Below are 72,089 nucleotides of genomic sequence, written 5' to 3'. Positions count from 1 at the left end.
TTCTCTCTCCTGTCCGTATATTGCTGTGGTGCTCAAAGAATTGAATATTGTATGTATATTACTATAAATATTGATCACATTCTCTGTGTATGATCATATATTTTGATACATTGAATGTTAATATTGGGAAACTATGTTATACATTTTTTTACCTCCTGTTTCAGGAAGTGATGTCACTGAGTACTGCCCCTATTTATCTGACCTTTCACCCCCACTTGGGATATGGATGCCCGATGAAGACCTAAGGGTGGAAACGTTGTAAATAAATATCACCTGGGAGCAGCAGTGTGCTGCGGTTTCCTTTCTGTTTTCCAGGAGTTTTCCTACAACTCCAGCACCTGTGGAAAGCACCTGGATGTGCATATTTTCTTCAGATTTTGTACATAAACTTTAAGTGAGCCATATAACTTTGATAGCACTCCAAGATGCTGACGTAAACTAACCTCCTACGGGATCGGTGTGTCCCCCCGCGGGACGGTTGAGCTAACGTATGCTAATGTGATTGGCATGAGGTTGTAAGTAACAAAAACAAATCCCAGGACATAGACATATCTGATATTGGTAGAAAACTTAAATTCTTGTTAATCTAACTGCACTGTCCAATTTACAGTAGCTATTATAATGAAATACTACTATGCTATTGTTTGTGGAGAGTGCACAATTATGAACTTGAAAATGTATCAATAAACCAATTAGGCACATTTGGGCAGTCTTGATATAACATTTTGAACAGATATGCAATGGTCCGATGGATCAGTCTAAAACTTTGCACACACACTCCTGCCATCTAGTGGCCAAAATCTACATTTTGCCTGGGCTGGAATAATACAATATGGCCTTTCTCTTGCATTTCAAAGATGATGGTACAAAACATTAATAATAATATGCATGTTTCTTTCTTTGTATTATCCTTTGCCAGATCTAATGTGTTATTCTCCAACATTAATTTCACATTTCCACAAACTTCAAAGTGTTTAATTTCAAATGGTATCAAGAATATGCATATCCTTGCTTCAGGTGCTGAGCTAAAGGCAGTTAGATTTGGGTATGTCATTTTAGGAGATTTTTTTTTAAAAAGGGTCCGATCCTTATTAAGTGAGCCATACAAGTTTGATAGCACTCTGAGATGCTGGTAGTAGGTGCCGGTTTGAGTGTGTCAAGAACTGCAACGCTGCTGGGTTTCACGCTCAACCCTTTCCTATGTGTATCAGGAATGGTCCACCAACCAAAGGACATCCAGCCAACTTGACACAAGTGTGGGAAGCATTGGAGTCAACATGTGCCAGCATCCCTGTGGAATGTAGAGTCCATGCCCCGAACAAATTGAGGCTGTTTTGAGAGCAAAAGTGGGTGCAACTTAATATTAGGGAGGTGTTCCTAATGTTTTGTACACTCAGTCTCCAACTGAGTTGTGATGTTACAGATTCCATGCTGCGTGACCAAAGCTCTCCAGGCTGTTCTCTGTCAGTGTTGAGATCCATAGTCCACACGCACCACCTCTGAAATATCATCAGTAATGTCCGAGAGGTAGCGAGAAGAGAGAGGGTCGAGGCCATCCCTACACATCTTTCACATTCAGTTTTCCAGGATGTTTTTGGATTTCGAATGCTGGATTCCAGACACACATCTGTAAGTCAGATCATGGAGAGAGGAGGTGATGGCGGGAGAATAGAGGGGTGGAGGTAGGGAGGAGGGGATGAAGGGAGGGTTGGCGAGAGGTACAGTTTTGCCACGGTGAACCCAGAAGGTTCAGAGGTCAAGGAACAAACGCCCAGTCTCTTAACATCTCATCATAGAGTGAAATCAAAGCACCAGATTAATGACAGTCATCCACCCCCCCGCCCCCCCCCCTTGACAAAAAAATAAGTAAAATCCTTTGAGATGAGGTGTGATCCTGTAGAACACACTAACAGCAGTTCCAATTCGATTCAGGAAGTCAACAGACATTTAAATTCCACATGGACAAATGCAATTGGAATGCATAGTTTGCTCCCGGGAACTTACTGAACTGAAATGGAATTGACCACGACTGTGAATGACAGTGGTATGTTATTGACCTCCTCTTTTGATTTCTTAACCTAGGGCCCTCCCGGATCCTTTGACTTCCTGCTGCTGTTGATGGCTGACATCCGTAACGATATCGTTGAGCTACAGAGCAAGGTGTTCGGCAGACTCATGCATTCTCCTGGAGAGGAGTTCCCTGTGGGGGTCCCAGATACATGGAGGGACAACCAGTCGCCTGGGAGGGAGGTCCACATGGTTGGCCCAGAGAGCTGGAGGGACAACCAATCGCCTGACAGCTGGAGGGAGAACCAAGATATCCTGGTGGACATTGGCTCTGGAGAAGACAAACCAAAGGATTACAAAACACGAAATGTTGCCAAGGGCAACTCTGGAGAAGACTACAAACCACGCAGGAAGGAAGAGGACAGGAACAGGAAGAGGAAGAGGAAACCCATGCGAGCCTCAACAACAGACTCAGACTTGGATTGGACGTTTTGAATTTGAGGCAGATTTTCAGTATTTCTTTGTAAATATTAATATCAAAGTATTTTTTATTGAACTGCTTAAAGTCACTCAAGTCAGAATGTATTTGTTTTTTTTTTCATAAAATCTCTATTTTTATATTATAAATAGGATTGTAAATGTATATTTTAGTTTAAAAAAATGGTATTACAGTTATGGACTTGAATGTCTTCTTAGCTCAACAGCATTTCACTCCTGATACATTTTATTTAAATGTTAATGTCTCAAATTGTAAAGGCTTTCTTCCAGGGGTGAAGGAGAGGACCAAAGTGCAGCGCGGCTAGTGTTAAACATGTTTAATATAACAACAATTGAACACTACAAACAACAAACAAAATAACAAACCGTGAAAACCGAGACAGTCCTATCTGGTGCAGAACAAACACAGAGACAGGAAACAAACACCCACAAAACACCAGTGAAACCCTGGCTGCCTTTGTATGACTCTCAATCAGAGACAAACGATACACACCTGTCTCTAATTGAGAATCATACCAGGCCGAACACAAAACCCCACATAGAAATAGAACACCTAGACTAACCCACCCAACTCACGCCCTGACCAACTAAAACAAATACATAACAAAGGAAAACAGGTCAGGAACGTGACACAAATGTTAACTTTCTTGCTTAAATGTGGTTTCCACCCTGTTATAGACTCATGCACACATGAGAATAGTCCAATTCAGAGTCCAATTCGCCCTACCCCTAAATCCTAGATAGAATATGTAACTCAATTTCTTTGCTCCTAATCACCACAGCTTTGTTTGTTCGTTGCCTCAGCCACACTAGCCAAGGATTGTTTCTGGTTGCTATGGCTGCTAAGTAAGTGTGTAACACTCCTCCAAAGCCAAGTGGTTGCTATGGCTGCCGAGCCTCCAGGAGAATGGTCCTTGACAGAAAGAAGAAGAAAGGTCATGGAGAGTACCACTGGAGATAGATTGAGCAACTTTTCAAGAAATGGAATATTCCAGTGTTTTTAAGTGGCACCATATTATATTTGAGCAGATCCAAGTCTAGGCTTATGTGGTCAAAAGTGGGTATTTTACAATTCAAACATAAATCAGACATGTAAAGAAACTGGAAAATAAATGCAGTACTAACAGAAACATGTATTCCATCTGTTTTTACTTATGTCATGCTGGAGCAGTAAGAGATAAGACTGGCTAGGCTTGAGCTAGAGCGAGGGTGGAGAGAGAAAAACCGAGAGGGTGGAGAGACGGAGAAAGTGGGAAGAGAGAGAGGGGGGGGGACGGAGAAAGGGGGAAGAGAGAGAGGGGTGGGAGACGGAGAAATGGGGAAGGGGGGATGGGGAGAGAGGGGGCAGAGATGGGGTGTGATGAAGATAACCTTCGAATCCCTGCTCCACTCTTCCTCGTCTCTCTCTCCCTCTCTCTTCTGGAGGTAGACAGAACAGAGGTTTACTAGGAGGACAGAACAAGAGGTTTACTAGGAGGACAGAACAAGAGGTTTACTAGGAGGATAGAACAAGAGATTTACTAGGAGGATAGAACAAGAGGTTTACTAGGAGGATAGAACAAGAGGTTTACTAGGAGGATAGAACAGAGGTTTACTAGGAGGACAGAACAAGAGGTTTACTAGGAGGATAGAACAAGAGGTTTACTAGGAGGATAGAACAGGTTTACTAGGAGGATAGAACAAGAGGTTTACTAGGAGGATAGAACAGAGGTTTACTAGGAGGATAGAACAAGAGGTTTACTAGGAGGATAGAACAAGAGGTTTACTAGGAGGATAGAACAAGAGATTTACTAGGAGGATAGAACAAGAGGTTTACTAGGAGGATAGAACAAGAGGTTTACTAGGAGGATAGAACAGAGGTTTACTAGGAGGACAGAACAAGAGGTTTACTAGGAGGATAGAACAGAGGTTTACTAGGAGGATAGAACAGGTTTACTAGGAGGATAGAACAAGAGGTTTACTAGGAGGATAGAACAAGAGGTTTACTAGGAGGATAGAACAAGAGGTTTACTAGGAGGATAGAACAGGTTTACTAGGAGGATAGAACAAGAGGTTTACTAGGAGGATAGAACAGAGGTTTACTAGGAGGATAGAACAAGAGGTTTACTAGGAGGATAGAACAAGAGGTTTACTAGGAGGATAGAACAAGAGGTTTACTAGGAGGATAGAACAGAGGTTTACTAGGAGGACAGAACAAGAGGTTTACTAGGAGGATAGAACAGGTTTACTAGGAGGATAGAACAGAGGTTTACTAGGAGGATAGAACAAGAGGTTTACTAGGAGGATAGAACAGAGGTTTACTAGGAGGATAGAACAGAGGTTTACTAGGAGGATAGAACAGAGGTTTACTAGGAGGACAGAACAAGAGGTTTACTAGGAGGATAGAACAGGTTTACTAGGAGGATAGAACAGAGGTTTACTAGGAGGATAGAACAAGAGGTTTACTAGGAGGATAGAACAGAGGTTTACTAGGAGGATAGAACAGAGGTTTACTAGGAGGATAGAACAAGTTTACTAGGAGGATAGAACAGGTTTACTAGGAGGATAGAACAGAGGTTTACTAGGAGGATAGAACAAGTTTACTAGGAGGATAGAACAGGTTTACTAGGAGGATAGAACAGAGGTTTACTAGGAGGATAGAACAGAGGTTTACTAGGAGGATAGAACAGAGGTTTACTAGGAGGATAGAACAGAGGTTTACTAGGAGGATAGAACAGAGGTTTACTAGGAGGATAGAACAGAGGTTTACTAGGAGGATAGAACAGAGGTTTACTAGGAGGATAGAACAGGTTTACTAGGAGGATAGAACAGAGGTTTACTAGGAGGATAGAACAAGAGGTTTACTAAGAGGATAGAACAGAGGTTTACTAGGAGGATAGAACAAGAGGTTTACTAGGAGGATAGAACAGAGGTTTACTAGGAGGATAGAACAGAGGTTTACTAGGAGGATAGAACAGAGGTTTACTAGGAGGACAGAACAGAGGTTTACTAGGAGGATAGAACAGAGGTTTACTAGGAGGATAGAACAGAGGTTTACTAGGAGGATAGAACAGAGGTTTACTAGGAGGATAGAACAGAGGTTTACTAGGAGGATAGAACAGAGGTTTACTAGGAGGATAGAACAAGAGGTTTACAAGGAGGATAGAACAGAGGTTTACTAGGAGGATAGAACAGAGGTTTACTAGGAGGATAGAACAGAGATTTACTAGGAGGATAGAACAGAGGTTTACTAGGAGGATAGAATAGGTTTACTAGGAGGATAGAACAGACGTTTACTAGGAGGATAGAACAGAGGTTTACTAGGAGGATAGAACAAGAGGTTTACTAGGAGGCAAGAACAGAGGTTTACTAGGAGGATAGAACAAGAGGTTTACTAGGAGGATAGAAGAGAGGTTTACTAGGAGGATAGAACAGAGGTTTACTAGGAGGATAGAACAGAGGTTTACTAGGTGGATAGAACAGAGGTTTACTAGGAGGATAGAACAGAAGTTTACTAGGAGGATAGAACAGGTTTACTAGGAGGATAGAACAGAGGTTTACTAGGAGGATAGAACAAGAGGTTTACTAGGAGGATAGAACAAGAGGTTTACTAGGAGGATAGAACAGAGGTTTACTAGGAGGATAGAACAGAGGTTTACTAGGAGAATAGAACAAGAGGTTTACTAGGAGGATAGAACAGAGGTTTACTAAGACGATAGAACAAGAGGTTTACTAGGAGGATAGAACAGAGGTTTACTAGCAGGATAGAACAGGTTTACTAGGAGGATAGAACAGAGGTTTACTAGGAGGATAGAAGAGGTTTACTAGGAGGATAGAACAGAGGTTTACTAGGAGGATAGAACAAGAGGTTTACTAGGAGGATAGAACAAGAGGTTTACTAGGAGGATAGAACAGAGGTTTACTAGGAGGATAGAACAGAGGTTTACTAGGAGGATAGAACAGAGGTTTACTAGGAGGATAGAACAAGAGGTTTACTAGGAAGATAGAACAAGAGGTTTACTAGGAGGACAGAACAAGAGGTTTACTAGGAGGATAGAACAGAGGTTTACTAGGAGGATAGAACAAGAGGTTTACTAGGAGGATAGAACAGAGGTTTACTAGGAGGATAGAACAGAGGTTTACTAGGAGGATAGAACAGAGGTTTACTAGGAGGATAGAACAGAGGTTTACTAGGAGGATAGAACAGAGGTTTACTAGGAGGATAGAACAAGAGGTTTACAAGGAGGATAGAACAGAGGTTTACTAGGAGGATAGAACAGAGGTTTACTAGGAGAATAGAACAGAGATTTACTAGGAGGATAGAACAGAGGTTTACTAGGAGGATAGAACAGGTTTACTAGGAGGATATAACAGAGGTTTACTAGGAGGATAGAACAAGAGGTTTACTAGGAGGATAGAACAGGTTTACTAGGAGGATAGAACAAGAGGTTTACTAGGAGGATAGAACAGAGGTTTACTAGGAGGATAGAACAAGAGGTTTACTAGGAGGATAGAACAGAGGTTTACTAGGAGGATAGAACAGAGGTTTACTAGGAGGATAGAACAAGAGGTTTACTAGGAGGACAGAACAAGAGGTTTACTAGGAGGACAGAACAGAGGTTTACTAGGAGGATAGAATAGAGGTTTACTAGGAGGATAGAACAGAGGTTTACTAGGAGGATAGAACAGAGGTTTACTAGGAGGATAGAACAAGAGGTTTACTAGGAGGATAGAACAAGAGGTTTACTAGGAGGATAGAACAGAGGTTTACTAGGAGGATAGAACAGAGGTTTACTGGGAGGATAGAACAGAGGTTTACTAGGAGGACAGAACAGAGGTTTACTAGGAGGATAGAACAAGAGGTTTACTAGGAGGACAGAACAGAGGTTTACTAGGAGGATAGAACAAGAGGTTTACTAGGAGGACAGAACAGAGGTTTACTAGGAGGATAGAACAAGAGGTTTACTAGGAGGATAGAACAGAGGTTTACTAGGAGGATAGAACAAGAGGTTTACTAGGAGGACAGAACAGAGGTTTACTAGGAGGATAGAACAGAGGTTTACTAGGAGGATAGAATAGAGGTTTACTAGGAGGATAGAACAGAGGTTTACTAGGAGGATAGAACAGAGGTTTACTAGGAGGATAGAACAGAGGTTTACTAGGAGGATAGAACAAGAGGTTTACAAGGAGGATAGAACAGAGGTTTACTAGGAGGATAGAACAGAGGTTTACTAGGAGGATAGAACAGAGGTTTACTAGGAGGATAGAACAAGAGGTTTACTAGGAGGATAGAACAGAGGTTTACTAGGAGGATAGAACAGGTTTACTAGGAGGATAGAACAGAGGTTTACTAGGAGGATAGAACAGAGGTTTACTAGGAGGATAGAACAAGAGGTTTACTAGGAGGATAGAACAAGAGGTTTACTAGGAGGATAGAACAGAGGTTTACTAGGAGGATAGAACAGAGGTTTACTAGGAGGATAGAACAGAGGTTTACTAGGAGGATAGAACAGAGGTTTACTAGGAGGATAGAACAAGAGGTTTATTAGGAGGATAGAACAGAGGTTTACTAGGAGGATAGAACAGAGGTTTACTGGGAGGATAGAACAGAGGTTTACTAGGAGGATAGAACAAGAGGTTTACTAGGAGGATAGAACAGAGGTTTACTAGGAGGATAGAACAGAGGTTTACTAGGAGGATAGAACAGAGGTTTACTAGGAGGATAGAACAGAGGTTTACTAGGAGGATAGAACAGAGGTTTACTAGGAGGATAGAACAGAGGATTACTAGGAGGATAGAACAGAGGTTTACTAGAAGGATAGAACAAGAGGTTTACTAGGAGGATAGAACAGAGGTTTACTAGGAGGATAGAACAAGAGGGTTACTAGGAGGATAGAACAGAGGTTTACTGGGAGGATAGAACAAGAGGTTTACTATGAGGATAGAACAAGAGGTTTACTAGGAGGATAGAACAGAGGTTTACTAGGAGGACAGAACAAGAGGTTTACTAGGAGGATAGAACAGGTTTACTAGGAGGATAGAACAGAGGTTTACTAGGAGGATAGAACAAGAGGTTTACTAGGAGGATAGAACAGAGGTTTACTAGGAGGATAGAACAGAGGTTTACTAGGAGGATAGAACAGAGGTTTACTAGGAGGACAGAACAAGAGGTTTACTAGGAGGATAGAACAGGTTTACTAGGAGGATAGAACAGAGGTTTACTAGGAGGATAGAACAAGAGGTTTACTAGGAGGATAGAACAGAGGTTTACTAGGAGGATAGAACAGAGGTTTACTAGGAGGATAGAACAAGTTTACTAGGAGGATAGAACAGGTTTACTAGGAGGATAGAACAGAGGTTTACTAGGAGGATAGAACAAGTTTACTAGGAGGATAGAACAGGTTTACTAGGAGGATAGAACAGAGGTTTACTAGGAGGATAGAACAGAGGTTTACTAGGAGGATAGAACAGAGGTTTACTAGGAGGATAGAACAGAGGTTTACTAGGAGGATAGAACAGAGGTTTACTAGGAGGATAGAACAGAGGTTTACTAGGAGGATAGAACAGAGGTTTACTAGGAGGATAGAACAGGTTTACTAGGAGGATAGAACAGAGGTTTACTAGGAGGATAGAACAAGAGGTTTACTAAGAGGATAGAACAGAGGTTTACTAGGAGGATAGAACAAGAGGTTTACTAGGAGGATAGAACAGAGGTTTACTAGGAGGATAGAACAGAGGTTTACTAGGAGGATAGAACAGAGGGTTTACTAGGAGGATAGAACAGAGGTTTACTAGGAGGATAGAACAGAGGTTTACTAGGAGGATAGAACAAGAGGTTTACTAGGAGGATAGAACAAGAGGTTTACAAGGAGGATAGAACAGAGGTTTACTAGGAGGATAGAACAGAGGTTTACTAGGAGGATAGAACAGAGGTTTACTAGGAGGACAGAACAGAGGTTTACTAGGAGGATAGAACAGAGGTTTACTAGGAGGATAGAACAGAGGTTTACTAGGAGGATAGAACAGAGGTTTACTAGGAGGATAGAACAGAGGTTTACTAGGAGGATAGAACAGAGGTTTACTAGGAGGATAGAACAAGAGGTTTACAAGGAGGATAGAACAGAGGTTTACTAGGAGGATAGAACAGAGGTTTACTAGGAGGATAGAACAGAGATTTACTAGGAGGATAGAACAGAGGTTTACTAGGAGGATAGAATAGGTTTACTAGGAGGATAGAACAGACGTTTACTAGGAGGATAGAACAGAGGTTTACTAGGAGGATAGAACAAGAGGTTTACTAGGAGGCAAGAACTGAGGTTTACTAGGAGGATAGAACAAGAGGTTTACTAGGAGGATAGAAGAGAGGTTTACTAGGAGGATAGAACAGAGGTTTACTAGGAGGATAGAACAGAGGTTTACTAGGTGGATAGAACAGAGGTTTACTAGGAGGATAGAACAGAAGTTTACTAGGAGGATAGAACAGGTTTACTAGGAGGATAGAACAGAGGTTTACTAGGAGGATAGAACAAGAGGTTTACTAGGAGGATAGAACAAGAGGTTTACTAGGAGGATAGAACAGAGGTTTACTAGGAGGATAGAACAGAGGTTTACTAGGAGAATAGAACAAGAGGTTTACTAGGAGGATAGAACAGAGGTTTACTAAGACGATAGAACAAGAGGTTTACTAGGAGGATAGAACAGAGGTTTACTAGCAGGATAGAACAGGTTTACTAGGAGGTGTTACGCACGCCTCTGAGAAGAGGGAACGCAACTCCCTGCTATAACTCAACTCTCTGAAGTGCAAGAGGTATGGACTGTAGGTGCGAGCAAGGATGACATAAAAGCAGATTTTACCGTTTACTTGGATTTATTTTCTTACACGGTAATATGGGGAAAAGGGGCTGGACGGAACCAAAGCAAAGAAAGTAAATATCAAAGTTCCCCCTCTCCTATCTAACCTGCCTACCCACTTAACTTACCTAACTTAACACCGCCTGGTGCCCTAACCAAAATACAGGGGGTGGTCCGCCCAGGTCTTACCTAGTGTGTCTAGACAGTAAATATACTACGGGTATATGTATGCCCGTGGGCCTCTTGCCTAAGCACTCCCAAAGTGCCTTCTCCTTCCCCCCTGGGAACAAATGAAACAGAGTAATTATTAATGATTTCACAAACACTCACAACAACAGTACATACCACACTTTCTGATACACAACCCACACTATATCACAATCTAATTTTTCTCTCTCTCAATCTCCAAATCTCTCCTCTCTCAATCTTCACTCCAAATCTCTACTCCAAATCTCTTCTCTCTCTCCCAAAACTCCTGGGGCAGAACACTGGCTTTTATCTTCAGGTGGCAATGGTGATTAGTGTCAGCTGCTTCTTGACGAGGGGGCGGGGTCAGCTCCAATCACCAATTAGCCTGGGGTTGACCAATCAGCTGGTTGGGGAGTACTTCAGGAAGCCATCTCCTGAAACACACACTCAAATACAAAACAGAACACAGAAACTGGGGAACGTAACAGAGGATAGAACAGAGGTTTACTAGGAGGATAGAAGAGGTTTACTAGGAGGATAGAACAGAGGTTTACTAGGAGGATAGAACAAGAGGTTTACTAGGAGGATAGAACAAGAGGTTTACTAGGAGGATAGAACAGAGGTTTACTAGGAGGATAGAACAGAGGTTTACTAGGAGAATAGAACAAGAGGTTTACTAGGAGGATAGAACAGAGGTTTACTAGGACGATAAAACAAGAGGTTTACTAGGAGGATAGAACAGAGGTTTACTAGGAGGATAGAACAAGAGGTTTACTAGGAAGATAGAACAAGAGGTTTACTAGGAGGACAGAACAAGAGGTTTACTAGGAGGATAGAACAGAGGTTTACTAGGAGGATAGAACAAGAGGTTTACTAGGAGGATAGAACAGAGGTTTACTAGGAGGATAGAACAGAGGTTTACTAGGAGGATAGAACAGAGGTTTACTAGGAGGATAGAACAGAGGTTTACTAGGAGGATAGAACAGAGGTTTACTAGGAGGATAGAACAAGAGGTTTACAAGGAGGATAGAACAGAGGTTTACTAGGAGGATAGAACAGAGGTTTACTAGGAGAATAGAACAGAGATTTACTAGGAGGATAGAACAGAGGTTTACTAGGAGGATAGAACAGGTTTACTAGGAGGATATAACAGAGGTTTACTAGGAGGATAGAACAAGAGGTTTACTAGGAGGATAGAACAGGTTTACTAGGAGGATAGAACAAGAGGTTTACTAGGAGGATAGAACAGAGGTTTACTAGGAGGATAGAACAAGAAATTTACTAGGAGGATAGAACAGAGGTTTACTAGGAGGATAGAACAGAGGTTTACTAGGAGGATAGAACAAGAGGTTTACTAGGAGGACAGAACAGAGGTTTACTAGGAGGATAGAATAGAGGTTTACTAGGAGGATAGAACAGAGGTTTACTAGGAGGATAGAACAGAGGTTTACTAGGAGGATAGAACAAGAGGTTTACTAGGAGGATAGAACAAGAGGTTTACTAGGAGGATAGAACAGAGGTTTACTAGGAGGATAGAACAGAGGTTTACTGGGAGGATAGAACAGAGGTTTACTAGGAGGACAGAACAGAGGTTTACTAGGAGGATAGAACAAGAGGTTTACTAGGAGGACAGAACAGAGGTTTACTAGGAGGATAGAACAAGAGGTTTACTAGGAGGACAGAACAGAGGTTTACTAGGAGGATAGAACAGAGGTTTACTAGGAGGACAGAACAGAGGTTTACTAGGAGGATAGAATAGAGGTTTACTAGGAGGATAGAACAGAGGTTTACTAGGAGGATAGAACAGAGGTTTACTAGGAGGATAGAACAAGAGGTTTACTAGGAGGATAGAACAAGAGGTTTGCTAGGAGGATAGAACAGAGGTTTACTAGGAGGATAGAACAGAGGTTTACTGGGAGGATAGAACAGAGGTTTACTAGGAGGACAGAACAGAGGTTTACTAGGAGGATAGAACAAGAGGTTTACTAGGAGGACAGAACAGAGGTTTACTAGGAGGATAGAACAAGAGGTTTACTAGGAGGACAGAACAGAGGTTTACTAGGAGGATAGAATAGAGGTTTACTAGGAGGATAGAACAGAGGTTTACTAGGAGGATAGAACAGAGGTTTACTAGGAGGATAGAACAGAGGTTTACTAGGAGGATAGAACAAGAGGTTTACAAGGAGGATAGAACAGAGGTTTACTAGGAGGATAGAACAGAGGTTTACTAGGAGGATAGAACAGAGGTTTACTAGGAGGATAGAACAAGAGGTTTACTAGGAGGATAGAACAGAGGTTTACTAGGAGGATAGAACAGGTTTACTAGGAGGATAGAACAGAGGTTTACTAGGAGGATAGAACAGAGGTTTACTAGGAGGATAGAACAAGAGGTTTACTAGGAGGATAGAACAAGAGGTTTACTAGGAGGACAGAACAGAGGTTTACTAGGAGGATAGAACAGAGGTTTACTAGGAGGATAGAACAGAGGTTTACTAGGAGGATAGAACAGAGGTTTACTAGGAGGATAGAACAAGAGGTTTATTAGGAGGATAGAACAGAGGTTTACTAGGAGGATAGAACAGAGGTTTACTGGGAGGATAGAACAGAGGTTTACTAGGAGGATAGAACAAGAGGTTTACTAGGAGGATAGAACAGGTTTACTAGGAGGATAGAACAGAGGTTTACTAGGAGGATAGAACAGAGGATTACTAGGAGGATAGAACAGAGGTTTACTAGAAGGATAGAACAAGAGGTTTACTAGGAGGATAGAACAGAGGTTTACTAGGAGGATAGAACAAGAGGGTTACTAGGAGGATAGAACAGAGGTTTACTGGGAGGATAGAACAAGAGGTTTACTATGAGGATAGAACAAGAGGTTTACTAGGAGGATAGAACAGAGGTTTACTAGGAGGATAGAACAAGAGGTTTACTAGGAGGATAGAACAGAGGTTTACTAGGAGGATAGAACAGAGGTTTACTAGGAGGATAGAACAGAGGTTTACTAGGAGGATAGAACAAGAGGTTTACTAGGAGGATAGAACAGAGGTTTACTATTAGGATAGAACAAGAGGTTTACTAGGAGGATAGAACAAGAGGTTTACTAGGAGGATAGAACAGAGGTTTACTTGCCCCGTGTGGCTCAGTTGGTAGAGCATGGCGCTTGCAACGCCAGGGTTGTGGGTTCGTTTCCCACGGGGGGCCAGTACAATAAAATATATATATATATGAATGTATGTACTTGTAAGTCGCTCTGGATAAGTGCGTCTGCTAAATGACTTAAATGTAGGTTTACTAGGAGGATAGAACAGGATAGAACTCTTATCCAGAGCGATTTACAGGAGCAATTAGTGTTAAGTACCTTGCTCAAGGGCACATTAACGTATTTTTCACCTAGTTGGCTCAGGGATTCAAACCAGCAACCGAAAACTTGTTTTTCAATCACTCCACAAATTTCTTGTTAACAAACTATAGTTTTGGCAAGTCAGTTAGGACATCTACTTTGTTCATGACACAAGTAATTTTTCCAACAATTGTTTACAGACAGATTATTTCACTTATATTTCACTGTTTCACAATTCCAGTGGGTCAGAAGTTTACATACACTAAGTTGACTGTGCCTTTAAACAGCTTGCAAAATTCCAGAAACTTATGTCATGGCTTTAGAAGCTTCTGATGGGCTAATTGACATTTGAGTCAATTGCAGGTGTACCTGTGGATGTATTTCAAGGCCTACCTTCAAACTCAGTGCCTCTTTGCTTGACATCATGGGAAAATCAAAAGAAATCAGCCAAGACCTCAGGAAAACAAATTGTAGACCTCCACAAGTCTGGTTCATCTTTGGGAGCAATTTTCAAACGCCTGAAGGTACCACGTTCATCTTTACAAACAATAGTATGCAAGTATAAACACCATGGGACCACACAGCCATCATACCACTCAGCAAGGAGACGCATTCTGTCTCCTAGAGAGGAACGCACTTTGGTGCGAAAAGTGCAAATCAATTCCAGAATAACAGCAAAGGACCTTGTGAAGATGCTGGAGGAAACAGGTACAAAAGTATCTATATCCACAGTAAAACGAGACCTATATCGACATAACCTGAAAGGCCGCTCAGCAAGGAAGAAGCCACTGCTCCAAAACCGCCATAAAAAAGCCAGACTACGGTTTGCAACTGCACGTGGGGACAAAGATCGTACTTTTTAGAGAAATGTCCTCTGGTCTGATGACACAAAAATAGAACTGTTTGGCCATAATGACCATCATTATGTTTGGAGGAAAAATGGGGATGCTTGCAAGCCGAAGAACACCATCTCAACTGTGAAGCACAGGGGTGGCAGCATCATTTTGTAGGGGTGCTTTGCTGCAGGAGGGACTGGTGCACTTCACAAAATAGATGGGATCATGAGGGAGGAAAATTATGTGGATATATTGAAGATATACTGATATCTCAAGACATCAGTCAGGAAGTTAAAACTTGGACGCAAATGGGTCTTCCTAATTGTCAATGACCCCAAGCATACTTCCAAAGTTGTGGCAAAATGGCTTAAGGACAACAAAGTCAAGGTATTGGAGTGGCCATCACAAAGCCCTGACCTCAATCCTATAGCAAATTTGTGGGCAGAACTGAAAAAGCGTGTGTGAGCAAGGAGGCCTACAAACCTGACTCAGTTACACCAGCTCTGTCAGGAGGAATGGGCCAAAAAAAAATGTTTTTTTTAAATATATTTGTAATAATGACAATTACAACAATACTGAATGAACACTTTTATTTTAACTTAATATAATACATCAATAAAATCAATGTAGTCGCAAATAAATAATGAAACATGTTCAATTTGGTTGAAATAATGCAAAACAAAGTGTTGGAGAAGAAAGTAAAGTACAATATATGCCATGTAAAAAAAGCTAACGTTTACGTTAGAACATGAGAACATATGAAAGTTGGTGGTTCCTTTTAACATGATTATTCAATATTCCCAGGTAAGAAGTTTTAGGTTGTAGTTATTATAGGACTATTTCTCTCTATACCATTTGTATTTCATATACCTTTGACTATTGGATGTTCTAATAGGTACTTTAGTATTGCCAGCCTAATCTCTGGAGTTGGCAAACGCAGTAAAGTACTGTTTGAATGAATGCTTACGAGCCTGCTGCTGCCTACCACCGCTCAGTCAGACTGCTCTATCAAATCATAGACTTAATTAGAATATAATAACACACAGAAATACGAGACTTAGGTCATTAATATGGTCAAATCCGGAAACTATAATTTCAGTGAAATACGGAACCATTCCGTATTTTATCTAACGGGGGGCATCCATAAGTCTAAATATTGCTGTTACATTGCACAACCTTCAATGTTATGTCATAATTAGTTCGCAACGAGCCAAGCGGCCCAAATTGTTGCATATACCCTGACTCTGCGTGCAATGAACGCAAGAGAAGTGACACAATTTCCCTAGTTAATATTGCCTGCTAACATGAATTTATTTTAACTAAATATGCAGGTTCAAAAAAAATTGACTTCTGTGTATTGATTTTAAGAAAAGCATTGATGTTTATGGTTAGGTACATTCGTGCAACGATTGTGCTTTTTTTTCTCGCAATTGCGCTTTTGTTAAATCATCCCCCGTTTGGCGAAGTTGAATGTCTTTGTTAGGAAGAAATGGGCTTCACCACAGTTCGCAATGAGCCAGGCGGCCCAAACTGCTGCATATACCCTGACTCTGTTGCACAGAACGCAAGAGAATTGACACAATTTAAAATAAGTTCATGTTAGCAGGCAATATTAACTAAATATGCAGGTTTAAAAATGTATACTTGTCTATTGATTTTAAGAAAGGCATTGATGTTTATGGTTAGGTACACAGTGGTGCAACGACAGTGCTTTTTTTGCGAATGCGCTTGGTAAATCACCCGTTTGGCGAAGTGGGCTGTGATTCAATGATAAATTAACAGGCACCGCATCGATTATATGCAACGCAGGAAAAGCTAGTTAAACTAGTAATATCATCAACCATGTGTAGTTAACTAGTGATTATGTTAAGATTGTTTTTTATAAGATATACGTTTAATGCTAGCTAGCACCTTACCTTGGCTCCTTGCTACACTTGAATAACAGGTAGTCAGCCTGCCACGCAGTCTCCTCGTGGAGTGCAATGTAATCGGCCATGATCGGTGTCCAAAAATGCCGATTACCGATTGTTATGAAAACTTGAAATCGGCCCTAATTAATCGGCCATTCCGATTAATCGGTCGACCTCTAATTCAGACCCCTTGACCTTTTCCACATTTTGTTACATTACAGTCTCATTCTAAAATAGATGAAATTGTATTTTTTCTCTTATCAATCTACACACAATACCCCATAATGACATCACAATACCCCATAATGACATCACAATACCCCATAATGACAAAGCAAAAACAGGTTTTTAGACATTTTTGCAAATGGTATAAAAACAAAAGACAACTGAAGTATCACATTTACTTAAGTATTCAGATCCTTTACTCAGTACTTTGTTGAAGCACCTTTTTCAGCAATTAAAGCCCCGGCCTAGCTTACTGGGCCACTCAAGGACTTTCAGAGACTCGTCCCGAAGCCACTCCTACGTTGTCTTGGCTGTGTGCTTAGGGTCGTTGTCCTGTTGGAAAGTGAACCTTCGCCCCAGTCTGCGGTCCTGAGCGCTCTGGAGCAGGTTTTCATCAAGGATCTCTCTGTACTTTGCTCCGTTGATCTTTCCCTCTATCCTGACTAGTCTCCCAGTCTCTGCTGCTGAAAAACATCCTCACAGGATGATGCTGCGACCACCAAGCTTCACTGTAGGGAAGGTGCCAGGTTTCCTCCAGATGTGACGCTTGGCATTTAGGCCAAAGAGTTCAATTTTTGTTTCATCAGACCAGAGAATCCTGTTTCTTATGGTCTGAGAGTCCAAGCGAGGTTTCGTGACTTTTACTGAGGAGTGACTTCTGTCTGGCCACTCTACCATTAAGGCCTGTTATTGTCATTGATTGTTGCCTTTAACGACGATGAATTATGTATGTTCGTTGCTGTTATTATTTGCACCTTTGTCTCCTTTTAGATGAACCATACAAATTCTTGCTTGTTTTTGAAGAAACAAGCCTGAAACCTTGATTAAAGTCTGTTGACATCTAGTGGAAGCCATAGGAATTGCAAATCTGGGAGCCGGAATTACATAGGACCCATAGCTATCCATGATAAGAGCCTGGGACCTCAAAAAAAAAAGATTACGGTTGGTTTATCTTCGGATTTTCGCCTGCCATATCAATTCTGTCATAGTCTCAGACATTATTTTGACATTTTTAGAAACTTCAAAGTGTTTTCTATCCATTTCTACCAATTATATGCATATCCTGGCTTCTGGGCCTGAGTAACAGGCAGTTTACCTTGGGCACATCAGTCAGGCGGAAATTATGAAAAATGGACCCTAGCCCTAACAAGTTTTAAACTGAATCTATATAGACTTTTAAACTAAACTGCACCTCTGCCTCCGCCTGCTCTTTAACTGGAATTCCACAGTAGATGGACATCACCATAACCCTCAACCTAAAACTCAGTTAGTCTTGTAACGGAAGAATATTGTGAGACAGGCTAGGAACCAAAGTTTTGGTCACTGTTTCCCCGGGCACCTTTATTAGGGGAGGAGATGCAGGAAATGTATTAAAGCATCCTCTTGGTCATGTTCAGAAGAGACCTTTGTATCTGGAAGGTCCTTTGTGGGTATAGGCTGTACAGTGTTGTTGCTTTTTTGATGTTGAGAGAAACCATTTGGTGACCATGATGTCTTGAAGAAATGTTTGGGGTGTGTTTAGCCGGAAGAGGACTGGAAACCCCTCAGAGCCTGGTTCCACTCTAAGTTTCTTCCTACGTTCCAGCCTTTCTAGGGAGTTTTTTTCCCTAGTCACAGCTTCTACATCTGCCTTGCTTGTTCTCTGGGGTTTTAGGCTGGGTTTCTGTATAGCACCTTGTGACAACAGCTGATGTAAAAAGGGATTTATAAATACATTTTGATTGGGTTTGACCAGCGGTGAGTTTATTCATGTGACAAGGTTCAGGATGTTAATTATGTAAAGCAACTGCAATGGCTTTACATTGCAGTCTAATTCCACCATCTCTCCTTTTTATTTTCAGTTGGTTTGTTTCGAGAGGCTTTGCTGGTTTGAGGTCCAGGCAGTTTATTGGCAGCACTCCCAATAAGGTGACTGTCTTTTTAAAGTAATTTTGTACTTTTTTATAAAAATAAAAATAAGTATCTATGTAAATGCATTGGTCAACTGTTACTTTCTACTATCAGTAGTATAGTATTGTTTGTCACTGTTTTTAGTCATCATGTTAGCTTGGGCAGCTGAGTCTGTGAAAGCCCTATTTCAGAAAGCTTTCTTGTGAAAGTAACAAATTGAAGTCATTTTGGTGTAGTCTTGTTAATGTTTGTCAAACAAGCAAACGTAATCCTTTAAGCTTTTAATAAAGTTATCTGCCTCAACGTTTCCCTTTAATGGGCCTAGAACCTGTCTGTTTAGATGTTAGACTTGTAATATATTTTTTTATGTTTTTGCTAAGGTGTTTGGCCTGTTGTATTGCTCAGAACTGTTGATCCAACTCAATAGGTGGACTGTCACAACCTGTCTTATGTCCTGGTTGAGGTGTTCCCCTCATTAATCAGTAACTGATGTAGTCTGGTAGTTGTGCCATTTTAGCTAACCCTGGTCGGCAGGTGTTATTAAAATAAATATACAGTGGGGCAAAAAAGTATTTAGTCAGCCACCAATTGTGCAAGTTCTCCCACTTAAAAAGATGAGAGGCCTGTAATTTTCATCATAGGTACACTTCAACTATGACAGACAAAATGAGAAAAAGAAATCCAGAAAATTACATTGTAGGATTTTTAATGAATTATTTTGCAAATTATGGTGGGAAATAAGTATTTGGTCACCTACAAACAAGCAAGATTTCTGGCTCTCACAGACCTGTAACTTCTTTAAGAGGCTCCTCTGTCCTCCACTCGTTACCTGTATTAATGGCACCTGTTTGAACTTGTTATCAGTATATATTTTTTAAACCATAGTCATGGCATGTCCTCAGGCCACAAGGAGAGCACAGTAATTTACATCAAAGACAAGTTCAGAGTTGGTAGATTCTCTTTAAAAAGAACACAATGTTCCTACATTAGAAGTGCAGATAGACAGTGTGTTCATATGATTAGACCTACCAGGTAGAGGCCAACACTGTATCCCTAATGACACCTTATTCCCTACATAGTGCACTACTTTTGACCAGAGTCCTATGGCACCCTATTCCCTACATAGTGCACTACTTTTGACCAGAGTCCTATGGGTTGAAAACGGTAAATGAGATGTCATTTAGGGCGCACATCAAACTAACTCCTCATACAGTTGTCATACATTTCTGAGAATGATAGTGATCCAATACATCACACCAAATGCTCTTTTACTATAAACCCTGGCATTTATACCAATTTTAACACTATTTCTTCTAAACCAGTCACATCAGGTGAGGCTTCCCGAGCACTTCATAGATCATCCATAGACTCCAAAGATGTAATATTAAATCACTGGCAGAGCATAGGCATACTGAGTAGGAGACTGCATGTTGGGGTGTGTGTGTGTGTGTGTGTGTGTGTGTGTGTGTGTGTGTGTGTGTGTGTGTGTGTGTGTGTGTGTGTGTGTGTGTGTGTGTGTGTGTGTGTGTGTGTGTGTGTGTGTGTGTGTGTGTGTGTGTGTGTGTGTGTGTGTGTGTGTGTGTGTGTGTGTGTGTGTGTGGTCCATTAGTAGAAGAATGCAGTCTAATTTCACCATCTGAAGATCATAAATCAACTACAGTAACTCCAATGGCCCAATTCCTCACCTCCAGTAGACTGAGGAAAGCACAAATCTTCCAACACATGGGGTTGGAACAATGGTTAAAGCTACATTCTGGGATTTGTAATACAACAAAACATCACCCCTGCAATTTGAGGGATTGGGCTCGGGAAATGTAACCTAATCCCAGATTGCAGCTTTAATCTTACATTACAATTTTTATTTTTTTATTTGCCTGTTTCTGCATTTTTTTTGATTTCACACTGAGGTTATAATTTGTCCTGAGGGATTAAACAATGGTGTGTTCAAAACCTTCTAGAGCTGCCAACAATGAGTAGCTCTTAACCCCAAACACTATGGAAAAACTACATAAATATTATCTCAAACAGAATATCTTGTTCTGTCAAAATTGAGTGTAAGTTTGTTATCTCATGAATTCCACTGTGGTATGAAATGTGTGCTATATTTCAGGGCCAAATATCAAGATGGTATATCCACACCTTATTTTTGTCAAGACACAATGGCATATGTGTTTTACTTTTGAAAATAAGTCACATCAAGGTTATATTCACGTGTTATCACAGCTGTGTACATAAGGCCACAAGCAAACACCAAGGCGACACTTAGCGAACTGTACAAGAACATTAGCCAGCAGGAATCCTCTCCGGGAGCAGTCTTTATTGTCATGGGTAATTTCAACCAAGCACGTTTTTTTTTTAACCAACATGTATGTTGTCCCCTGAGAAGAAACAACATGCTGGACCATGTGTATATACAAACATCTGTGATGCGTACAAAGCCATGCCCCTACCCACCCCAACTTCAGACAATTAGATCAAATAACTTTCCTACTCCCCGCCTACAAGCAGCAACTCAAGAGGGAGTTACCAACACAGAGAATAGTGAGGCGCTGGACAGAGGAGGCAGACTCAATGCTGCAGGACTGTTTTGAGAATACTGATTGGAATATGTTCAAAGATTCCTCCACCTAGAACTCATCCAACAACATTGAGGAATATACATCGTAAGTCAGTCTTTATTAGAAAATGATGTTGTACCCACAATAACAATCCGGACATTTCTCAACCAAAAACCCTGAATGAACGGAGATATCCGTACCATTCTGAGAGCCCGTACTTCAGCATTCAATGTCAATGAACCCTGACTTGTTGGCGTGCGACACGTACAAGACAAGCAGGTACGAGCTCCGCAAACTCATTAGCGACGCAGAAAGACAATACAGACTCCAACTTTAATTGATGTTCGACAACTCAGATTCACGATGCATGTGAATGTAGCAAGGACTACAGACTACAAAAGCAAATCCAACTGTGCGGTGCCTACCGACGCCTCCCTCCCAGACGAGCTTAATACGTTCAATACCGAGTCATCCAGGAAGACTCTCGCTGCGCCGGACAACCAGGTGCTTTCGCTCTCTGAGAGTGACATGAGGAAAACATCTCTCAAAAGAGTGAATACTCACCAATCCGCCGGTCCAGATGGTATCCTGTTCATTGACTACAGCATTCCACACTATTGTTCCCTCCAAGCTCGACATCAAGTTCAGAGCCCTGGGACTGGATACCACCCTCTGCAACTGGATCCTGGACTTCCTGACAGGCAATGTCAGAAAAACAAAGGAGTTGATTGTTGACGTCATAAAGCAGAGGAGGGAACATGCTCCGATCCATATAAACGGTACTGCAGTAGAGAGAGGAGGCAGTTTTATGTTCCTCGGCGTCCACATCACCAAAGACTTAACATGGACCAACAACACCACAACTCTTGTCAAGAGGGTGTAACAGCATCTCTACTCCCCAACGCGGATGAAGAAATTCAGCATGCCACCCCGGGTCATCTCCAAATACTACCACTGCACCATAGGGGGGGTGTCCTGACCAGTTGCATCATGGCCTGGTACGGGAATTGCTCCATCCATGACCGCAAGACCCTCAAGTGGGTGGTGAAGACAGCCCAGTACATCACTGGGATCTTGCTCCCATCCATCCAGGACATCTACTGAAAACGGTGTCTGAGGAAGGCCCGTAGCATCATCAAGGACCCCACACACCCCAGCCACAAGCTGCCCACTCCCTTCCGTCTAGCAGACGGTATTGGAGCATTAGGTCTGATACTAACATGCTTAGAGACAGTTTCTATCTACAAGCCATGAGACTGCTGAACTCTTGAACAGGACTGACCACAAGCACTGACTCTCCGCACACACCCACAGAGATATACAGTGCCTTCAGAAGGTATTCACACCCCTTGACTTTTTACCCATTGTGTTACAGCCTGAATTTAACATTTATTAAATTGAGATGTTGTGTCACTGATCTACAAATACCCCATAATGTCTCAGTGGAATTTTGTTTTTAGAACTTTTTACAAGTTAAATAAAAAATTCAAGCTTAAATGTCTTGAGTCAATAAGTATTCCACACCTTTGTTATGGCAAGCCTAAATAGGTTCAGGAGTAAATGTGCTTAACAAGTCACATAATAACTTGCATGGACTCACTCTGTGTGCAACAAGAGTGGTTAACAGGATTTATGAATGACTACCTCATTTCTGTACCCCACACATACAATTATCTGTAAGGTCCTAGAGTCGAGCCGTAAATTTTGAAAACAGATTCAACCACAAAGACCAGGGAGGGTTTCCAATGCCTCGTGAAGAAGGGCACCTATTGGTAGTTGGGTGAACATTTTAAAAAAGCAGACACTGAATATCCCTTCGGGCATGGTGAAGTTTTTAATTACACTTTGGATGGTGTATCAATACACCCAGTCACTACAAAGATACAGGTGTCCTTCCTAACTCAGTTGCCGGAGAGGAAGGAAACTGCTCAGGGATTTCACTATGAGGCCAATAGTGACTTTAAAACAGTTACTGCGTTTAATGTCTGTGATAGGAGAAACTGAAGCTGGATCAACAACACTGAAATTACTCCACAATACTAGCCTAACTGACAGAGTGAAAATAAGGAATCCTGTACAGAATACAAATATTCCAAAACATGTATCCTGTTTGCAATAAGTCACTAAAATAATACTGAAAAAAATGTGACAAAGCAATTAACGTTTTGTCCGGAATAGAACATGTTATGTTTGAGGCAAATCTAACACAACACGTTATTATTATCATTGTCTATCAACAATGACAAGCCACTGGGTTCTGACTTGGATGGAAAATGACTGAAGATAATAGCGGATGATCTTGCCACTCCTATTTGCCACATCTTCAATTTAAACCAACTAGAAAGTGTGTGTCCTCAGGCCTGGAGGGAAGCAAAATAAATTCCGCTACCTAAGAATAGTAAAGCCACCTTTACTGGCTCAAGTAGCCAACCAATCAGCCTGTTACCAACCCTTAGTAAACTTTTTGAAAAAATGGTGTTTGACCAGATACAATGATATTTTACAGTAAAATTGACAACAAACTTTCAGCACACTTATAGGGAAGGACATTGAACAAGCACAGCACTTACACAACTGACTGATGATTGGCTGAGTGAAATTGATGATAAAAATATTGTTAGACTTCAGTGCAGCTTTTGACATTATTGATCATAATCTGCTGCTGGAAAAACAAATGTGTTATGACTTTACATCCCCTGCTATAATGTGGATCGAGAGTTACCTGTCTAACAGAACACAGAGGCTGTTCTTTAATGGAAGCCTCTCCAACATAATCAAGGTAGAATCAGGAATTCCCCAGGGCAGCTGTCTAGGCCCCTTAATTTGTTCAATCTTTACTAACTAGCCACTGGCTTTGAGTAAAGCCAGTCTGTCTATGTATGCGGATGACTCAATATTATACACGTCAGCTACTACAGCGACTGAAATGACTGCAACACTTAACAAAGAGCTGCAGTTAGTTTCAGAATGGGTGGAAAGGAATAAGTTGTCCTAAATATTTAAAAAACTAAAAGCATTGTATTTTGGACAAGTCAAGGGGTGTGAATACTTTCTGAACTCATGCTACACACACACCACAACAGCTGCTACCAGACTCTTATTACGATTGATAAATAATGTACAATTTAAAAACACTTGCCCCGCCCTTCCCCAATACACATATAAATATTGGACTATAAATTGTGTCATCCTGTATTATACTTATGCTAAAATGTTTATTCTATTATGTAATTTTCTTTATGTTCCTATTCTTATCTTGAACTATTTCTTACTGTTGTTGCATTGTCCAGAAGGAACCTGCAAGTAAGTGTTTTGTTCCGTACATACGACTAATAAAACTTGACACTTTAACTATTTGAACTAGATTTGAAATACAATACCTTTTGTTATGAGACCATTGCTGTCGCCACTACATCATATTTGGTGGTAATGCTATACCTGTTCGCCTAGGTCTACTGAATTTGTGGAGATGGAGATTACCGTGTGCCTGATGTCTTATCTGCACAGAGCAGAGTGCTGGTCTACATAGGATCAGTTTGGCCGTTCAGATCCTAATTGATAAGATTATATGAACTGGTGGGCTCCTACTCTGAGACACTTTGTAGATACGTACCCTGACCACAGTCTTCTAGGTACAGACTCCTCATAGGATGCTACCACTGTATAAAATAGGCCAGATAGATATGTCTTTCTGCTGTAGTAACACTTACTAGTCACTAGATGTCATTAGTGATCTGAGTCTTGGCTGATACATGTGCTCCCCGCTAAATCCACTAGATGGCAGTGATTATCCATACCCTCTGGTCTCAGGCTCCTGCTGATGCTGTTTCATCTGTAAACTGAAACAATCCAAAAGTTACAGGTAAGTGCCATAAGTCTGAATATCATCCTATCAAGGTGAATATTTTGCAGTAACAAAATTAATATCTACATTAGCAGGTGATTTATCTTCAGGCCTCTTTCCGATTAGCTGCTTTATCATCCTGCATGTGATCTGATAATTGCTATCTACTTGACCCATATGAAACCATTAGCTAGGGTTAACTAACATGCTGGACTGCTGTGGAGGTGGTCAAGCTAAAATGAGCTTTAAATCCTCCATTTAATGAGGGGTTCAGATAACATGATCCCTGAAGAGAGATTCTTTCAGGGGGGGGGGTGACCCAAAGCCCGGTAGGGGGTTCTATTAAGGACTGACACCATACCTCCGCTATTCACTCTCCGTGCTCCTGGAGGTCTGGATAATGAGGACGCTCTACTGCACGGCCCCCTCGCTGGAGAGCGGGTCAACGTGTCGCTAATCTGTGAACGATGTGTGTTCCTCTCTCCATGGGTCTGTCAGCTGGCTATTCGGAACATTTAGAGAATGCTGTGAGTTCCTCTCTCCATGGCTATTCGGAACATTTAGGGAATGCTGTGAGTTCCTCTCTCCATGGCTATTCGGAACATTTAGGGAATGCTGTGAGTTCCTCTCTCCATGGCTATTCGGAACATTTAGGGAATGCTGTGAGTTCCTCTCTCCATGGCTATTCGGAACATTTAGGGAATGCTGTGAGTTCCTCTCTCCATGGCTATTAGGAACATTTAGGGAATGCTGTGAGTTCCTCTCTCCATGGCTATTAGGAACATGTAGGGAATGCTGTGAGTTCCTCTCTCCATGGCTATTAGGAACATTTAGGGAATGCTGTGAGTTCCTCTCTCCATGGCTGTTAGGAACATGTAGGGAATGCTGTGAGTTCCTCTCTCCATGGCTGTTAGGAACATGTAGGGAATGCTGTGAGTTCCTCTCTCCATGGCTATTAGGAACATGTAGGGAATGATGTGTGTTCCTCTCTCCATGGCTGTTAGTAACATTTAGGGAATGCTGTGTGTTCCTCTCTCCATGGCTGTTAGGAACATTTAGGGAATGCTGTGTGTTCCTCTCTCCATGGCTGTTAGGAACATTTAGGGAATGCTGTGAGTTCCTCTCTCCATGGCTGTTAGGAACATGTAGGGAATGCTGTGAGTTCCTCTCTCCATGGCTGTTAGGAACATGTAGGGAATGCTGTGAGTTCCTCTCTCCATGGCTATTAGGAACATGTAGGGAATGCTGTGAGTTCCTCTCTCCATGGCTGTTAGGAACATGTAGGGAATGATGTGTGTTCCTCTCTCCATGGCTGTTAGTAACATTTAGGGAATGCTGTGTGTTCCTCTCTCCATGGCTGTTAGTAACATTTAGGGAATGCTGTGAGTTCCTCTCTCCATGGCTGTTAGGAACATGTAGGGAATGCTGTGTGTTCCTCTCTCCATGACTGTTAGTAACATTTAGGGAATGCTGTGTGTTCCTCTCTCCATGGCTGTTAGGAACATTTAGGGAATGCTGTGTGTTCCGTCAATAGGAATTTAGGAAGTGGTATCTTCCTTACAAATTACTTTTGCGGCTTTACTGAGGTAGTAGACCTATTCTGTTTCTCTGATCACAGGTGACTCTCACAAAATGGTTCTAGGTACTTTCCCTGTATGGCTTACAATTACTTGCTGTGTCACTTCTTAACTGTGGACATCTTGACCTAACCCCACTACACAGCAATGCAATGATTATACTGGAGATAATCAGTTAGACAGTGCTTTTGTAAGTTCCTGACGTTAGACACCAGGAAACACATTAGATGTGCAGGACAACAGTAAGTTGATGGCTGTAGATTCCTGATGTGTCTGTTAGAATGGAAATAACTGTGAATGCGAGCTAATGCCACCATTACAAATAGAGCCTGCTAGCTAACTCACTCTTACAGCAATCACATACAAAAGCACATCCCAGGAACCCCTGCAATATCTAACAGGTACCGTAAACACACACACACACACACATATATGAAGTTGTACACATTGTAAAGAGCTAGCAAGCTACGTAAATAGAATGCACTGCTTCAGAACGTTACCTACCGCTGGCAGGTCAATATCAGGCTGGGGAGAATTGACGTTGGCGATCTCCACCTATCTGCAAGCGTAACCAATGACATATCACCTTATTAACAACCAATAGAAATACATCAATATTGAATACATGCATTATTTCTGCAGTGACAAGTGGAAACATATCCAACTCTGTTACACTTTAAATCAGTACCATAACGCCACTGCCTAATTCAACCTGACCTGTAATTCATTGGTACTCTCCTTGTGTATATTCATGAGGTTCTCCTGAATGACCTGAGAGTCTTGGTTTATCCATGTCATTGACCCAGGGGGTGGTAAAGAGAGAGTTAGTAATTGAGGTCCCTCTCCTTTGCCCAGGGTTCACTTCATTAGGACGTTAATTCTCTCTCTCTGGAGGAAACGTAGTATTTCCATAACAATAGACATGCAAATAGTCTCTTTGGATGTTAGACAATAGAGACCTGTAGTAAGCTAATGGATCACTTAGACTCTGAATACCATTACTAATTAGTCAGCACAAATATTTGGCCAGCCAATTACACCAAGGCTTACCCCAGGGGATCAGGACAAGGAAAAGGGAGCATGCCTCAGTGAAGGATAGCTGTAGATCTAGTAAACCAGTAGACTCTCAGTTGATCAGTATGCTCAGTATATCAGACAAAGACAGATAGATGGCTCACTAGTGCATTGACATTACCTATACTAATAAATTAGATGGAGACTGGGTCTGCATATTGAGATTGAGTCTGAGGTTTTTTTTTTGTCTACAAGTTTGTCTGCATGTTGTGGAGCAGATACCTTAACCACAGGGGGATATATATATATATACACTGCTCAAAAAAATAAAGGGAACACTTAAACAATACAATGTAACTCCAAGTCAATCATACTTCTGTGAAATCAAACTGCCCACTTAGGAAGCAACACTGATTGACAATACATTTCACATGCTGTTGTGCAAATGGAATAGACAAAAGGTGGAAATTATAGGCAATTAGCAAGACACCCCCAAAAAATGCACATTTGTGACCTGCTGGAGGTCATTTTGCTGGGCTCTGGCAGTGCACCCCCTTGCACAAAGGCGGAGGTAGCGGTCCTGCTGCTGGGTTGTTGCCCTCCTACGGCCTCCTCCACATCTCCTGATGTACTGGCCTGTCTCCAGGTAGCGCCTCCATGCTCTGGACACTACGCTGACAGACACAGCAAACCTTTTTGCCACAGCTCGCATTGATGAGCCATCCTGGATGAACTGCACTACCTGAGCCACTTGTGTGGATTGTAGACTCAGTCTCATGCTACCACTAGAGTGAGAGCACCGCCAGCATTCAAAAGTGACCAAAACATCAGCCTGTCACGCCCTGGCCTTAGTATTCTTTGTTTTCTTTATTATTTTAGTTAGGTCAGGGTGTGACATGGGGAATGTTTGCGTTTTGTCGGTTTTGGGTGGTTATATGGTAAAGGGGGTGTTGGGTGTAGTGTATGGGTTTGTGTTGAGTGAATGTGTCTAGCTGTGTCTATGTTGTGTTTAGTTGTCTAGGAAAGTCTATGGTTGCCTGAATGGGTTCCCAATTAGAGACAGCTGGTTTCTGTTGTCTCTGATTGGGAGCCATATTTAAGGTAGCCATAGGCTTTAGTTTGTTGTGGGTAATTGTCTATGTTATACGTTTGTAGCCTGTGTGTGCACTACGTTCATAGCTTCACGGTCGTTTGTTGTTTTTGTTAGTTGGTATAAGTGTTACGTGTTCATCTTCGCCGTTGAAATAAAAAGATGTATTCAAGTCATGTTGCGCCTTGGTCCTCTCTTTCACGTCAACACGATCGTGACACAGCCAGGAAGCATAGGAACTGAGAAGTGGTCTGTGATCACCACCTGCAGAATCACTCCTTTTTTGGGGGTGTCTTGCTAATTGCCTATAATTTCCACCTTCTGTCTATTCCATTTGCACAACAGCATGTGAAATTTATTGTCAATCAGTGTTGCTTCCTAAGTGGACAGTTTGATTTCACAGAAGTGTGATTGACTTGGAGTTACATTGTGTTGTTTAAGTGTTCCCTTTATTTTTTTGAGCAGTGTATATATATATATATATATATAGAGAGAGAGAGCACTAGAGAGAGGGAGAGAGAGGGAAAAAGAAAGAGAGAGAGACAGCGAGGGAGAGAGAGACAGGGACCGAGAGGAACAGTGAGAGAGAGAGAGAGAGAGAGAGAGAGAGAGAGAGAGCGAGGAAGAGAGAGAGAGAGCTAGAGAGAGAGAGAGCTAGAGAGAGAGAGTGAGGGAGAGAGAGAGAGCGCTAGAAAGAGGGAGAAAGAGAGTGAGGGAGAGAGAGAGAGAGAAAGAGAGAGAGAGAGAGAGAGAGAGAGAGAGAGAGAGAGAGAGAGAGAGAGAGAGAGAGAGAGAGAGAGAGAGAGAGAGAGAGACCGAGGGGGACAGTGAGAGAGCGAGAGAGAGAGAGAGAGAGAGAGAGTGGCTTCTCACCTCTCAGTGTGAGTCCAAAGCTTAGCTCAATGAGGCTGCTATATAGCGTTTATTCATGCCTCAGCAGCACAAGCCCAAGCAGCCATTACCACAACAACAGGAGGACAAACTGCAGCAGCTAGTAGCAGCTTGGAGGACAACAGGCTATAGGAAAGTAAAGTAGGAAATGTAATTTCCAATAGCCTGCAGTGAACATTTAACAACTCAACAGCAGCAAGAACAACTCACACTGGCCAAAACAACTGGCTATAACAACTCACACTAGCTATAACAACTGGCTATAACTCACACTAGTTATAACAACTGGGTATAACAACTCACACTGGCCAAAACAACTGGCTATAACAACTCACACTAGCTATAACAACTGGCTATAACTCACACTAGTTATAACAACTGGCTATAACAACTCACACTAGCTATAACAACTGGCTATAACTCACACTAGTTATAACAACTGGCTATAACTCACACTGGCTATAACAACTGGCTATAACTCACACTGACTATAACAACTGGCTATAACTCTACACTGGCTATAACAACTAGCTATAACAACTCACACTAGCTATAACAACTGGCTATAACTCACACTAGTTATAACAACTGGCTATAACTCACACTAGTTATAACAACTGGCTATAACTCATACTAGTTATAACAACTGGCTATAACTCACACTGGCTATAACAACTGGCTATAACTCACACTGACTATAACAACTGGCTATAACTCTACACTGGCTATAACAACTAGGTATAACAACTCACACTGGCTATAACAACTGGCTATAACAACTCACACTAGCTATAACAACTGGCTATAACTCACACTAGTTATAACAACTGGATAAAACTCACACTGGCTATAACAACTGGCTATAACTCACACTGACTATAACAACTGGCTGTAAATCTACGCTGGCTATAGCAACTAGCTATAACAACTCACACTGGCTATAACTCACACTGACTATAACAACTGGCTATAACTCACACTGGCTATAACAACTGGCTATAACTCACACTGGCTATAACAACTGGCTATAACAACTGGCTTTAACTCACACTGGCTATGACAACTAGCTATAACAACTCACACTGGCTATAACAACTGGCTATAACAACTCACACTAGCTATAACAATTGGCTATAACAACTCACACTGGCTATAACAACTGGCTATAACAACTAACACTGGCTATAACAACTGGCTATAACAACTCACACTAGCTATAACAACTGGCTATAACAACTCACACTGGCTATAACAACTGGCTATAACAACTCACACTAGCTATATCAACTGGCTATAACAACTCACACTGGCTATAATAACTGGCTATAACAACTCACACTAGCTATATCAACTGGCTATAACAACTCACACTGGCTATAATAACTGGCTATAACAACTAACACTAGTTATAACAACTGGCTATAACAACTCACACTGGCTATAACAACTGGCTATAACAACTCACACTAGCTATAACAACTGGCTATAACAACTCACACTAGCTATAACAACTGGCTATAACAACTGGCTATAACAACTCACACTAGCTATAACAACTGGCTATAACAACTCACACTGGGTATAACAACTGGCTATAACAACTCACACTGGCTATAACAACTGGCTATAACAACTCACACTAGCTATAACAACTGGCTATAACAACTCAGTGGTAGAAAAAGTACCCAATTTTCATACATGAGTAAAAGTAAAGATACCTTAAAAGAAAATGACTCAAATAAAAGTAAAAGTCACCCAGTACAATACTACTTGAGTAAAAGTCTAAAAGTATTTGGATTTAAATGTACTTAAGTATCAATAGTAAAAGTATAAATCATTTAAAATGTCTTATATTAAGCAAACCAGACGACACAATGTTCTTGTTTTTTTAAATTTACGGATAGCCAGGGGCACAGTTCAACACTCAGACACAATTTACAAGCGAAGCATTTGTGTTTAGTGAGTCTGCCAGATCAGAGACACTAGAGATGAACAGGGATGCTCTCTTGATAAGTCTGTGAATTAGACCATTTTCCTGTCAAATGTAACAAGTACTTTTGGATGTCAGGGAAAATGTAAGGAGTAAAAAGTACATTATTTTCTTTAGGAATGTAGTGGAGTAAAAGTAAAAGTGTTCAAAATGTAAATAGTAAAGTAAAGTACAGATACCCCCCCAAAAAAACTTAAATAGGACTTTAAAGTATTTTTGCTGAAGTACTTTACACCACTGCTCACACTGTCTATAACCACTGGCTATATCAACTCAAACTGGCTTCATTTTCAATGATTGCTGCAAATAGCCTTACATTCCCAACGCGTAATGTCCCAGAACCTGCAGAAAAGATTCAGCCACTAGAACAATGGTTCACATTGACATGATTGCTATAAATCCCTATGAATAATTATCTGAAATAACCATTTATTTTGCCTTATGGTTGGATGTGTAATTATGTGCTTAATGCTTATCAAGTACACAATACATATAGTATATTTTGACTAATATACTGATATAATATACTAATATACGACTTTGTCTCGGGCCTAACAACACCCGTACCAATATATCCTCCAAACACCGGCTTCTCAGGCATTATCACTTAAATATAAACTGTTTGATGACTCAACGTTTGGCTCCACTTATCCCATGCTATCTTCAGTGCAATATATTAGTTGGACAAAGTCTGCTAGCCTCCACATATTCCCTCCCTATTACCCAAGTAGTGTGTGGGCCCATAAGGTGTTATTATTCTTTAGGCTAGGGGGACTAAAACATTTACCTCAAAGTGGTTCCACACAGTCCAGTGTGCCTCAATGAAGAGCGGCCATGTCATTGTCTGTGGACTAAAGCACATTCATTATGAGGAGTAGTACTCTCTCATTATTTATAGACACACTGAACCAAGGGCCCCCAAACAATATAGAATAGATTCCTTTATGCAGACCTCAAGTACCTCAAACTTTCTATGAGTACCGTGTCCTCCCCCCCCCCCCGTCACCCCTCTTTCTCTTTTCAGATACCCGCACGTAAAATAGTGAAAGATGTGGAGAAAAAACAAAGTATATCCTCAACTTTCCTTTTTCTCCATTGTGTGAAAACAGGCCCATTTTGAAGCCTTTATTTGTGCAAAGCCTCTCATTAACTCTGCTCATGCTGTCTTCCCCAGCTTGCCATTGGTTTAAGTACCACGTTCCCCAGCTTGCCATTGGCTTAAGTATGCCGTTGTGTAAAAAAGCTACCAATTAGTCCCTCATCAGGTCCAATCAGAGGAGACAAAGCCTGTGTAAAGATAACTCGATGAGAGGGAGTCGGCAACAACACAGTGTAATCACTTAAGAACCACTAGACCCATTCAGAGCAGCTCGTTGCTGCGGGTCCATTCACTAGCCCTCCTGCTCTTTACCGGACCCCTTTGGACCTCTTTTTCAGGGCCAAATTTTGCTGTGCTGGGAAGACGGGCCCCCCAGGAGTCTCAGAAGGGGAGCTATTCACCACTTACCTGTTTACAGCACACAAAGCACTGAGGACACTGACAATACAATCCCTCATTGTCCAACTGCCTCAATGCTTCCTTAAACTTAGGTCCCAACAAGACCCAAGAGCCAGCTTTCACCAGTTTCTAGGGAGACTAGTTTTATGTTTAAAGGGGGTGCATGGCTTTCGCCTCATTAGAAACAAATTTGCACTGTCCTGTAATTATATGGGAGGGCAACAATGTCTTTTTTTTCTCGTTTCATCATCAATGCAGCAGTTTTTTTGGGGCAGTTAATTTGGAGCTCGCTGCTCTCCACTAAATATCTTAAACACATAATTAGTGTCTACGCAGGGTAACCCTAATTTCCTCCATGGCCCCGCCTCTGTGTTCTCTCTGCTCCCCCTGTTTGGAACCAGATTGGACCGGCCGGACCGCTGTGCTAATAAAATTACCTCATTAATGTCTTTATTCCAGCACAGTAACTGATTCATTCTCTGCCATTGGGAATTAATTGAATGCTGTATGATGAAGGGGGAGAAGAGGAGGGTAGGAGGGATGGGGGTGTTCATTCACTTTCAGATTTTTGTTAGTGGGAAGTTCTAAATAATGATTGGAAAGATATAATTAGGAACAAGGGGCACTTCTTTTTAAGGCTGGCCCTCGTACACTGTTCGATTAATTACTTCCAGATGGGATTTGGTAGAAATATTCCTGCCAAATTTTCGACCCCCCACCCTCCCCTCCCCCTCCCCTCCTCTTCATCTAAGCTTGTTAAAGGGATGTGCTCAGGCCCTTTCATTTCGGTCTCCCTTTAATCAAATGCAAATTATGCTACTGACTGTTCTCTCTCTGAGCATGGCCTCATTGTGGAACAAATGAACAACATGTAAACAATGTAATAGTGTTTAATGAATAATCAGCCCCTGCATTCTTTAGTCCTTGAAAACAGTTTGGAAAATAATTATTTGTAACTTTTGTCATTAGCTTGCAAGCAAGATTGCCATTTCAGGATTTAAAAACTGTCACTTTCTTCATAATGCACACATTACTGAATTTGTTAGTTTCGTTGTTTGTCTATACAGCAAATTCGGACGAGATCGCTTGCCAACTAGCTAGCTAGATCAAGTCAATAGTTAGCAAGCTAGACAGGCTTGGCAGATCCTCTCAAGCTCTGTCAAGTTGGATGGGGAGCGTCGCTGCACAGCTATTTTCAGGTCTCTCCAGAGATGTTTGATCGGGTTCAAGTCCGGACTTTGGATGGGCCGCTCAAGGATATTCAGAGACTTGTCCTGTAGCCACTCCTGCATTGTCTTGGCTGTGAGCTTAGGGTCGTTGTCCTGTTGGATGGTGAACCTTTGCTCCACTATTAGGTCCTGAGAGCTTTGGAGCAGGTTTTCATCAAGGATCTGTACTTTGCTCCATTCATCTTTCCCTCGATCCTGACTAGTCTCACAGTCCCTGCCACTGAAAAACATCCCCACAGCATGATGCTGCCACCACCAAGCTTTACCGTAGGGATGGTAACAGGTTTCCTCCAGATGTGACCCATTGCATTCTGGCCAAATGGTTCAATTTTGGTTTCATCAGACCAGAGAATCTTGTTTCTCATGGTCTGAGAGTCCTTTAGGTGTCTTTTGACAAACTCCAAGTGGGCTGTCATGTGCCTTTTACTGAGGAGTGGCTTCCGTCTGGCCACTCTACCATAAAGGCCTAATTGGTGGAGTGCTGCAGAGATGGTTGTCCTTCTGGAAGGTTCTCCTATCTCCACAGAGGAACTCTGGAGCTCTATCAGAGTGACCATCGGGTTCTTGGATACCTCCCTGACCAAGGCCCTTTCCAAATCATGTCCAATCAATTGAATTTACTACAGGTGGACTCCAGTCAAGTTGTAGAAACATCTCAAGGATGATCAATGGAAACAGAATGCATCTGAGCACAATTTTGAGTCTCATAGCAAAGGGTCTGAATACTTATGTAAATAAGCTATTTCTGTTAAAAATATATATATATTTACAAACATTTATAAAAACCTGTTTTTGATATTTGATTATGGGGTATTGTGTGTAGATTGAGGAAAAACATTTATTTAATCCATTTTAGAGTAAGGTTATATAACGTAACAAAATGTGGAAAAAGTGAAGGGGTCTGAATACTTTCCGAAGGCACCGTATGTACAAATGATTCAATTTAAAATACTGTATATATGACTATATACAGTATATATATGACAGAAATTTGATTAACATTTGAACGTAAATTGATAAATAAACAAACGTAATACTCACATTACAATAAGTTATTCTTCATTCTTCTGGAGAAAAAAAATATTTGAATTGGGGACTTCAAATGCGCAATTTCCCAGTTGTGTCGCAAGGGGTATGGGATATACCTGGCGAAGGCACGGATGCTGATGCTGACTTTTAAACGGTAGGTACCTTGGGAATGGGCTGAATCCTTATCAATTGGGACATAGCTTATTTGTTCTCAGAAGGAAAATAATAACTTTGACACGTGTTGAGGGAAAGAGTCCAAAACATATAGAGTACTGCACACATTAAAATTAATTAGGTTTAAAATAAGCTCAACTGAACACGTAAATGAGACAGTGAATGAACTGTGAAAGAAAGCAAGCAGGGCATTCTACACCATTAAAAAAACAAATTCTAATTGAAATACCTATTAAAAATGAATTGAATATGTCATTATACCAATTGCACTTTATGGCAGCTAGGTGTGGCAGCAAGATTTCACCCAATGGGACAAACACCCCACTGAAACACTGCACTGCATGCAGATGAAAACTACAAACAATGCATGCAGGGAAAAATTAGGCCATTGCCACTAATAAAAAATACACAAAAAAATAAAATGCCGTGACCCCCACTCATATCCTTACTGCAATGCCAAGAGCTGAGCAAAGAAAAGGGTGCCCTCATCCACTTGGTCCTGGGTCTGAGTTCACAAACCTGTTCTACTAACACACTGAAGCCTCAGGACCAGAACATCCAATCAATCAGAATAAACCAAATTACAACACAGTCAAAACAAAACTACATCACCTATTGGGAAACACAAACACAAGAAGCACAAAGTAAAATGCAGTGCTATCTGGCCCTAAATCACCAGGACACCACAGTAAACTATTTGACCGTGGTTACTGATCAAAACCTTAAAAAAACCTTGACAAAGTACAGGCTCAGTGAGCACACCCTTGCTATTGAGAAGAGAAGAAACAGGAAAACCCGTCTCCCTGTAGAGGAAAAGCTGTGTTGTCACTGCACCACCACAGAACCTGAGACAGGGTTGCCAATGTCAAAAAATATAAAGCAATTAGAGAGTTTTATTTCCCCATATTTAAAAATCATCATTAATGGTTTCCAAGACCTCTCTGGTGAGAAAAAGCCATCCTGTTGAGGAAAGGTGCAGAGGTGTGGGGTTGCAAGACGAGGGACAGTGTCTGACCAGCCTGCACGTATATTCTATGCCATTGTTGTTGATAATTATTTTGCATTGTACAATATGTTTACTTACTGACTTTAATGTATATTACAAATGCATCCGCCGCACCCTTGATTATTCTTGTTACTTATTGTCCTGTTACCTGGACAATTTTGATTATTTTTTGGGCTGGATTCACAATCTTTGAGTTGACTGGATTCAGTCATCATTCAGAATCAGAATCACTTTCAAAGAAAAGCGTAAAAAGCTTGGGAAGGTGTTGGGCTTTTGTATGTGAATTTGTCGGAGTGATTTTTCTGGTTTGCCTACACAGTACAGAAGCTGAGCCAGAATCTCTCAATGGGTTTATGTGAAAGCAGCCAAGTTCCCCAGACGTTGATAGAGAGAAAAGCAAAGTGGACACTAAACATCCTGTCTGACTGTCCATCAATTACTTAAAGTTGCTTGAGCTTTTTTAATGACTCTGGTCTTAGGCCAAGGCCTGGTGAATATTAAAACGTCAGTAAGCAGTGTTGTGATACAGAACCAAGTGTGCGTTTTTAATACTTTTCCACGAGCATCTTCGCTTTGCTGCTTCGTTTAACCTTCATAATGGATGCAGACAGGGGGTTGGAGATGGGCACAGCAAGTGTTGTGTTCTCGTCTCCATTACACAGCTGTGTCAAATTATTTATTGTTCACTTGCTACAGATACATTTTAGTGCACAACTTAACGACAGCATAAACAAGCCCAGCTATGACTTCAGATTGTATGCACACCTCTTGAATTATTGCACATTTTGGTTGTTACGGCCTGAATTTAGAATGGTTAATATTGAGATGTGTCACTGGCCTACACACAATACCCCATAATGTCAAAGTCAAATTATATTTTTGGACATGTTTACTAATTAATAAAAAAGGAAAAGCTGTTATGGCAAATAAGTTCAGAAGTAAAGATTTGCTTAATAAGTCACATAATACATTGCATGGCCTCATAATAGTTTGTAACATTATTTTTGTTAATGACTACCTCATCTCTATACCCCACACACAAACAATTATCTGTAAGGTCCCTGAGTCGAGCAGTGAATTTCAAACACAGATTAAACCACAAAGACCAGGGAGGGTTTCCAATGCCTCGCAAAGAAGGGGACCTATTGGTAGATGAATAAAAAAAAATTAATAAAAAAAGCAGACTTTGAGCATGGTTAAGTTATTAATTATACTTTGGATGGTATGAATAAACTCAGTCACTACAAAGATACAGGCATCCTTCCTAATTCAGTTGCCAGAGAGGAAGGAAACCACTCAGGGATTTTACCATGAGGCCAATGGGGACTTTAAAACAGTTACAGAGTTTAATGTCTGTGATAGGAGAAAACTGAGGATGGATCAACAACATTGTAGTTACTCCACAATACTAACCTAAATAACAGTGAAAAGAAGGAAGCTTGTACATAATACAAATATTCCAAAACATGCATCCTGTTTGCAAAAAGACACTAAAGAAATACTGCAAAAAATGTGGCAAAGCAATTAACTTCTTCAAATCAAATAAAATGTTATTTGTCACATACAAGTGTTATGTTTGGGGCAAATCCAACACAACACATTTCTAAGTACCACTCTCCATTTTTTTCAACCACGGTGGTGGCCGCATCATGTTATGGGTAAAATTGTAATCGTTAAGGACTGCAGAGTTTTTCAGAAATAAAAATAAATGGAATGGAGCTAAGCACAGGCAAAATGCTAGAGGAAACCCTGGTTCAGTCTGCTTTCCACCAGACACTGGGAGATGCATTCACCTTTCAGCAGGACAACATCCTAAGAACACCTAAAGGCCAAATCTATACTGGAGTTGCTTACCAAAAAGACAGTGAATGTTGCTGAGTGGCCGAGATACATTCTTGACTTAAACGTGCTTGAAAATCTATGGCAAAACCTGAACTTAAAAAAAAAAAAAAAAAATGTGACCTTTATTTAACTAGGGAAGTCAGTTAAGAACAAATTCTTATTTACAATGACGGCCTACCAAAAGGCAAAGGCTTCATGCAGGGACGGAGGCTGGGATTAAAAATATAGGACAAAACACACATCACGACAACATAAAGAGAGACCTAAGACAACAACATAGCATGGCAGCAACACATGACAACACATGGTTGTCTAGCAATCATCAACAACCAATTTGACAGAGCTTGAAGAAATCTGAAAATAATAATTGGAAAATGTTGTACAATCCAGGTGTGGACAGCTCTTAGAGACTTACACAGAAAGACTCACAGCTGTAAAAACACATGTATCAAATCAAATGTTATTTGTCACATGCGCCAAATACAACAGGTTACAAAAGTATCTGTTAAAGCCTTGATGTTCATCAGTCTACTGTAAAACAAATTGTCTATAAATGGACAGAGTTCAGCACTGTTGCTACTCTCCCTAGGACTGGCCGTCCTGCAAAGATGACTGCAAGCGCACAGCGCAGAATGCTCAATGAGGTTAAGAAGAATCCTAGAGTGTCAGCTAAAGACTTACAGAAATCTCTGGAACATGCTAACATCTCTGTTGACGAGTCTACGACACGTAAAACACTAAACAAGAATGGTGTTCATGGGAGGACACCACGGAAGAAGTCACAGCTGTCCAAACAAAACATTTCTGCACTTTTGAAGTTCGCAAAAGAGCACCTGGATGTTCCACAGCGCTACTGGCAAAATATTCTTTGGACAGATTAAACTAAAGTTGAGATGTTTGGAAGGAACACATGTGTGGACAAAAATGTGTGGAGAAAAAAAGGCACAGCACACCAACATCAAAACCTCATCCCAACTGTAAAGTATGGTGGAGGGAGCATCATGGTTTGGGTCTGCTTTGCTGCCTCAGGGCCTGGAGAGCTTGCGAGAGATTGACGGAAAAATGAACTTCCAAGTTCATCAATAATTTTTGCAGGAGAATGTAAGGCTGTCTGTCCACCAATTGAAGGTCAACAGAAGTTGGGTGATGCAACAGGACAACGACCCAAAACACAGAAGTAAATCAACAACAGAATGGCTTCAATAGAATAAAATACGCTTTCTGGAGTGGCCCAGTCAGAGTCCTGACCTCAACCCGATTGAGATGCAGTGACATGACCTCAAGAGAGCGGTTCACACCAGACATCACAAGAATATTGCTGAACTGAAACAGTTTTGTAAAGAGGAATGGTCCAAAATTTCTCCTGATCGTTGTGCAGGTCTGATCCGTAACTACAGGAAATGTTTGGTTGAGGTTATTGCTTCCAAATGAGGGTCAACAAGTTATTAACTCCAAGGGTTCACATTCTTTTCCCACCCTGCACTGTGAATGTTTACACGGTGTGTTCAATAAAGACATTAAAACATATAATTGTTTGTGTGCAATTACATGCTGACCACATCGCTCGTGTCGCGTGCGCGAGCTGTGCAAAATAAATTTAAACATGCATGTTATTCAATTATTGCACCCCCACTGCTTGCGCGCGCCAACGAGCGTCTGCGTTACCAAGTGCTAAAATATAAGTCAGTTCTATTTGTGACGCTGAATGCGGTGCAAGTCCTGCCTTTTCCATCTCCTCATTGGTTTATAGAAGCAGATACCCACATGCCATATCCTCATTGGTTATACCCACATGGGCGATTGAAAGATGAACTGAGTTCGATCGGTCATCGTGGTAACTATGAAAGTTAGATGCCAATCGCCATATAAAGTCCAAAGAAGAAAAAGCCTAGAAGGAGGAGAGATGACTAGAAACGATTCGGTTGACCGTTTTATGTATGGATTAATTGTCGGAGTAGAGGACCTTGTGCATTTCAGGTAAAATAACAACTCAACGTTTATATCCCAGGACAAATTAGCTAGCAACAGCAAGCTAGCTAAATAGGACAAATTAGCTAGCAACTGCAAGCTAGCTATTTACATTTCCATAAATGTTTAATGCTTTTCGATCTGTCCCCAAATTACTATAATTGGTTCAGAGTTTGCTTTGATATTTCAACCTGTGTGTCATGATCGCGTTTGGTGTGGGGGGACAAAATCAATTTGCGCACGATGGCGCACGTGCGGGGCCGGTTTGGCTACGGTGTTAGTTTAAGCACTCTGTGTGTGTCTATTGATGTGACTTAGATGAAGGTCAGATCAAAGTTTATGACCAATTTATCCAGAAATCCAGGTAATTCCAAAGGGTTCACATATTTTTTCTTGCCACTGTAGGTCCTGGATGTCAGGAAGGTTGGCCCCAGTGATGTACTTGGCTGTATGCTCTACACTCTGTAGTGCCTTATGGTTAGATGCCGAGCAGTTGCCATACCAGGCAGTGATGTAAACGGTCAGGATGCTCTCGATGTTGCAGCTGTAGAATCTTTTGAGGATCTGGGGACCCATGTCAAATCTTTTCTCTCTCCTGAGGGGGAAAAGGCGTTGTCGTGCCCTCTTCACGACTGTCTTGGTGTGTTTGGACCATGATAGTTTGTTGGTGATGTGAACACCAAGGAACTTGAAACTCTCGACACACTACACTACAGCCACGTCAATGTGAATGGGGGCTTGTTTGACCCTCCTTTTCCTGTAGTCCACGATCATCTCCTTTGTCTCGCTCAAGTTGAGGGAGAGGTTATTGTCCTGTGTCTCTGATCTCCATCCTATAGGCTGTCTCATCACTGTTGGTGGTCAGGTCTACCTCCGTTGTGTCGTCAGCAAACTTAATGATGGTGTTGGATTTGTGGTTGGCAACACAGTTGTGGGTGAACAGGGAGTACAGGAGGAGACTAAGCACGCACCCCTGAGGGGCCCCGTGTTGAGGATCAGCGTGGCAGATGTGTTGTTGCCTACCCTTACCACCTTGGGTCGGCCAGTCAGAAAGTCCAGGGTCCAGTTGCAGAGGGAGTTATTTAGTCCCAGGGTCCTTAGCTTTGTGGGCACTATGGTGTTGAACGTTGAGCTGTAGTCAATGAACAGTATTCTCACATAGGTGTTCATTTTGTCCAGGTGGGAAAGGGCAGTGTAGAGTGTAATTGAGATTGCGTCATCTGTGGATCTGTTGGGGCTGTATGCGAATTGTAGTGGGTCTAGGGTTTCCGTGATGAGGATGTTTATGCGAGCCATGACCAGCCTTTCAAAGCACTTCATGGCAACCGACGTGAGTGCTACAGAGTGGTAGTCATTTAGGCAGGTTACCTTCGCATTCCTGGGCACAGGGACTATGGTGGTCTGCTTGAAACATGTAGGTATTACAGACTACATCAGGGAAAGGTTCAAAATGTAAATGAAGACACTTGCCAGTTGGTCCGCGCATGCTCTGAGTACGCATCCTGGTAATCCATCTGGCCCTGTTGCCTTGTGAATGTTGAGCGTGATCACACAGTCACACAGAGAGCGTGATCACACAGTCATCTGGAACAGCTGGTGTATAAAGGCATTTAGCCCGTCTGGTAGGCTCACGTCACTTGGCAGCTAGCGGCTGGGTTTCCCTTTGTAGTCCGTAATAGTTTGCAAGCCATGACACATACTACAAAGGTCTGAGCCAATGTAGTAGGATTCAATCTTTGTCCTGTATTGACGCTTTGCCTGTTTGATGGTTCGTCTTAGGGCATAGCAGGATTTCTTATAAGCGTCCGGGTTAGAGTCCCGCTCCTTGAAAGCGGCAGCTCTAGCCTTTACCTCAGTGCGGATGTTGCCTGTAATCCATGGCTTCTGGTTGGGATATGTACGTACGGTCCAATGGGGACAACGTCATCGATGCACTTATTGATGAAGCCAGTGACTGAGGTGGTTTACTCCTCAATGCCATTGGATGAATTCCGGAACATGTTCCAGTCTGTGATAGCAAAACAGTCCTGTAGTTTAGCATCTGCGTCATCTAACCACTTCCGTATTGAGCGAGTCACTGGTACTTTCTGCTTTAGTTTTTTCTTGTAAGCAGGAATCAGGAGGATAGAATTATGGTCAGATATTCCAAACGGGGGGCGAGGGATAGCTTTGTACGCGTCTCTGCATGCGGATTAAAGGTGGCATACCGTTTTTTCCCCTCTGGTTGCACGTGACATGCTGGTAGAAATGAAGCAAAACGGATTTAAGTTTACCTGCATTAAAGTTCCCGGCCACTAGGAGCACCGCTTCTAGATGAGTATATTATTGTTTGTTTATTGCCTTATACAGCTCGTTGAGTGCGTCTTAGTGCCAGCGTCGGTTTGTGGTGTTAAATAGACGGATATGAAAACTATAGATGAAAACTCTCCTCGTAGATAGTGTGGTCTAAAGCTTATCATGAGGTACTCTACCTCAGGCGAGCAATATCTTGAGACTACCTTAATATTAGATATCGCGCACCAGCTGTTATTGACAAATAGAGACACACCCCCACCCCTCGTCTTACCGGACGTAGCTGTTCTGTCCTGCCGATGCACGGAAAACCCTGCCAACTGTATATTATCTGTGTTGTAGTTTAACCACGACTCAGTGAAACATAAGATATTACCGTTTATAATGTCCCGCTGGTAAGATAGTCTCGAATAGAGCTCATCCAGTATTTTCTCCAGTGATCGCACATTGGCCAATAGAATGGATGCTGGAGGTGGGTTACCCACTCTCCTACAAATTCTCACAAGGCACCCTGATCTCCACCCCATGTATTTCCTTTTTTTCTTCATGCGAGTGATGGGGATTTGGGCCTTGTCTGGGAGCAGCATTATATCTTTCACTTCAGCCTCATTAAAGAAAAAATCTTTGTCCAGTTTGAGGTGAGTAATCTCTGTTCTGATATCTAGAAGTTATTTTCGGTCATAAGAGAAGGTAGAATCAACAGTATGTACAAAATAAATTACAATGTAAAAAAAACACACAAAATAGTAGTTGGTTAAAATTAAGATCCGTTAAAATGGCAGCCATCCCCTCCAGCGCCCTTATCATCACTACTTTAATTGTTGTTGTTATTCAGGATCATTATGGTATGGCTCTTATGGTAAAGAAACATGTATATATCATTAATAACAATAGAGTAGGTATATACCTCCACCAAATAGCAAATCATTATAAATCATGAATCATGTCGTGTATGTTGTGGTCACGCTGTTATTTTTGCACAGCCTATAGGTCACTTGAGGTGAAAGATGTGGCCACATCACAGGACTCGATAAAATATGTTGGTAAAATATGGCAAAGATTTACGAAAATACAACAAAGTAAGACCGGTTGGGCTACATTGTGAAAACAAAAGGTTGCGGTCGTTGTTTACATTGTGAAAGAAATGCAGGCATGTGTCAGTCTACAACGTGTAATTTCAGCCTACAACGTCTAGCGATTCGACCAATAAGAAAGCGCCCTGTTGGCCCTACAGGCATTCCCATCATCCTCTCTGATTCAATGCTACGTCAGCAGTGGTACCAAAAGATGGCAGTGTCCATAGTAAACCGCCTGGCTGCTGATGCGTGTTTATTGATATTAACTTTAATATTCCACCACAGTAATGCCAATAATATCGCCGCCGCTGCTTCGACCGCTGCAGCCCCAAACCGCCGGTTTGAATACAAGTACAGTTTCAAGGGACCGCACCTGTCTCAACCCGACGGGAGTATTCCCTTTTGGGTACACAGTGGAAGTAAGTTTCAGTTTATGACTGGTGCCGGTGGCTAGGCTATAGCTGACCGTTATAAATCATTATAATAAGGTGAATCCGCTGCGATAGATATCTTGCCATTCTAGCCAGCGTTTGTAGCTAGTTATTTTGCATGTGGGGGAACATTTATGACACGTTTGTTGTAACTAGCCGGCTACTGCCTGTACCCACTGAGGATTAGTCATTCGGCCTGATATCAAACTCGTTTGAACATGTTATGGCAGTGAAATGAGCAGCAGCATCAGACGGGGAGAGAAGCAGAAGAGATACACATGCAGACATCAGTAAAGTTACCAAGTAGCTAGCTAACGTTAGCAACATTGAGTACCTTGTTACGTTCATGCCTGCCAGCTGCCTAAATCACCCTACCACAAAGTATACCATATGGTGTTGCCAAGCTTACATTTATTTGTATTTATTTTAGCTGACACGGTATAATAGTTGAGGGGGTTCTTGTTAACAACGTTGCAGTCTATAGAAACAAAATATGGACACAGAATATTCCAGGTTTTGGAATCCTCCTTGGAAAACACTACCGCAGCATTGCACACATGCAATAGCCAGCATTGGGTTTCATAATATTATCAGAGAAAACGCTTTGCCTTTTTAAAGTTGGTGAGCATTGTATGGGTTGATTTCTCTTTCCTATTGAATTGATCTGTCCCTCTACTAGCATGGTTTTGTGTAATGTAAAGGGTTAACAAATCAGTATCTTTAGAAGCAGTGCAAAGGTCCCTGACTGGTGTCGACTCACCCTGATTTAGGAGTCAATTTGATCATGTTGTCCATTTCTTATCAGGATACAGAACCTGGCATGTTTGACACACACGAATGAACTACTGTGACATTTTGAATGTAGGCTCAAAATATACAAACTATTGTGGACCTTGGCTGTCTACCAAACCCTTGACTGTAATGCTAACAATATTGGGCCTATGTATAGGCTTCCTATTTTGTCTTTACTTAAGGTTTCAGAATGTAATTAATCCATGTAAATGTTGTCCACAAAGAACCCTGGAAATAATAATAATCTCAGTAACACATGTACATGTGTACGTAGGCTTAAGACACAATGATGTTACTAACCCCAAGGCTTGTAAAGAAAATAACTTCTGGTCAATTGTTTACCCCGGACCAATACTGGTTCTACACCTGTAGTTGCACTAAGGGCCATTATGGCTTGGACAAGGCTTACTTACTTTACTTAGTTACGCTATGCAAACAGTTGAACAAGTATTTCTGGACATTCACAGTCAGTCACAAAGCTTCTGTACCGTACAGTCCATTACAGTCATAACGGGAACGGACCGCTAGTGCTTCTGGTAACTGAGCTGTCTTAGCCTTCTGTCAGTAAGGGTTTGCTCAGTATGACTTTACCCCAGACTTGCTAACTAACGTTAACGTGTTGTGTCTGTCCCAGATGCCATCCCCAGTGCCGATCAGGTCCGTATCACCCCCTCTCTCAGGAGTCAGAAGGGCTCGGTCTGGACCAAGACCACAGTCAACTTTGACAACTGGGAAGCAGAGGTGACGTTCCGTGTGTCTGGACGAGGGAGGATGGGAGCGGACGGCCTGGTAAGAGGAACAACACTTTTGCCAAGTCAATTTTCCTTTATTATATAAAGATTGGGAAATTCACTCATGTCTAGCTTCACACTAGGCCTTTTCACACAGCATTTTCACAGGGCTATCCTTAAACATGGGTTAAATTTAGCCCAGGGCTATCCTACCCTCCTTTCACATAAGCATGACTTAACCCTGGGCTAACTGCAGTGTGCTTTAAAAACACTGGCTACAGTATATGTAAGTGTATTATTATTGTGAAGCTAGCCAAGTGAGAAATATTACCTTCCTTCCTATGGCTTCCATATACTCTGACTCTAGCCCATAGAAAATGATAGAGGATTCTTCTGTGTATCTGTCCCATTATGGCGTCTGAGCCCACAGGCAGCTCCGTTGAGGCAATCTCCATTTTGAAGTAGTCAATTTTCTTCTTCTGCTACTGTGTTTGCGCACAAATATAATTCATTGGCTGATCCCTCCTGATGACCTGGATGGAATTATGTGAACCTTCCTTAACCCATAGGATGTCCCACCCAGTTGACTACTTCAGAATAGAGTACCACAGTATGAGTCATAATACCCATAACACCTAGTGGTCGAACAAGGAAATGGTTCCAGTTGTTTTTCCATCATTAATTTTCTCCCATAGGCGATTTTAGAAACACTTAAAATAAGGGCTGTGTTTTGTGTAGGCTTACCCTGACATGACGTTTTGATAACCATGTCAATTCCTTTAGGACAAGGGGATTCTTTTCAATATAGTCACCTGTATTTTACCCCCCCCCCCCCCTCAAAAAAAAATGGCTATCATTAAGAACTACAAATGCCATGATGATCTGGAAGAGACTGCCAAATCGAGGCAAAGGTACGAACCTGTGGATTAACTATCTAATGTTAGCTAAATGTAGTAATGAATAAATTAGCTACATTTCTGTCAATTGACAATTCTGTGAACAGTCTTGTGCATGTTTTTAAACTGACACAATACCTGTTAGTAAAGGTGTCAGCTAGAGATGACGTGCAGCAGCTTGCAGGAATTTGTAGTCTTGCATGATGTCTACGTTGCTACTAATTATAATTTTAGAATCTGAGAAATAAATAGAGCCGAATATATTGATAAAAGTCACCTTGTCCGAGAGCGATTTACATGGTTATCAAAAAAGTCATGCCAGGGTAAGCCTACACGAAACACAGCCCTTATTTTAAGTGTTTCTAAAATCGCCTACGGGAAAAATGAATAATGGAAAAACAACTGGAACCATTTCCTTGTTCAACCACTAGGTTTTATGGGTATTATTATAACTCCACTGTGAGACTCTATGGTAAAAGTCCTCAAAGGCGCATAAAATGGCCTTTTGGGCACTAGAGTCCTCTATCCTTCTCTATGCTCTAGCCCTAATCAGCCTACTGAGCTGAGCCAAGCTGTACCGGCCTGGTGCTGTACTGGCCTGGTCACACATCCACCATAGTTGCTGGAGCCGTGCTGGAAAATATGTGAAAATGAAATATTAGAGCCAGTACAGTATGTTTTGTGTCAGCTCAATAGTGTGATAGGTATGCCTATTAATGTCCATTGAGCTACCTACGCCTATATCCCGGCAGCTAGTCTGCTGGTAGTGAGTGTGGAGTTGTGCTGACCTTTCGGCTCAGACTACAGGTTAATCCCCTTGTTTATCTCTCCATGTCTGTCCTGTCCCTGTGTGGCTCAGATGGGTAAAAGCGTGGCACTAGTAACGCCAAGGTCGTGGGTTCAAGTCCTATATTATGCGTTCGCTGTACTGTACATTTGACTGGAGCTGCTGTCCCTATATTTATCTCTCTGTCCCTCTGCTGCGCTACTGCTACCTATAGTTATTCAGACAGTTAAAATAAGTATTTTTGTACATTCACAGTCTCCATGTTCTCATCCCTCTAACAGGCGATATGGTTCACCACTGCACAAGGCCTGGATGGTCCTGTCTATGGAGCCGCTGACAACTGGAACGGAATCGGTATCTTCTTTGATTCCTTTGACAACGATGGGAAGGTTGGTGGTCAAATTTTAAACATTTGATTACTTTAATTTAATCAATTTACAATAAATGTATTTATTTAATTATGGGTAAAGCAAAAAAAAGTCAAAAGGATATTGCAAATTAATTCAGGTAAAATGTCAATTAACTGTTTTTTTTCATAATGTCATTAATACTTTAAAATTCAAATACTACAATGCAAATACTAGGAAATGTATGTTAATACTGTACACACTTTCTTATCTTGATCTTTTTTCCTTCATATTGTCAAGTTGTAGCCTAGGTCTGATGGCATGTATTGGATGTAGTGAAAGAAACACAATGACCTTTAAACCCTAGATTAGGTAGATTACAGATTGTTGTTTCTTTTACTGTTTGTTTCAGAAAAACAACCCTGCTGTGCTGGTGGTGGGAAACAATGGCAAACTTGTTTATGATCACCCAAAGTAAGTCAACATTTCCTTCGCCTTTCTGACATCACCAACTGAACATTTTACAACTTAAAAGAAGATTAGAAAATATAATTATTTATTTGTGGTTGGAGATTATAATCCTCCCTCTCATCCTAATCTCCCTGGGCAGTGAAAGCTGGAAATCACTTTTCTGTGCCATCTATGTCTTAGAGCTTACACCACTGTCTTCTGTGTCGTCACTACTCTGTGTGTTTACACATTAATTGGAATTGTTTTCTTTAATTTCTGAAATCTCCAAACCATGTATTTTCTGTTTGTATGGCCATCTATGTTGCTCTATATTCTCTGTACTTGTTTCTCCTGCTGCTGTGGTGCATGTGTCCTTTATACTTGTTATAAATCCAGGTCTGCCTTTGTACTTTATATTGTCGATGAATTAATTTCCCTTCTTGTGATATATAAAGTAGTACTACTACTACTTCTAATACTACTATGTAATGTGTCTAAAAAAAAAAATATATGTTTTCTTTTCAGTGATGGCACGACTCAGGCCCTGGGGACATGTTTAAGAGACTTCCGTAACAAACCCTATCCTGTCAGAGCCAAAATAACATACTATAAAAGAACACTAATAGTAAGTAAATTATTAATCCCCTCCAATTAAAAAAACGAAACACATTTGACTGGTGTTTTTATATTGGCCATTTATTGAGAACACGATAAAATGATCAACACCCGCATGCATCAAACACAGAAATATGCCGTGCCTCCTGAGTGGCGCAGCGGTCTAAGACACTGCATCGCAGTGCTAGAGGCGTCACTACAGACCCGGGTTCAATCCTGGATCTGTAGAGACCCGTGAGGCGGCGCACAATTGGCCCAGCGTTGTTCGGGTTGGGGGAGGGTTTGGCTGGCCGGGATGTCCTTGTCCCATCGAGCTCTAGTGACTCCTGTGGCGGGCTGGGTGCATTGCACGCTGACACGGTCGCCAGTTGTACGGCGTTTCCTCTACAACACTTTGGTGCAGCTGGCTTCCGGGTTAAGCGAGTAGTGTGTCAAGAAGCAGTGCGGCTTGGCAGGGTCGTGTTTCGGAGGACGCATGGCTCTCGACCTTCGCCTCTCCCGAGTCCGTACGTGAGTCACAGCGATGGGCCAACTCGCAATTTGGATATTAAGAAATCGGGGAGGAAAAAGGGTTAAACAGTATGAAATTACAATGCATTTTAATTGATTGCACTTAGTTAATGTGCTAAAAACATTGTCTGTCCTGTCAGGTGCTGATCAACAATGGTTTCACGCCAGATAAGGATGACTATGAGTTCTGTACAAAAGTGGACAACATGGTCATTCCACAGGAGGGATACTTCGGTATCTCAGCTGCCACTGGTGGTCTAGCAGGTGGTTATCTTGGTAACAGTTTAATTGAGGCCTGCAGGTATAATGCATTATGATGTGATTGTAATGCATTATTAAACTTGCCATACGCATGTATGACCCCCTTTTTTTAAATGTCATTTCTTTCAAATTAGATTTTTACTATTCCTAATTTATTTAGATTAAACTGCTTGAAAATGTAAAATGTGGATATTGTTAGGTTATAATGGTCAATCATGAAACAAATGATTTTGTTTAATCATATTTAATGTGTTTTGTTTGAATGTAACTTTTGTCTTCCAGATGATCATGATGTCCTGTCCTTCTTGACGTTCAGACTATCAGAGCCTGGCCAAGAACTGGTAACTAGATTTTCTTAGTTATACTACTCATAGTCATAACTGTAACTGGTACAGTTTCCACTTACCACAAGTTAAACCACTTACAGTACCACTCAGTACAATTTTAAATGGAAGAACATCAGAGTGAATTGTGTGCCCTATTTCTTCAATAGAGGTATGAGAAAGCATTATGTAAATAAGGGGAGTACAGGGCATCAGTCTCTTCAGCACCGGTTCACAGGGGGTTGTTTTGTCCCATTTGAAGCCCCCACCTGAAGCAGAGATGCCCAAGCAGGACAAGGACAAGTACCAGGAGGAATTTGAGAACTTTCAGCAGGATCTGGACAAAAAGAAAGAGGACTACCAGAAGGAGCATCCGGAAGTTCAGGGACAACCCAGTTAGTTTCACTCAATAATATTCCTCAGACTTCATCATGTCTTTGCTGTACATGTTATATGCGACTTTTTACATTCTAGATAAGGGATGGGCAATTTTTTTAATAGGCTCCGGGCCCATTAAGATATTACATACTGTACCAGTCAAAAGTTGACACCTACTCATTCAAGGGTTTTTCTTTATTTTCTTTACTATTTTTATACATTGTAGAATAATAGTGAAGACATCAAAACTATGAAATAACTCATGGAATCATGAGGTAAGCAAAAAAAAAAAGAAGGGTTAAACAAATCAACAATATATTTTCTATTTGAGATTCTTCAAAGTAGCCACCCTTTGTCTTGATGACAGCTTTGCACACTCTTGCCATTCTTTCAACCAGCTTCGTGAGGTAGTCCCCTGGAATGCATTTCAATTAGCAGGTGTGCCTTGTTAAAAGTTAATTTGTGGAATTTATTTCCTTCTTAATGCGTTTGAGCCAATCAGTTGTGTTGTGACAAGGTAGAGGTGGTATACAGAAGATAGCCCTATTCGGTAAAGTACCAAGTCCATATTTTGGCAAGAACAGCTCAAATTAGCAAAGAGAAACGACAGTCCATCATTAAGACATGAAGGTCAGTCAATGTGGAAAATTTCAAGGACTTTGAACGTTTCTTCAAGTGTAAAATATATTTTGATTTGTTTAGCACTTTTTTTTGGTTACTTCATGATTCCATGTGTTATTTCATAGTTCTATCTTATGTTCACTGATTCTACAAGGTACAAATAGTAAAAATAAAAACCCTTGTAGATAGAGATATATATCAATAGCCTTAGTCTTATATATCAGCCTGGCCATCTAGATTTACTTATGTAAATATGATATTTCAATTTTTTTTTATACATTTGCAAAAATTTCCAAACTTGTTTTTGCTTTACGTTAAGGGGTATTGTGTGTAAATTAATGAGGGGGGGGGGGGGGACAATTGAATCAATTTTCGAATAAGGCTGTAAACATAACCAAATGTGGAAAAAGTCAACAGGTCTGAATACTTTTCCTCTAAATAACTCCACAGTAAGAGGTCAGTCAAGGTTTCAGCTTACTGTTGACAGTTAGAATACACAAGGTACGATTTGGAAATTAGTAGTGCATCAGCAGTCACTCAATTATTTAATGTCAGCTGTTTTTAGATTGTTAAATTAGTCCAGCGGACAGCTATTTGAACTTCAAGTAATCATGGTCGAATTACCGACCCATTTTTGATAATCAGTTATCATATTAAAAACTGCAAACATTTACCTCCCTCCTATAGAACAATTTGTCGAATTACACAAAATTAGTGTGGAAATTGGGGGGGGGGGGGGGGGGTTGGATATGTCCAGATGCTAATACCAGATGCTAATACTAGATGCTAATAAGTATACGTCCTTCTGTCTGATCTGTGTAGTTGAGGACATGTATGAGAGTGTGAACGACAGAGAGATCCGCCAAGTGTTTGAGGGCCAGAACCGGATCCATCTGGAGATCAAGCAGCTTCACCATCAGCTGGCGGTGATCCTGGACGAACAGCGGCGCTACGTATCCGTGGCTACCGACGAGATCTCCAAGCGCCAAGGGGAGTCTGGAGGACATGTGGGACAGGTAGGAAGTCTGGGAAGACCACGAGCACACCATAGATACAAACACACTCGTAAAAGAGCACACACACACACACACACACATACAGTATTTTGTTCATATCAATAGAGCCACATACTGAAGTTTTATAATTTTACTAAAAAGAATCATGACATGTTTCAATAATTGTTATGTTTATTAAATTCTTCAGGCTCCGAGTCAAGAGATGGGTGTGGTGGTTGCAACACAACAGGAAGTACTGAGGAACCTGAACGAGTTGAGGTGGGTACCGTAACAGTGATTGTTGTTTTGTTATTATTCTTTAACTGTATTTATCACACACAGTACGATCTGATATTCCAGACAAACAAGCTATTGTTTTTCAATCAAGGCCATAAATAAATCCTTATTAAATCTCATATTTAATCTCACAATACAATACTCCGCTGCTGCAGGTGTCTCAGCCTAGACCCAATAATCTGCTATTTTTTTTGTCTCTTGCTTCCCAGTCTGAAATACCCCCCCCCCCCCCCTGGCTTGTCTGTAGGATTTACTATGATACCTTAACTACAAGCCCCCAAGTCTATGATACCTTAAACCTCCTCCACTACCCCCCCCCCCCCCCCCCCCCCCCCCCCCCCCAGTGGGATAGACACCTTATCTCCCCAGGAGCTCATCCCTAATCCATATTTATGTTCATCTTTTGTTTGCTGACTTTCACTGTGATTTGTGCATGAGGATATGAGCTGGGGAGTCTGGTGGGCGGTTCTTTCCTTTATCGAGCATCGGAGCTGCATTCTAGATTAGAGGACGGATAAATAAATAATGTTATTTTTTGTTTTGTTTTTTCCTGATAACATCATGACTGTTTTCTAACATGGACCTTGTCAGTTCTTTGAGACGATATAACATATAGCTTAACCGTTATATATTTCCGTTACTTGATGTAGCCATTGTTTCCTAAATATGTCTATTTTCAGGTTCTAATAGATTAAAGCAATAGTACACCCAAATTAACAATTGCACATTGGTTTCCTGACCCTTTTTAAGCAGTTTATTGACAAGGTTTGACAGCATTTCATTCTTTGGTTTGATTACCTGGCTACTGTTTCCAAATGCTTACTTTTTACTTATAGATCGTTTGGGAAATTAAGCATTAAAAATGATAATAAATCGCATTTGTGCCACAAATGCTAAAATGTTAGCGTGTGGAAACGGTGGCCAGGTTAAAAAACAAATCATATAGTGCTGTCATTCCTAGTCCGTAGACTAGAAATGACAGTGCATTCGGAAAGTATTCAAACCCTTTGTCTTTTTCCACATTTTGTCACATTAAAACCTTATTCTAAAATGGATTAAATAGTTTTTTCCCCCCTCGTCAATCTACACGCAATGCCCAAAAATGACAAAGCAAAAAAAAATATTGTTTTGCAAATGTATAAATAAAAAATAAATAAACGGAAATATCACATTTAACATAAGTATTCAGACCCTTTTCTCAGCACTTTGTTTAAGCACCTTTGGCAGCAATTATACCCTTCTTGGGTATAACGCTACAAGCTTGGCACACCTGTATTTGGGGAGTTTCTCCAATACTTCTCTCCAGAGATGTTTGATCGGATTCAAGTCAGGGCTCTGGCTGGGCCACTCAAGGACATTCTGCATTGTCTTGGCTGTGTGCTTAGGGTTTTTGTCCTGTTGGAAGGTGAACCTTCACCCCAGTCTGAGATCCTGAACGCTCTGGAGCAGGTTTTCATCAAGGATTTCTCTGTACTTGGCTCCGTTCATCTTTCCCGTGATCCTGACTAGTCTCTGAGTCCCTGCCTCTGAAAAACATCCCCACAGCATGATGCTGCCACCACTATGTTTCACCGTAGGGATGGTGCCAGGTTTCCTCCAGACGTGACGCTTGACATTCAGGCCAAAGAGTTCAATCTTGGTTTCATCAGGCCAGAGAATCTTGTTTCTCATGGTCTGAGAGTCCTTTAGCTGCCTTTTGGAAAACTCCAAGTGGGCTGTCATGTGCCTTCCGTCTGGCCACTCTACCATAAAGGCCTGATTGGTGGAGTGCTGCAGAGATTGTTGTCCTTCTGGAATGTTCTCCCATTTCCACAGAGGAGCTCTGTCAGCGTGACCATCGGGTTCTTGGTCACCTCCCTGACCAAGGCCCTTCTCCCCCAATTGCTCAGTTTGGCCAGGCGGCCAGCTCTAGGAATAGTCTTGGTTGTTCCAAACTTCTTCCATTTAAGAATGATGTTATTGAGGACCTTCAATGCTGCAGAAATATTTTGGTACCCTTCCTCAGAACTGTGCCTCAACACAAACCTAGTTCGGTGCTCTACGGACAATTCCTTTGACATCATGGCTTGGGTTTTGCTCTGACATGCACTGTCAACTGTGGGACCTTCTATAGACAGGTGTGTGCCTTTCCAAATCATGTCCAGTCAATTGAATTTACCCCAGGTGGACTCCAAGTTGTAGAAACATCTCAAGGATGATCAATGGAAACAGGATGCACTTGAGCTCGATTTTGAGTTTCATAGCAAAGGGTCTAAATACTTACGTAAAATGTGATATTTTTAATAAATGAGCAACATTTTTTAAACCTGTTATCACTTTATTGTTATTGGGTATTTTGTGTAGAATGATGAGCAGGGAAAAAAGTGAATTCATCCGTTTTAGAATAAGTTTGTAACGTAACAAAATGTGGAAAAAGTCAAAGGGGTCTGAATACTTTCCGAATGCACCGTACATGTAAATGTCCCTATTCTTTAGATAGTTCTGTCAGCCTCCCAGGCTTTTCATATGATCTTAGGATAATACAGATTTAAAACTCTGTGTTAGGCATTTGTTAGAGGCTGTCGATACAAATATAGGTTTGATGGTGTAACTTAATCCTGATGAAAGATGAGAATCTCCGTCCTTTGTCGAAAACATTAATTACATCAATTGTTTTTCTTTTCCATTGACGAATAACAATAACATATTTTGTTCTTAAGTATTATGATATGTAAGGTGCTTTTGGAGAGAAGGTGTAGATGGACAGATCAGATCACACAAACAAAATATTCAACGATAATGGGGGGGGGGGGGGGGGGAGCCATATTCCAAGAAAAGTCTCTTGGTATTAGAAAATAATGATGACACCTTATTTTGGATAGTTCAGATATTCCATCAGTAAATGCTCTAGAGAAAGTTTGTTTATCGTATGACCGTCTGTTGATAAGCAACTGCTTGTTAAGGTTACTGATAGTGTGTAGATAGTCCATCTGTAGATGCTCTACAGACTATCCAAATATGACATGATCAATATCAATATTGATGAATATCATCACTAAGGCTAACTAGTGTTAATTTATTATTATTTGACTAGTTTTACATAACTGTAGAATTATGCGGTTAAAGTGTATATACAGTGCCTTCAAAGTATTCACACCCCTTTTACTTTCCAAATTTTATTGTGTTACAGCTAGGGCTTTGGAAGTCATATATTGCACCAATTTGTAAGTCGCTCTGGATAAGAGCGTCTGCTAAATGACTTAAATGTAAATGTAAATAACATTTTGTCAGCTGCTGATTGTCAAGCAAATAACTGCCGGTCTCACCACAATTGACCGTTAATGAACGTAAACACCTTTTAACATCTCCTGGCTTCCACACACAGCCTACAAGCCACTGATGCAGACCTTTGGAATATCTACATTTGCATATTTTTTTTTTAGACAGGTCTAAAGAAACAGATGACATTTTCTTCATATATTTCAGAAGAACAGAATAGCATACGCTGAGTTGTCCTCACGTTAGGCCCTGATCTGGCTATTCCATATGGCTGTGGGCTACGCTAGTTAATTTAGCAGACAATATTTTCTTAAAAATCCGTTATTATTTATATTTTAATAGTATGAAAAATACAAAATGGACATAGCTGAATAAAATAGAAAGGGTGTTTTCTCTAAGAGAGAGGACGCGCATGCAGCTATTGTGTTAGCGGTTAACAAAGAAACAGATCCTCCTATTTGTTTCATTTAGATGTATTTATGCAACTTTAGTTGTGATACAAATGTTGGGCTATATGTTTTTGATTTTTAAAATCAATTCTAAGGCTGCGTGATGCGACAAGATTTGAAAGGAGTCGCATAAGTCATGAGCTCTGCTTTGTTTTATGCTCAGGCTGCACGAGCAAAAGCACTAGCCTATGTCAATCTATTTTCCCCCATAGTACAAAAGTTGACCTATTCTGTGCGAGGGGGTGGGGGGGGAATATTCCAAAAGAAGTCTGGGGCAGTTGTGGGATGTGATGGATCCCAAATGAATACAACCACTAGCACCAAAAAACCATTTAAAATCAATGTGGCTGACACAACAGATCAGAACGTTTAGCTTAAAATGTTGATCAACTATTAGTCTTTTCAAATTGTATCGCCAATAGAAACGTTGAGCTCATGGGATCTCATGAAGTGTTTGATTACATTTCTGATTACATTTTCGTTGATGTCAGAGTGATTAGAGGGACAATAGAGTGCTGAGTACCAGGCAGTTAGCAAGTTTGGTAGGCTGCTAATGACCATCAGCAGCATCTGAGCTTGGAGAAGCCTAATTACTGTGACTAAACGGTCACGTGGAATTTGACTGCCGTCATGACTTATGACCACCGGTGTGGCAGTAATATGATCACGTAACAACCCTAGTTACAGCCTGAATTTTGTGTCACTGGCCTACACACAATACCCCATAATGTCAAAGTGAAATTATGTTTTCAGACATTTTAACAAATTAATTAAAAATAATTAAAAGCCATAAGTATTCAGCCCCTTTGTTATGGCAAACCTAAATAAGTTCTGTAGTAACACGTCACATAAGTTCTGTAATAACACGTCACATAAGTTCCGTAGTAACACGTCACATAAGTTCCGTAGTAACACGTCACATAAGTTCCGTAGTAACACGTCACACAAGTTCCGTAGTAACACGTCACACAAGTTCCGTAGTAACACGTCACACAAGTTCCGTAGTAACACGTCACACAAGTTCCGTAGTAACACGTCACACAAGTTCCGTAGTAACACGTCACACAAGTTCCGTAGTAACACGTCACACAAGTTCCGTAGTAACACGTCACACAAGTTCCGTAGTAACACGTCACACAAGTTCCGTAGTAACACGTCACACAAGTTCCGTAGTAACACGTCACACAAGTTCCGTAGTAACACGTCACACAAGTTCCGTAGTAACACGTCACACAAGTTCCGTAGTAACACGTCACACAAGTTCCGTAGTAACACGTCACACAAGTTCCGTAGTAACACGTCACACAAGTTCCGTAGTAACACGTCACACAATAAGTTGCACAGACTCACTCTGTGCAGTAAGTGTTGAACATGATTTTTGAATGACTGTCTCATCTCTGTACCCCACACATACAATTATCTGTAAGCTCCCTCAGTCGGGCAGTGAATTTTAAACACAGATTCTACCACGAAGACCAGGGAGGGTTCCCAATGCCTCACAGGGAAGGGGGGCCTATTGGTAGGTGTGTGTGTGTATATATATATATCTCTCAGCAGAAAAAGAAACCGACCATCACCCCTGGTGAGACAAAACCGCGACTCGTTAATGAAGAGCACTTTTTGCCAGTCCTGTCTTGTCCAGCGACAAAGGGTTTGTGCCCATAGGCGACGTTGTTGATGTCTGGTGAGGACCTGCGGGATTGTGCGTTCCTGGTGTAACTCGGGCAGTTGTTGTTGCCATCCTGTATCTGTCCCGCAGGTGTGATGTTCGGATGTACCGATCCTGTGCACGTGTTCTTACACGTGGTCTGCCACTGCGAGGACGATCAGCTTGACATTGCAATTTATTGCCCTGGCCACATCTGCAGTCCTCATGCCTCCTTGCAGCATGCCTAAGGCATGTTCACACAGATGAGCAGGGACCCTGGGCATCTTTCTTTTGCTGTTTTTCAGAGTCAATAGAAAGGCCTCTTTATTGTCCTAAGTTTTCATAACTGTGACCTTAATTGCCTACCGTCTGTAAGCTGTTAGTGTTTTAACGACCATTCCACACGTGCATGTTCATTCATTGTTTATGGTTCATTCATTGTTTATGGTTCATTGAACAAGCATGGGAAACAGTGTTTAAACCCTTTACAATGATCTGTGAAGTTATTTTTACTAATTATTTTTGAAAGACAGTGTCTTGAAAAAGGGACGTTTCTTTTTTTTGCTGAGTTTATATATACAGGACCCTGTCTTTCAACGATAATTCGTAAAAATCCAAATAACTTCATTATTAAGGGTTTAAACACTGTTTCACATTTTTTCCCAAACAGACTTTGAGCATGAAGTTATTAATTACACATTGGATGGTGTATCGATACTCCCAGTCAATACAAAGATACAGGCATCTTTTATAATTCGGCTGCCAGAGAGGAAGGAAACTGCTCAGGGATTTTACCATGAGGCCAATGGGCACTTCAAAACAGTTAAGAGTTTAATGGTTATGATATGACAACTGAGGATGGATCAACAACATTGTAGTTACTCCACAATACTAACCTAAATAACAGAGTGAAAAGGAAGCCTGTACAGAATACAAATATTCCAAAACATGTATCCTGTTTGCAAAAAGGCACTAAAGTAAAACAGCAAAAAATGTGGCCTGTTTATTAGGTACACCACCCCGTTCATGAAAATGGATTGCTTCTACAGACCGTGAGGCATCGAGGCATTCAGTTACTTTTCTATTGAATGTTAGAATGGGCAAAACGAGTGATGTCAGCGACTTTGAGCGTGGTGTGATCGTCGGTTACCAGGCACGCCAGATCCAGTGTATCAGAAATGTCCGTCCTCCTGAGCTTTGCACACACGACAGTGTCTAGGGTTTACCGAGAATGGTGCGACCCAACAAAAAACATCCGGTCAGCGACAGTCCTGTGAGCGGAAAAACTGCTTGTTGATGAGAGAGAGAGAGGTCGAAGGAGAATGGCAAGAATCGCGCAAGCTGAAAGGGCGGTCCGCAAGCAGACGAGTAACGGCGCAGTACAACAGTCATATGCAGAACGGCATTCACTCAGTACTGATGGAACTTTATTTCATTCTTGCTTGGTATTTATTTTTAAATAAAAGTCAAACAGTTGTAAACAGTTTCATTTTATCACATAGCTAACCAAGTTAGCAAGCATGGCGTTTTTCTTTTGACTGGTCACAGGTCGCACAAGAAAATATCGTTATGCTGTTTAACCTAGATGCTTTGTGTGCAACCCGCACCTCTGCTTCTCTTTACTTGTGGAGGGCCACTTCAGGTTTTCAGGAACACGTTGAAAAGTAACTTGACGCTGTGTTGATCAGTCAGCGCAAATTCAGATTTATAATGACGTGAAGAAAATGTAATTGACAGAGGAAGGAGCGTACTGAATTAATACACATGGTAAGGGATAGAATATACGCTGGATCTTCTTACAGCAATGTGTCTGTCTGGTGTGTGCATGCATTATAGTGTAACGACCCTGGGTTTATTAGCGCGGAAATCGACGACCCTGGGCTTATTAGCGCGGAAATCGACGACCCTGGGTTTATAAACTTGGAAATCGACGACCTTGGGTTTATTTTTATTTTTTATTTTATTTCACCTTTATTTAACCAGGTAGGCTAGTTGAGAACAAGTTCTCATTTGCAACTGCGACCTGGCCAAGATAAAGCATAGCAGTGTGAACAGACAACAACACAGAGTTACACATGGAGTAAACAATAAACAAGTCAATAACATGGTAGAAAAAAAAGAGAATCTATATACAAAGTGTGCAAAAGGCATGAGGTAGGCAATAAATCGAATAATTACAATTTAGCAGATTAACACTGGAGTGGTAAATCATCAGATGATCATGTGCAAGAAGAGATACTGGTGTGCAAAAGAGCAGAAAAGTAAATAAATAAAAGCAGTATGGGGGTGAGGTAGGTAAATTGGGTGGGTAGTTTACAGATGGACTATGTACAGCTGCAGCGATCGGTTAGCTGCTCGGATAGCAAGCACGGAAATCGACGACCTTGGGTTTATTAGCGCGGAAATCGACAACCCTGGGTTTATAAGCACGGAAATCGACGACCCTGGGTTTATAATCGCGGAAATCGACTCTGCCGTTCGAGCATGCTTTTGTGACACAGTCGATAGCGCGCTGGACTTCGGGCTAGAAGGTCGAGGGTTTGAGACCTGCTCCCTGCTGTTTCATTACAATACATGAATTAGCAGCGTGGCAGTTTTCACAAAGTTTCCAAAGTATTGTGCATCTAACTGGCTATAATAGCAGCCAAGGAGGTCCGCTAGCTTATTTGTGCTCTGATTTACACGCAAGTGTCCAGGGTCAGCAGTTTCTACAGATGTTTGTCTTCAGCCATAGGAAAAACCTTCCGTAGCAAAATATACAGAGCTAGCTAACGACCTTCCTTTTGCTTCTCATCCAACTAGACTTCTACTAGCAAGCTGCTACTGTTGTGCAGCAACCAAGTTGCTCGACTGTTTTAGAACTCTGAGATTCGACTCCAAAAGATGTTAGCATTGTCAGAAATGCTACCAACAGGTAGCATATCGTTGGTTTTCATTGGGCAGATTTGTGCATGTGAGAGTGGTAAATAGATTATTTTTTTTTTACTGTTGAACCTGCAAACTTAATCAGTCCAAATGGATGTAAGTCTAATGGTCACCTTATGGATGCTGGAGATTTGTTTTAATCTGACGTCTAGGATTGTAGGTTTTGGCAAAATAATTCTGACGACTCTAGTGCTAACGACGCATCAATAATCCGATATACTGATTCTCTGGAATGGCTGGACGGATCATGACGAGAGGCGGGGAATGTGTTGTGTACCTCCCACGTTGATTTGCACATTTTCGTTGACATTGGTTTAGATATGATGGTAGGGAGATTTTGAATTCAACATTGAACTTCAAAGAATGCATACTATAGTCGAGCCAACCGGCACAACATTAAGACAATACAAACATAGTACAGACATACTGTACATCTGACTCTAATGCAGTAACCTGATTGGTCTGTATGGGATTATAATCTAGTAGATTATTATGCCCTCGTTAAGGTCTTGACCCCGTCTATAGAGATGTGAATTATGATTATATGATTGACCTCGTCTTACTGTTAGTCTCTGGTAAATTATGTTCTCTGATCTGAGAAGGGCTTTCTCATAAATGGGTCACTTGGACAAGATAAAGATTAGACTCACAGTTTTAATAAATGTTCACTTACTTTCTCGAGGGAGATTTGCCTGCTTCTTAATTTTGAGAAACAAATTGGATTTTGTTTATACAAATGTCTTCTACTGTCTGACCATCCCTCAGCTGTGTGCTCTGTGCCATGTGGCCCTGGGTTGGCTGCAAGAAAAGGATACGTCTCGGGCACCATTTGTCCTTGGAGGATTTGACATCAGTCTTTAAATACATCCTTCATACACAGATACAAAACACGGGCTCCTTCTGATTGCTTTCTTGATGTCGCAGTTCCCCCCTAGACCTATATACTTACAGCCTTCCAATTGCTTTCATTTGTCAAGTGTTTTTGGCTTGTAATCATCTTAAATCTTAAGACGATATTAATGGGAAAAGACGTACCCCTCCTGTTAGTAATAATACATTATAAGAAAATGTAATTTAATCAGAAACGTTATCTTGTTCTCTTTATTAAAATGTCAACTGAGTCTTACTCTGCTCTTTTGATATACGCCACTAACTTCTGCATTTTGCAAATTTTCTCAACATGGGCACTTTTTGATTGCACGTTTACAGAAGCCACAATGTAATTAAAAAAAATATGATGGTTTCAATAGACAATACCATGTGTTATACTGGTTAAGGTTAAATCCCTAACCAGCAAATAATTTCACCGAGAAAGGAGTATTGTAAACTGACAAATCCATCACAACCCATGTACAACAGTACATTTGGAAAGTTTCAAGACTCCTTGACTTTTTCCTGATTTTACGTTACAGCGTCATTCAAATACAATACCCCATAATGACAAAGCAAAAACAGTTAGAAACATTTAATTTTTTTGCAGATTTATTACAAATGGAAAACTTTAAATATGACATTTTACATAAGTATTCAGACCCTTTACTCAGTACTTTGTTGAAGCACCTTTTGGTAGTGATTTCAGCCTCGATTCTTCTTGGGTATGACGCTACAAGCTTGGCACACCTGTATTTGGGGAGTTTCTCCCATTCTTCTCTGCAGATCCTCTCAAGCTCTGTCAGGTTGGATAGGGAGTGTCGCTGCACAGCTATTTTCAGGTCTCCAGAGATGTTTGATTGGGTTCAAGTCCGGGCTCTGGCGGGGCTACTCAATGACATTCAGAGACTTGTCCCGAAGCCACTCCTGCGTTGTCTTGGCTGTGTGCTTAGTGTCGTTGTCCTGTTGGAAGGTGAATGAATCCATTTTAGAATAGGGCTGTAACGTAACAAAGTGGAAAAAGTTGAGGGGTATGAATACTTTCCGAATGCACTGTGTAATGTTTTTTATTCAAAACAAATTTTCATGACTTTTTTATTGATTGAACAAAGATGATGACAGTGGGGAAAGAGAACTTTGTGTCAAAGGGCAGTAGGCAGGATTCAGACCCATGCCGACACCATAGACGGGTGCTGGAGGCTGAGGCTTACACCGCTTGGCCACCATCACAACACATTTGAGATATTCCCAATCTGAAATTTGCCCTCGGCTAAGGTCAATACTTTTGGTATTATTTATAAAAAGTGTGAATACATTTCTTCTGTTTTAAACCTTGGTATATTGAATATGATCTATAATATTTATCTTAAATTGTTTTTATTAAGACACTGTCCATCTGGGTTAAGAACATGGGATTAATTCAGCAATCATGTCCTTTTTTTGTTAATGGTAGATTTTTGTTTCTGATGTTAAGGATAAATGGCCTTTTGGGAAGATCCTAAAGAGGATTTAGAGATTGACTTTGGACCGTTCCCTGTGACATTAAGATTATATATTGTTCATTACAGTACGTTTGCTCTCTTTTCTTAGCTCTGGAGGGGACTTTTGGCTGGACTTAACAAAACCCAAACTGTAGGAAACTCGCACTATCATTCAAATAGTTTCTGTGTTGCCTTGGGAGTTCTACCGATTTGTGCCGATGCCTTCAGAGCATCTGTGTTGGCGCGGGTTAAAATCCAGACCGTACTGTCTCTCTCCTACCAGCTTTCCTGTCACCCTCTCACTCTCTGTCCAGGAGCAGGGCTGGATTAATGCAGGGGCTTACTGGGGTTGAAGCTGCCAGGTCCATGGGGGCCCAAGAAGCAGCAAAAATGAATAAAATAATTAGAAAATGCGTATTTATTTTTTTATATATATAAATAAATAAAAATCTGCACCCGCCAATCACAGGAGGATTCAGAAGTCCGCTCTCAATGAGTATAGACAGCCTGCTGCCGCTCTGCTAATCATCAGATCGGGGGGAGGGGAAGTGGTAAGGCTGCCCACGTGGGTAACTGGGGTGGGCCATGCCTTGATTGGGTAACTGATTAATAAAAAACACCAACATAGGGTTTTTGGCTTAGATTCTACAAGTGGACCTAAACCATGCCAGAAAAATGCATTTTGGTTGGATTGTTCAAAAATATTTTTTAGGTATTTCTGTTTCGATTATTTGGGTTGAATGCTGTAACACAGAATTAACCAGTTCAAATACAAGAACACATGGTGGTAGTGACTGACCATTACACCTATTAACCATTTATTCACTTTACTTTAATACAATATTTCAGTTGTTGTAATATACACATGTTTTATTTAATTACTTTATTATTTCATTCCAAGTCATCATCTCACCTCTATAGAGCTGCTTTCTGACAAAATCACTATTTTAGTAGTCCTTCAAAGTAAATAAGGCATATGTTTTATGACTGCTGAATACCAACTATCAATCACTTAGATCAGTGGGTCCCATTTTTTTTTTTTTTTTATAGTCCTGTACCCCTTCAAACATTCAACCTCCAGCTGCGTACCCCCTCTAGCACCAGGGTCAGCGCACTCTCAAATAGTTTTTTTTGCCATCATTGTAAGCCTGCCCCACACACACACATTATACAATACATTTATTAAACAATAGAATGAGTGAGTTCTTGTCACGACCCGGCTAGAGGGAAGTGACAAAGAGCTCTTATAGGACCAGGGCACAAATAATATAATAATAATCAATAATATTGCTCTTTATTTAACCATCTTACATATAAAACCTTATTTGTTCATTGAAATGTGTTAACTCACCACAGGTTAATGAGAAGGGTGAGCTTGAAGGATGCACATAACTCTGTAATGTTGGGTTCTATTAGAGAGAGTCTCAGTCTTAAATCATTTTCCACACAGTCTGTGTCTGTATTTTGTTTTCATGCTAGTGAGAGCCGAGAATCCACTCTCACATAGGTACGTGGTTGCAAAGGGCATCCGTGCCTTTTGCCAAGGCAGGATACTCTGAGAGCAGCTCAATCCAGAAATCTGGCAGTGGCTTCTGATATAAATTACATTTTCACAGAACCGCTTGTTGCAATTTCGATGAGGCTCTTTTGTTGAGATATCGGTCAGTGGACTGGAGGCAGGGCATGAAAGGGTTAACGAATCCAGTTGTTTGTGTCATCCGTTTCGGGAAAGTACATTTACATTTAAGTCATTTAGCAGACGCTCTTATCCAGAGCGACTTACAAATTGGTGCATTCACCTTATGATATCCATTCACCTTATGATGTACCCAACTCACTCAGGTGCTTCGCTTTATCACATGTATCACATAAGCTTGTTCATTTGCACACAAAAAATCATACAATGATTGAAAGACCTGTGTGTTGTCCTTGTTAATGCAGGCAGAGAAGAGCTCCAACTTCTTAATCATAGCCTCAATTTTGTCTTGCACATTGAATATAGTTGCAGAGAGTCCCTGTAATCCTAGATTCAGTTAATTTAGGTGAGAAAAAACATCACCCAGATAGGCCAGTCGTGTGAGAAACTCGTCATCATGCAAGTAGTCAGACAGGTGAAAGTTATGGTCAGTAAAGAACTTGAAGCTCGTCTCTCAATTGAAAAAATAAATAAATTGTCAATACTTTGCCTCTTGACAACCAGCACACTTCTGTATGTTGTAAAAGTGTTACATGGTCACTGCCCATATCATTGCATAGTGCAGAAAATACACAAGAGTTCAGGGGCATTTGCTCTAACAAAGTTAACCATTTTCATTGTAGTGTCCGAAATGTCTTTCAAGCTGTCAGGCATTCCCTTGGCAGCAAGAGCCTCTCAGTGGATGCTGCAGTGTACCCAAGTGGCGTCGGGAGCAACTGCTTGCACGCGCGTTACCACTCCACAATGTCACCCTGTCATGGCTTTTACACCATTAGTACAGCTAACAACACATCTTGATCACCAAAGTCCTTTTGATGTCACAAAGCTGTCCAGTACTTAAAAAAATATCCTCTCCTGTTGTCCTGGTTTGCAGTGGTTTGCAGAAGAGGATGTCTTCCTTAATTGACCCCCCCCCCCCCCCCCCCATAAACGTAACGGACATATACCAGGAGCTGTGCCAGGTCTGTTGACTCATCTAGCTGTAACGCATAAAATTCACTGGCTTGTATGTGAAGCAGTAATTGTTTCAAAACATCTCCTGCCATGTCACTGATGCGTCGTGAAACAGTGTTGTTTGATGGAGTCATTGTCAGTATAGTTTTTGTTCTTTTCCCCCAGCATTGTCCTAACCATATCCGCGGCAGCAGGAAGAATTAAGTCCTCCACAATACTATGGGACTTGCCTGTCCTAGCCACTGGGTACCTCACCATATAAGACGCTTCTAGCCACTTCGTATTAAAACTTCTTAGGGATCAAATCCCGTTAACGGGATCGATTTGACAACATCCGGTGAAATGGCAGAGCGCCAAATTTAAATTATTAGAAATATTTAACTTTCATACAATGACAATACAAAATTAAAGCTTTACTTCTTGTTAATCCAGCCACCGTGTCAGATTTCAAAAAGGCTTTACGACGAAAGCAAACCAGGCTATTATCTGAGGACAGCACCCCATCAAACAAATACAGACAATCATATTTCATCCCGCCAGGCGCGACACATAACTCAAAAATAACGATATAATTCATGCCTTACCTTTTTGGAGAGCTTCTTCTGTTGGCACTCCAATGTGTCCCATAAACATCACAAATTGTCCTTTTGTTCGATTAATTCCGTCGTTATATCTCAAATGTCCATTTATTTGGCGCATTGATCCAGAAAATCACTGGTTCCAACTCGCGCAACATGACTACAAAATATCTAATAAATTACCTGTCATCTTTGTCCAAACATTTCAAACAACTTTCCTAATACAACTTTAGGTATTTTTTTACGTAAATAATCAATCAAATTTAAGACGGGATAAACTGTGTTCAATAGCGGATAAAAACAAAGTGGAGCGAGCTTTCGTGTCGCGCGCCCCTAACAAACAGTACACTAGACTCGACCCTTGTTCTGAACAGCCCTACTTCTTAATTACACAAAGGAAAAACATCGACCAATTTCTAAAGACTGTTGACATCCAGTGGAAGTGATAGGAACTGCAAGCAAGTGTCTTTAGAAATCTAGATCCACATTGAAATCACTGTCACCTCAACAACAACAAAAAATTCCTGGATGGTTTGTCCTCGGGGTTTCGCCTGCCAAATAAGTTCTGTTATACTCACAGACATTATTCAAACGGTTTTAGAAACTTCAGAGTGTTTAGAGTACTAATAATATGCATATCCTAGCTTCTGGGCCTGAGTAGCAGGCAGTTTACTTTGGGCACGCTTTTCATCCGGACGTGAAAATACCGCCTCCTAGCCTAGAGAGGTTTTAATGGTATCTGTTGCTTTTATACATGTCTTACTACTCGAAGTCGTCTTAATAATTCTCGCTCAAATAAACTCCCGCGGCTTATTTTTCAAATTGGCATGTTTTGTTTCTAAATGTCTGTGGAAGAGTGAAGGTTACATTGAGTTGTGAGAAAGTACTTTTGCACATACAACACACTGTGGCTGAGGAAAGGCACTACTCCCAATATAAGTGAACCCCAAATCAATGTAGTTATCATATTTGCGCCTCTTCGATGGTTCAACGTCCCTGTCTGTTGTTCGGTGGTTTCCCGGGTAACGGGGCAGTAGCTCTTCCGGCTGCATCAGATTCACAACTGTCAGTGTCCATGCTAGCTGGGCTAACAACAACATGTAGAATTACTGATGCTAGCATTGGCTGTGCTCGTGGGAGCAGAACAACTTGTGTCGTCGACAGGTGCAGGTGTAGTACTGCTGGTAGTAGCAGTACTACCAGAAGAGCAGGTATGTGTGTCTATGGACACGGCCTTACTAAATGTACTGTTTGAAAATGTGAAGATAAATAAAATGTAATTTATTATTATTATTATTATTTTATTTTTTTAATGTGAGTCACGTTTTTATTTGGCGTACCCCCGACGGCATTGCGCGTACCACCCCAGTTTGGGAATACCTGATCATGTATTTTCAGGTAGAGATACCTTGCGAAGCAACATCTGTTCTCTCTATCCCCTCACGATTGGATTCTTCTGCCTTTTCTGTGGCAGTCGTAAAACTCTGACTGGACAAGTAGATGCTCAATGGATTATAGTTAATTACCACATTTTATGCGCTACACTATGTAGAATATTGGCCTGTTGGAAACTACAACTACTTTACTGACTTTATTGTCCCCACGGGGAAATTTTGTTGCAGTGTCATGTACACATTTTAAAGTGGTGTTTAAAAAACTCCTTACTACATTACACAGTTCAGGCTGGATCTGATCTCTAGAGAAACTCTGGTAATGTGCTCATTGAGCTCACAGGAAGAAAAGAAAAAAACAGAACGAAATGGAATTCAAATCATTTAACCAATGTAGGTCAATTAGTTGTTTAAAAACGGACAAGTAACAGAAATTTTGGTTAATCGCTCAACACTACTGCTAACAATTATATAGATTTTTTAAAACAAAAGCCCGTATGATTTCTTAATCCGGCCCTGTCCAGGAATATTGTAACTCATTAAACTGACACATGCATCACTACCCATTTAAGAGATTACATATCCTAAATTTGCCTTTGGCTAAAATGAATACTTAGGGTCTTAGTTATAAGTAGTGTCAGTACATTATGTCTATAATGTAACTTTGCTAGATTGCGAATACAGTATATTATGATACGGTATATCTGGGTTAGCAGAGTGTTTTTAGAGGAGATTGCTAAATTAATCTTTTCGTGATCTTTTTGGGTTGGAGGATGAATGTTTTTTTGAAATCAAAGGAGAATTAAGGATGAATTTGGTCTATTCACTGTAATATTAAGATTCATTAATATTAAGATAAATTGTTAATTACAGTATGTTTACAGTCATTTCTCTTCAAACTTTTGGAGTGGAGGAGCTGTAATCCAGCCATTCTCACAAACTTTTTTGTTTCGCACAACATTGTCTGGAGGTGGATAGGTGGTACAAGATAGATAGATAGATATAGAGATCTAGATACTGGATATTCATAGATACTGGATATAGATACTGTGTGTGTATGTATGTATGTATGTATGTATGTATGTATGTATGTATGTATGTATGTATGTATGTATGTATATACTGTTTAACAGTCTGATGGCTTAGAGATTGAAAAACATCTCTCTCTCTATATATATATATATGAGAGAGAGAAGAGATGTTTTTCAATCTCTAAGCCATCAGACTGTTAAACAGTATCAGAAGTGTGATTGACTTGGAGTTACATTGTGTTGTTTAAGTGTTCCCTTTATTTTTTTGAGCAGAGTATATATATATACTATATTATATATATATTGTGAGACCATATGCTGACACATGCACATTTGTGGCCTGCTGGAGGTCATTTTGCAGGGCGCTGGCAGTGCACCTCCTTGCACAAATGCGGAGGTAGCGGTCCTGCTGCTGGGTTGTTGCCCTCCTACGGCCTCCTCCACGTCTCCTGATGTACTGGCCTGTCTCCTGGTAGCGCCTCCATGCTCTGGACACTATGCTGACAGACACAGCAAACCTTTTTGCCACAGCTTGCATTGATGTGCCATCCTGGATGAACTGCACTACCTGAGCCACTTGTGTGGGTTGTAGACTCCGTCTCATGCTACCACTAGAGTGAGAGCACCGCCAGCATTCAAAAGTGACCAAAACATTTGCCAGGAAGCATAGGAACTGAGAAGTGGTCTGTGATCACCACCTGCAGAATCACTCCTTTTTTGGGGGTGTCTTGCTAGTTGCCTATAATTTCCACCTTTTGTCTATTCCATTTGCACAACAGCATGTGAAATTTATTGTCAATCAGTGTTGCTTCCTAAGTGGACAGTTTGATTTCACAGAAGTGTGATTGACTTGGAGTTACATTGTGTTCCCTTTATTTTTTTGAGCAGTGTGTGTGTATATATATATGTTTTTCAATCTCTAAGCCATCAGACTGTTAAACAGTATATGTATGTATGTATGTGTGGGGGTGTGTGTGTGTGTGTATATATATTTGAATGAAGGATTTTGGATAATAATTTAAAAAAAGGATACGATTTGTATAACATAAAATATATAATATAACGTATGCACCATTTAAAGGACACATGCAGTGTGTGTTGTGGTCACCTGTGCTGGCCCACCTTCTCTGCCTCATCTTCTTCTTTTTAATCAGGATTAGTGGTCTGGGCATTGTTCCCAGAGAACTGTCCAATAGCTTTACCACATGGATAAACCTGTCTGTCAGTCTGAGTCACACATTTACACCCTCACTTCATCTAGAGGGAGTAGACAGTACAGGTGCATCAAAGCTGGGACCGAGAGATAGATGCTTTTCAATCTCCAAGCCATCAGACTGTTAAACAGTCACTACTAGCTGGCCTTCACCCAGTACCCTGCCTGAACGTCAGTCGCTGTTACTAGCCGGCTACTACCCGGTACTCTACCCTGCACCTTAGAGACTGCTGCCCTATCTACATAGTCATGTAACACTGGTCAATTTAATAATGTTTACATACTGTTTTACCCACTTTAGATGTATATGCTGTATTGTAGTCATGGCTCATCATATATATCAGATTGTTTTGTATCTAGATTGTGTACTGTTTTTATAGCTAGGCATTACTGCACTGTTGGAGCTAGCAGCGATTAACATCTGTGTATGCAACCAATCAACTTTTGATTTGATTTGACACACTATCATAGGGATAACATGTCCTCCAACCTTAATTCAATCATCTTCCAAATACCTAGACTTCAAGTTCACATACCTTATTTTGATTATTTAGGTATAGGAAGACATATTCAATTAATCCTCTTCAATCTGTATTAGCTGAGATTCATTCCTGGTTTAATGTTGTCGCCTACTTCAGATGTTGTTTACCACGGGCTGAGGTTTTTCTTCGCTACCCTTTCTGGTGTGCTGATGTAGAAAATGTTAGAATGTTTCCTATCGTATGTATGTTTGTACTGCAGCTTGGGCTGTGTTCAACAGTGAGATCTGACTCTTCTGTTTGTTTTTCTCCTCAGAAACTCGTTCTATGAGTCTCTGAAACAGATTGGTGCCAGTCAGCATCAGGGCAACGCAGTAGGCATGGGGACGTATGAGACGGTCCAACACTTCAACGACATCAAGGAACATCTACACGTGGTCAAGAAGAACATCGAACACCTCATCACGCGCAATGGGGTTTGTCAATAACTTATTTGACTGTAAATCTCAGCGGTTCTCCACACGTCTTTCTCAAGTCTTTTCCTGATTCCTCGAACTTCGCCTCCTTCGCCAACCACATTGGAAGAGAAGATCCATGGTCCTTTTCCCTCAGACCTTCTCCTCCAATGTGTTTTGAGAAGACTGGAAGGAACGAGGACATGAGGAATCTAGATTTTTACAGTATATTTTTGTGTCTTATGCTGCATGTAGAACCCCAGTGAAAAGCAGGTGATGAACTGCCCTGACCCTCCTCCAATGCCTTCCTGTTTGGGTACCACACACTTCCTGGTCTTTGTGGTCATCCAATCAGTCCTGTTCTTCAGCTACATTATGTACAAGTAAGAGCAATAATAAATAAATATTATAACTAATACATTTAAAAAATCAAATGTTTGTCATAACTCATCTCTCTCCTCTCAATTTCAACTCTCCTCTCATCTCTTTCTCTCTTTCTTCTCCCTCTACAGAAGTCAACAAGAAGCAGCAGCAAAGAAATTCTTTTGATGAAATACTCATCAATATCATGCCAATATGTAAATGAGGGACTGTTCATTTTGCTGGTTATTTTGGTTTGGTTTTGTTTTTCAAAATTGTAAATTATTGTACTTGAAAATTAGATTTTGTTTGAGAAGTTTCTTTTTTAATTTCTTAGTTTTAATTTGATCTGATATTATGTTTAGGGTATGTGAATGAATGCTCGTGTGGGACATTTTGTTAAAAGATTCCAAATATGATGTAATATATTCTATACAGTATTTTGACAAGTCGTTGGGTGATATTCTGATCTTTCGACTGGTTTTTGATAAGTTCCCACTCTCAGAAAACTAAAACACCGTATGCCCATTCACATAGCTTGGAAAACTGTGGATTTAATAAATGTGCAATTTTGTATGAATTCTGAACCGTGTTGAAGAAAACCCAGAGTGGATGTCCAATATGTGTGTCTTCTTGAATGGTTGAAACTTGCCAATCTGGCATTTCTTTTTTCTTCTCAAGCAATTTACATAAACAAAAAACAAAACCAACATTTTTGTCTTTGTTCCTGTATGCCATCCTATTGTTTACATTTTGGTTTTCAGGTATTAAAAAAGTAGCCTAATTGTTGTTAAATTTGACCTTCTAGCCTGGTCCCAGATCTGTTTGTGCTGTCTTGCCAACTCATTGTAACTCATCGAAGTAGTTGGCAAGATAGCGCAAACAGATCTGGGACCAGACTGTCATCCTGTCGCTTTTGATCAGGATCCCTTTTAACGACATTAGCTTAATGCATGGCTTAGTGCTTCGTCTGGTCAAGGTTTGGTCTAAGGGAGGCATGGTAGGCTGGTGTCTCTACAGTAGGCTGGTGTCTCTACAGTAGGCTGGTGTCTCTACAGTAGGCT

At 41.0% G+C, this 72,089-nt stretch overlaps 2 protein-coding genes across 3 annotated transcripts in view; both read left to right on the top strand.

Moving 5' to 3' along the window:
* ccbe1 (collagen and calcium binding EGF domains 1) overlaps window positions 1-3,635 on the top strand; it is a 113,388-nt gene extending 109,753 nt beyond the window's left edge. Inside the window, exon 11 of the mRNA XM_055864430.1 lies at window positions 2,083-3,635. Coding sequence (XP_055720405.1) covers window positions 2,083-2,502 — 420 coding nt within the window. The 3' untranslated portion in view covers window positions 2,503-3,635. The remainder of the gene's footprint in view (window positions 1-2,082) is intronic.
* Window positions 3,636-43,981: 40,346 nt separating this feature from the next.
* On the top strand, window positions 43,982-71,735 carry lman1 (lectin, mannose-binding, 1). Of its 2 annotated transcripts, none has more exons than XM_055864290.1 (13): window positions 43,982-44,222; window positions 45,661-45,815; window positions 47,722-47,829; window positions 48,200-48,261; window positions 48,763-48,862; window positions 49,503-49,638; window positions 49,906-49,964; window positions 50,209-50,341; window positions 51,768-51,961; window positions 52,149-52,219; window positions 70,527-70,686; window positions 70,921-71,048; window positions 71,178-71,735. In XM_055864290.1, exons 1-13 carry the CDS (start codon window positions 43,988-43,990, stop codon window positions 71,212-71,214), a joined length of 1,578 nt encoding a protein of 525 aa, XP_055720265.1. In that variant the 5' UTR covers window positions 43,982-43,987; the 3' UTR covers window positions 71,215-71,735. The 2 variants fall into 2 exon arrangements, with proteins under 2 accessions (XP_055720265.1, XP_055720275.1); XM_055864300.1 differs by having other exon boundaries at window positions 43,983-44,222; window positions 49,503-49,626.
* The last annotated feature ends 354 nt before the right edge of the window (window positions 71,736-72,089 follow it).

Source organism: Salvelinus fontinalis, chromosome 2 (genome assembly GCF_029448725.1).
Source record: "Salvelinus fontinalis isolate EN_2023a chromosome 2, ASM2944872v1, whole genome shotgun sequence".
Classification (NCBI taxonomy): domain Eukaryota; kingdom Metazoa; phylum Chordata; class Actinopteri; order Salmoniformes; family Salmonidae; genus Salvelinus; species Salvelinus fontinalis.
This window is presented reverse-complemented; position numbering and strand designations above follow the sequence as displayed.

What these genes read in the sequence shown, in the direction of transcription:
- lman1 (XM_055864290.1), top strand. Translation starts at nt 43,988, where the DNA reads ATGCTACGTCAGCAGTGGTACCAAAAGATGGCAGTGTCCATAGTAAAC. An exon ending in GGATGGGAGCGGACGGCCTG is followed by an intron (nt 45,816 to 47,721) that starts GTAAGAGGAACA and finishes TCCCTCTAACAG; the next exon opens with GCGATATGGTTCACCACTGC. An exon ending in CCTTTGACAACGATGGGAAG is followed by an intron (nt 47,830 to 48,199) that starts GTTGGTGGTCAA and finishes TGTTTGTTTCAG; the next exon opens with AAAAACAACCCTGCTGTGCT.